This window comes from Phaseolus vulgaris, chromosome 3 (assembly GCF_000499845.2).
Source record: "Phaseolus vulgaris cultivar G19833 chromosome 3, P. vulgaris v2.0, whole genome shotgun sequence".
Taxonomy (NCBI): Eukaryota; Viridiplantae; Streptophyta; class Magnoliopsida; order Fabales; family Fabaceae; genus Phaseolus; species Phaseolus vulgaris.
In genome coordinates, this window is record NC_023757.2 from 38,913,560 (window position 1) to 38,974,507 (window position 60,948).

At 28.7% G+C, this 60,948-nt stretch overlaps 2 long non-coding RNA genes across 2 annotated transcripts; one reads left to right on the plus strand and one right to left on the minus strand.

Annotated features, from left to right (window-relative positions):
• Nucleotides 1–29,284: 29,284 nt before the first annotated feature.
• On the plus strand, nucleotides 29,285–31,966 carry LOC137807564 (uncharacterized). Its single transcript, XR_011080553.1, has 2 exons — nucleotides 29,285–31,544; nucleotides 31,682–31,966. It is a non-coding gene; the product is annotated as an uncharacterized lncRNA (long non-coding RNA).
• A 4,187-nt stretch (nucleotides 31,967–36,153) lies between these two features.
• LOC137807563 (uncharacterized) lies at nucleotides 36,154–38,265 on the minus strand. The gene is made up of 2 exons (XR_011080552.1): nucleotides 36,920–38,265; nucleotides 36,154–36,689 (listed from the first exon to the last, which is right to left on the minus strand). It is a non-coding gene; the product is annotated as an uncharacterized lncRNA (long non-coding RNA).
• Nucleotides 38,266–60,948: the final 22,683 nt, after the last annotated feature.

The window sequence follows — 60,948 nt, forward strand, 5'->3', positions numbered from 1 at the left end:
CATAAATAGTTATTTATTAAAAAATTTAAAATAGTTAACATCGATTTAGTGTTGACTACGTAAATTCTATAACAACTAAATTTAAAAATAATTTTATATTTAACTTGTTTTAAAAGAAAATTAACCTTTTTCATCCCATTAAAGTGGAGTTAACCAAAATAGGCTCATAATTTGAACCATACTAATATGTAAAAATTAATTTAATATTTTATTATAGTGTTTGTATTTCTTCTGCATTTCCTATAAGTGCTGTCATACTTTTGGCATTGGAGAAGAGCAAAAGTTCTTATGTTAAAAGTAATTGATGATAAGGTTGATCAAATAGTCTCTCACTATATCCTTGGTGAAAACTGGTACTGAGATAAAAAAAACTCAATCCTAGATATAGAAAAGGGGACTCATACATGTCCACAATATCCTAAAATTAATTTTAAGTGAAGATGCCATTTGTAATTCTCAATTCAAATAAAAATCCAAATCCAAAGTCCTGTAATTTGAATGATGAATCTGAACATACATTTGAACTGAAGAAGAATTGAGTCCTTGTGTGTGGCAATTGAAACAGGTAAATTATGGGTGGATGAATTAAGATTGGATGTTGGGAGTGAATCATACATTTCAAAAAGAGAATGTCTGTGACCAATCATACTCTGCAATTGAAGAGATTGGCATGTGCTAGTAGATGCTCCACTTCTTGTCGCCTTTGATTCTTGCTATTGTTTTTGTGGTGCTCATAACCCCAGAACCTTGTAGTTTTCACCTTCTTCCTTTTAGGTTTTCTGCTTTTCTGACCCCTTCTAACAAAGAAATATATAAACTATCAGTCCTTTCATCTTATATTATTTGAAATGGCTAGATTATTCAAAGAATAACAATAAGCTTTTTGAACAAAAAAAACTATTTAAGTTATAAAGACAAAATAAAAGAGTAAATTATAATTCATAATGAAAAACCATGAGAATAAATTTTAATAATGCCATCTTTTATAATTTTTAGACAAATTAAATCGATTGTTTATAATTTTAATAATTCTGTTAAATATAAAAAACATTGTACATATATTTTCTTTGTTCTACTAAATCAGAAATTAATTTTATTCTGAGCAATAAAATTATTGCCTCGTGATGACTTTTGATAAAATTAAAACACAGATTTAACTCTACATAGATTGTTTTTATGATATATAGGGTAGCCACTATAGCATTAATAAAAAATGATGTATGCCAGAATTGAGTAAAGGTTAGTTAATTTAGTGAATAATGTTAAAAACACACTCCATTAATAATATTTCTATAAATTGCCTTTAAAGTTTGTGAGATTCAAGATTATTCTTTTCACGTAATTAACTTAGTCTAATTCATGGCTTAATAATTATAGTTTGAAGTTTTTTTTTTCTCATAGAGTAAAAGCAGCAATAAATACTTCATTTATTGAAACAATTTTACTCAGGTATCATTACTCTCTCAATAATTAATAACATAAATTATCAAAAGTCAATTTAGAATTCATGTAAGTACGAAAATTCCAGTTACTTTGGAATAGTACCGTATAACATTTATTATTTATTATTAATTACTGCCTACATAAATTTAAAAAATCTTAATAAAAGACTATCATATATATATATATAGAGAAAAACATGATAAATTTGTCTACTTTTACAATAACCATCTTAAAATTCATATTGATAGGCAGTGTAATTTTTTTAAAATCACCTTATATAATCATTAAAATATTTTTTAAACACACGTCACCTCTTTACAATAACTGCAATCTATTCCTTCCCTTATATTTACTATTTCAACACAGTAGTATTATAAGGAACCAATTTTATTAGATTATTCTTACTCTAGTTCTTAATTTCTATAAATATATTATGAAATATTCTATGATAAAACTAATTAAGAGATTTAGAAGAAAACTTTTAATATTTGATTAAATACTAAAATATTAATAAGAATATTTGTAATACTAAAAGCTCAATTAATCTAGAATATAGGTAGTGCTATCAATTAAAGTTGTTATTTAAAATAAAGAAATGCTCCATTCATATGAATATTGAATTAAATTTTAGACAAAAACTATTATACAAATAAACCAACCTAATTTTCCTCCAACCATTTTTTTATTCGATAGTATTTGTCTAATTAAATAGGAGTTCGTCCTTTCGTACTACACATATGGATAATATGATTGTATTGAAATGACAATTATCTACATAAAATTGGCTCCTTTAATTGTGTCTGTGAGATAAGTATGGACCTAGGCACGTAGCTAGCACCAGATTTCTGAACCTAGCTATTGCATCAAAATGCAGGAACTATGTGTTTGGTCATGGACATGCATGGTTCTCTAAAAGTTAATTAGAGAAAATTCAGTGTATTAAGTTAGAAACGATTTTAGCTTGATGAAAAGAAAAAAGAGAGGAAAATAGATGAATTCTACTTGCATTTGTGAGGAGATTAGATTGGGAGTTGAGGATATTATCGCATATCTGAGTTTGCGACATGTGTATATATGTGGCATCTCTGCAGATCTAAGATGAACCAATTAGATGTGTTGTGGCGAATGGACCCCTTGGCATGCTATAGAAAGGGAGATGGTACAAGTTAGTGACGAAAGAGAATTAGATGAATAGTATAACAATAGGGACATTGCATACATATGGTACCCCTGCTGAATGATTTCTCTGGCCCCTGAGCCCTGAACTATAACATCAACTTCAAATACTAAGCATCTTTATTTATAATCCAAAATGCCAACCATGTTCAAACATTAAGTTTCCATGCAGATTATAGTATTGCTGTGGCTCTTGGGCCTCTCTAATTGTCTTCAGCTGATAACATTTACAGAAGTACCAAATATGATGAGTGGTTGAATAGACCTTACATAGCTCAAGGCTGTCTCTGCTTTATACATGTGCAAGCAACTGGAGTCATCATTTTTCATATTATAATGACATCACCACAATCATTATATAATTTACAAACTACGTATATGTAAAAAAACAATGATATAAACCATCATCATACACTGAAAATATTATAAGATCCATCATGTACCCATTATTTTATGTGCCTTTTATATGACTCAACATGACGTTTTCCCTTGCCTGTATATATATTTCCCTCTATGTTGAACTTAATTTAGGTAAAAAAAGATGTTCATTATGCAGAAAAAAGCGAATGGGTGAGTGACAGTGTGACCCGTGGGAGACTTCCACTGCAAATAAGGTCATTCAATTCAATTGAAATTCAACCCTAGCTAGCTTGTCCCCAGTCTTATTCTCAGTGGCAACCCTAAAGCCTAAGAACTCTCCCTACTTTTAGTCTGTGACAAGCTTCAAGTGCAGAATTTGGTTCCATGCAGATGGACAACAGGACAAGCTCCAGCTGACTGCTGAGTCCAACCATGTCCCCACTAAGATCAAACTATACTTCTATTGCATATTTACTGTCTCAAACTTCATTTTTTTTCTCAATCCATAACCGGCCTTTCTTTCTTTTTTCCCTCTCTGATCTCATGTCATTGGCATCCATAATTGAGACCATGGCAGGCCCCCACGGGGTTCAAAATCCTTCTCCAAATTCATGATGGTGCCAAATGATCCAATTTCGAATGTGTTTCTGTTTTGCATATATTTTCTTTTTTTTCCTTCATGAAAAGTTTGAGGGTAGGGAGATTGCACATCTCCAGGTTTGGATATAAACTACAAGTCTCAACAAAAATTTACTATAGTATTTATAAATCACCAACTAATTATCTTAGGTAAAAGTCTAACCCAGTAAAACTTTTTTTATGTGACTCTTCTTCATTCTTACTGTTGATAAAATTTGAGTCCGTAGAAATGAGAAAATGAATCAATACAGGAAACATGACTCATGTAATCTCCTTCCACATTTATGGTTTGGATGACAGGAGGGTATAAAAGTTATGATTTGTTTTTAACATGCATTTCACTTGAAACTCTTTCTCTTTGAAACAAAATATTCAAACCTAAGCTACTTCGCTACAACTTCTCTTTTACCTAAAATATTATTTAACTTTACAAAATCATCACAATTAAGCTTGTAAATTCTCGTCCAAACACACTACACTATAGTCGCTGCAATGAAATTGCTAGTCTTTTACAATCTATTAAGGTAGGGTAAGACCCTACCTGGAAATTATGTGGCTTTCTATAAATAAAGTACATGTTTTGAAGCGTGCACCTACTGCAGTAACTATAGAATACGCATAATTTGAGTTTAATTTAAACGGTAACTAAAAAATAATTGTAGGAGCAACCATCAAGTTTAACTGTGGAATCATGGTTAGTTACGCCTCTGATTTTGATCACTGGTTCAATTCATGAGTAGCACACAAGGCCCAACGTAATTCAGGTGGGCTTGCTTCACAATAACTCATAACAAATCACTGATATCATATCAGCAATGTCAGTTTTGATTAAATTAAACACTCTCCGAATACATATATTTCTCTTTAATTACTTAGTTTTGATTATAATTATCATTTCTACTTATGCTTTGATAAACTGGTCTTGAAACCTAAACGGCATCTAGAAATTTTTTTTAGAACACATTCATTGAACCCCGGTGATCCCGGAGCTGAGTGCTGTTGGTGGCATGACAGAAATTCTTGTGGCTTCTGCCCCATTCAACGATGTCAAATAGTATCCTCCACCACGTGAGACATATATTTTCTTTATGCCAATTAAAAGAAGACGCTCAAAACTTAATTAGTCCAAGTGTTTGCATGTGCTTTTCTCTCTCTCTCTCTCTCTCTCTCTCTCTCTCTATATATATATATATATATATATATATAAAATTTATTTTTGGAGTGTAAATCATTAGGGGTGTGCCTGTGTGGTAGGGTATTGGATTAAGAAACTGACACCTAATACGGAACACTGGCTAATTAATAAAATGAATATAACCACAGAAGAGTGTGGAAAACTGGAAAGATTCATACTTGTGGGAATCAAGAAGTGAAAGATGTGACTTTGAAAAATTGTCAAGTAGTGGTTTGGATTATTCTAATGGACGTGTCTTGTAACAATCCTTTTCTTTTACCTCTGTGAGTGTGTTCGTGCTCTTTCCTCTTCCCATTCTATTTTTGAAATTTTTGCTTGGGATGGTAAATTTTGTAATCATCCTAAGTTCGCACGCCTAAAGCCACAATTGTAAATACCAGAGTCTCCTGAGTCGTGTCCAATATCTTCATAATTAATTCTGATACAAGACAAATGAAGTTTGTAGATCTATATTAGTTCAAACGAGAAAAGTGATAGGTGTTATATATATATATATATATATATATATATATATATATATATATATATATATATAATTACAAGACTGAATAATACTCAATTGCAGTTCACAATTGTGTGTCTCGTCAGAGTTTTATTGAATTCACTTTTCATGTTATTTGATTTCTTTAATTCAGACATTTTTTAGGTCTTTATAACTTTATATCTATTTGTTATAGAAGTTTTATCAGTTTGTTGCTAAAAGTGGCTCTCTAGTGTTTTTGTTTTCAAAAGCAAGGTAAAAAAAAACGAGATCATATTAGGTACAATTTGAATTGACTTTTAATTCAGTTCATGGGATGTTTTCAAGTATATTTTAATGTTATCCTCGTCTACTTTACCAGAGTATTGTTTTGAAACACTTACTCATCTTTTTGATTAATCTCCATCTATATTGAATTGTTGTTAAGATACACTATTTGTTTGTTGGTTTGCATTTACGAGTTAAATTTCCAAAATTGGTCGAACGAGGGAAATTTAATTGACTTGAGAACACACTTACTACTCCTAGTGGCAAAATCAATCATAAATATCTTCGCACAATTTTTGATAATAGTAAACCTGCCTTTTGTGTAAGGATGGATGAATGAACCATGTGCGTATATTCCTTGTTGGATCAAATTATTCAAGGCGAAACAATTATATGTTCCTACTCACTCAACATGCCATACCAATTCAAAGATACATGCCATACCAATTCATAAAGAAGGTAGGGTTGTTTTACATCCCAAGAAGAAAATTCACTTGGTATAAACCGAACGGTACTATAAAGAGTAGAATTGACAGATTTCTGGTTTCAAGAGAATGGTTGGAGACTTGACCAGACAGTAAATAGTATGTCTTGACTAGAATGATCTCTGATCACTATCCGTTGATCTTAAAAAACAAAAGCTTTGATTGGGCATGAAGCCTTTTAGAACTTTAGATTTTTGTCAGCAAGATGCTAGCTTTAAAGAGTTTGTTAAATCTAAGTGAAATTCTTAAGATCTTCAGGGATGTGGGGTGTTTGTAATGAAGAAAAATTAAAAAGGTTAAAAGTTGATCTTAAAGTTTGGAATAAAGAGGTGTTCGGTGACGTGAACCTGTATGAGGCTGAGGTAAATAAAAAACTCCAAGAGTTGGACGAGAAAGACGACAATAGTGAGTTGAGTGAACCTGGGAGGATTGAGAGAAAGTCGTTACTTGCGAACCTGAGTAGTAATAAGTTTAAACAAGAGGCAATTGCATTCCAAAAGGCTAGAAGTAAGTGGTTTAAACAGGGTGATATGAATACAAAATATTTTCATTCAGTGATCAAATGGAGAAGGAGTAACAATGGAATAAATGGGTTAATGGAAAGCGATGTCTGTTACGAGGAACCAGAGATTATTAAAGGAAAAGGTAAAAGTTTTCTTTGAAAACAGGTTTAGAAGAGACGATGGTTTAAAGGTGAGGTTAGAAAACATGTTGTTTAATACTCTAGATGAGGGGATAATGTTATGCTAATGGGTGGTTTCAAGGAAGTTGAGATAAAGGAAGCAGTTTGGGAGTGTGAAGGGTCTAAAAGCCCGGGCCTTAATGGCTACAACTTTGGATTCATTAAAGTATTTTGGGAGACGCTAAAGAATGATATAGTAAAAGCAGTTCATAATTTTTCGAGAAGTAAGAGATTGGTAAGATATTTAAATGCTTCTTTCATTTCTTTGGTACCGAAGGTCTCTAATCCTACATCTTAAGTGAATTTAGACCTATCTTCCTGGTAGGCTGCCTGTATAAAATTGTAGCTAAGATCTTGTCAAAGAGGTGAAAGAGAGTTCAACATAAAGTAATTGACCAAAGAGAGTCTGTGTTCTTAGAGGGGAGGGGTCTTTTGAATAGTGTCTTTATTGCTAACAAGACTTTAGAAGAGGTTAAGAGGAAGAAAGATAAATGCTTGTTCTTAAAAATGGATTACGAAAGCTTATGATTTACTCAACTGGGATTTTCTTTTCTATATGCTAGGAAAGCTAGGCTTTTGCAACAAATGGCCAGAATGCATTAAGGCATGCCTTGAATCGTCGTCGGTATCGATTTTTGGTGAATGGGAGTCCTGCAACTGAGTTCAGTATGGGCAAGGGACTTAGACAATGTGAGCCTCAATCACCTTTCTTGTTCCTCATTGTGGCTGAGGGGTTAGCTCAGGTGGTCAAGTAGGCAGTGACAAAAGGAATTTTGCAAAGTGTGGAAGTTGGTGAGAAGAATATAAAGGTCAATATGCTACACTTTGCAAATGATACTCTGTTCTTTTGTAAAGATAGTACCCAAAATATAATGGCTTTGAAAGCAATGTTATGCTGCTTCGAACTAGCATTAGGGCTTAAAGTGAATTTCTCTAAAAGTAGGTTAGGTGGAGTGGGTATAAAATGTTAGAATATATGGCCTTAAACGAGAGGGGGGTGAATTATTTATGAAAGATTTTCGCAAACTTTGAAGATATAATGAAGTTCAAAACAGAATCACAGATATAGAAATCCAGAAAGCAATAAATAAAAAACTATTTAAGTTGATTATCAGAAAATCAACCGGTTGTTTTTGCAATTCAATTGGTTGCTTATATCAGCAGAATTAAAAACAACTTAAAAGCAGAATTTAAATGAGTTTAGAGTAAGAGAAAAACACACAAGCAATTTATGCTGATTCACTCTTATCCCAAGAGCTACATCCAGTCCCCAGAAACCACTGAGTATCTACTATGCAATCAAAATCCAGATTACAAACACACCACCAAAGGAGTGACCACAAGTCACACACTTCCTTTGGCACACAAACACCACAGAAATCATAACACCCTCTGATTCTGCACTTACACACAAGTATTCAGAAATACAAGAGATACAGATAGGATTACACCTGATGAAGATCAAATCAAAAGATTATACCAATCCTATTCCACTTCTTTGAGAAAACCCAAAATCTTGAAAACTCAAATCTGTGTTCACACTTTCACAAATGTCTCGAAACTGTTATCAAACTTTAAGAGAGTATAACAATCTCTTTAAATACTACAAAAGTTGTTAAAAACATTTAAAACTGATTTGCAAACATAACATAAATTTTGTTATGGATTTTCAACAAACAATCAGTTGAATTCATGAAACAAACGATTGAATTGGTTTGACAGCAAAGTCAACCAAGTCAAACAGCTTCAAACCCTTTTCAAAAACTTCTAAGTATCAAACAACCAATTGAAACGACAAAACAAAAGGTTGTTTTTCCACTTCTTCGTAAACATTCTTTTTCAAAAAGGTTTTGATTCCAAACTGTTTTAGATTCAAACAAAGAGTGGATTACACATCATTCTACCCAAAACCCACCCACACAAGCAGCAACTCCAGCCTTCCATCAAACACCATGGATTTGGAGACATCAAAGCTTCATCATCCTTGATCAACATAAACTTGTCACAAATGTGTAATCATGCGTTTATGCTCAACTGTGACGTAGTGCAGTCTTCTTTCAAGTATCTGTGAATGGAGATAAAAGGTAATAACAAAAGGATCAACTTTTGGGAAGGTATTATTGAGAAGATCAAGAAAATGTTAGACAAATGGAAAGGGAAGTTTTTATCGTTAGAAGGGAGGATTTTCTTACTTAGATTTGTTCTAACTTCTCTCTCCCTTTTCTATATGTCATTTTTCAAGATGCCAACGTCGACTGTTAACACAATTAAGAGAGTTCAGAGGAAGTTTAATAATGCCTTACTAGGAAAATGGATTTGGTGTTTTTTCAGGCTGAGTCAGGGGGATCTTTGGAAGGAAGTTTTAGATTCAAGTACGAAAGATAGAGAGATCTAAAAAATAATGTAAGGAATCATAAAGAATCTTTATGGTGAGGGAACTGAAGAATATATGGTTTATGGATGATTGGGAGAATAACTTTAAAAACAAATTTAAATGGATTGTAGGAGATGGTCAAAATATAAAGATCTGGAATGATAAATGGATTGGTTATAAACATCATAAATATTATTAAATATTTTTTAGATTATATCCGTATGTAGTGTAAATTATAAAAAAAAAATATTGTTACATACGAATAAAATCCGTATGTAACTTATTTCAAATTTAACAAAAAAATAACTAAAAATGTTACATATCATATGTAATTTATTAAAAATTTAATTAAAAGAAATTGTAACTTATTTAAAATTTAATTTAAAAAATAACAAATAATAATATTAATAATATTTATAATATTAACAATATTGAATAATATTAACAATACTTAATAATATTAACAATATTTAATAATAATGAATATTATTAATATTAATAATATTAATGATGTTTATAATATTAATAATTTTTTATAATATTTAATAATATTAAGAATTTTATAATATTAATAATATTAACAATATTTAATAATATTAATAATATTAAGAGTAATTAAGAATATTAATAATATAATTGATATTAATAATATTTATATTATCAATAATCTATACCTATATATAAAGGAGATTTTCCATTATAACCGCCACTTTTTAGTGTACACATTTTTTTTCGATTCTACCCTTATTTAATATATCTCATTTTATTAATACAATGAAGTATTTTGTCATTTCATATGAATTAATTAAAAAAATAAAATTATTTTTAAATTTTTAAATTAATATTAATGTACAATTTTTATATAACTCTCTCACTCTTCGCTTAATTCCTTATTTTAAGGCAACAAGAAGAAAAAGAGAGTATTAATAATATAAATGATATTATTAATTATATTTATATTATTAATAATGATAATAAGTATAATAAAAATCATAATATGACAAACAAACTTATATGGTATAGTGGTTAAAACTTCTTTAGTAACTCAGTACGTTCTTTATCAATTTTGTTTTTATTTTTAATATATACTTTTTGGTATATATAAGAGACTAATACGTAGCCTAGTTTTTTTTATGAGGGTGAAACATTCCTTAAATGATAAAATTTAATTTAAATCATTCTTAGCCGATCAAAAAATATATATTCTTCTCAATTAATCAATTTGAAAATTCTCTTAAAATAGTAAACATAAGTTCAATAATAAATTCTAGAATTTCCCTAAAATCAAATGAATTCATCTCATTTAAATCAACACTAGATATAAAAGAAAAACATAACACACATTTTAACTAAATATACCCTAAAGGAAAAACATAACAACTAAAAAAAAATAAAAATTCACTTATAAAAGAAATCTTCAATTTAAGATGAGACTAATGGTTTCTTACTGCAAAAAAGTTCTAACATGTATACTAGATATTATTTTTCTGTTATAGGAAATTTGAAACTACAAATGATTTTATAAAATTCAAACTATGTTGTTACATGATCCTAATAATCCTCAATACTTACATAAACTATGGTGTACATTGAATGTTATAACCACACTTAAAGCTTTTTCTGTTGTTGCTTATTACAATAATATATCAATTTTAAAAACTTTATTTATTTAACTAATAATCAAGTTTTTTTAATAGATTTAATGAAGAACTAATTATTTAAGATAAATTGAATGAATATTATATGACAATGAAATAGATTTATCATCATAGACATTGCATACATTCATAATAATATAAGAATAAAAGTAATTTATAATTCATAATAATTTACATTCTAAAGTTAGTAGCTACCAAGGTTTTAGTTACTCATTACTTTAAATGCTAAAGTTGGTAGTTAAAACATTGGTATCTAACTAGATATCAATTTAGAAACTAGTTTATAAATTTTATTAACAATAGAAAATACTTTAGATAAAAAAATAAATTAGACTCTAAAATAGTATATAATTTTGTCAATATAGTAACTATTTTTTTTAAAAAAAATTAGTTTAATAATTTTCTTGTAGTGAAAAAATAAATAATCCTATATAATAGGAAAAGAGAGTTACTGGTTTAAAAAGAAAAAAAAAAGGATTTAAAATATCATGAAAATATAACAATTTAAGTTTTTTTGAATTACAATAAAATTTTTATAAATAGACTTTAATTAAAACATTTTAGTGTCCAAAGAGGATAAGTAAAGATTGTCAAGTAAATATGCAAAAGGAGAGGAGAAGAAAAATAGTGACAAAGATACTCCTACATTACAACAAAACATGACAATTATGAAGATGCAAAACAAAGGCAAAACAAATCTTAAATGACTTCAAAAAATATTGAAAAGAAAGAATGAGAAGTATAGAGAGGGTGTAGAAGACACTTAAAGAGCAACAATGATCTTTTTTAATTGTGGGGCTCCTCATGATTGTATGGGTTGTAGCTTCTTTTGCAGTTTTTTTTATGTAATTTTATATTTAAGATTTTAAGGACAATTTTGTGTGTGTTGTTGTGTATATTTGTAGAGTAGGGGATTGGCTAGGGAATGTTGATGGTAGGTTTTTTGAGATTATGTGGATAAATAACATGTGCCATGTTCTATTTTATTATTTTATAATAGAGTTGAGCATTTTTAAAATGTCTCATATTTATTTATTTAATTTGTAAATTTTATTAATAATAGAAACTACTTTAGATACTGTACCGGTATAGTCGAATCATGACGTATCTTGGTCTCCCTGACCGAGATGACCGAGACACACGCTGACGTGTCTCAGTCTACTTGGCTGAGCTGGCTGACACACCACGCTCGACCAGACGGACTGACACGTATAACCATTAATGCTCAAACTAAGGTTAGTGAAGTTAAACTAACATTAAGAATTAGGTAATGCTATCCTAACCAACAAGGTAAACCCATTAAAATAATATAAATAACACACTTTTCAAGAAGAAAGGTACGTCATTTATTACTGTGCACCTACCCGAGTGTCGATCACCCGCTTTACTGACTTGAGCGTCAGAGTGTCTTTTGCAGGTACCTCCCTCATTTGGCATTCACCCGAAATCGAGAGCCGAAGGAGAAACATGAAGGCGAGAAAGATCCCAATGAAGCCCTAGCAAGTTGTCCGACTGAAGGAGGAAGACGAAGACTTCAATAGTTCTCTAGGTCCCATTTCCCTAAAAAGAACATATACTAATAATTTTTTTAGTCTTTTAAATAGTATTTAATTTAGTTAATAAATTAACTAATTATTTTTTATCTTTAAAATTCATTTTTATTTAATTATTTTCTTGTATTGTAATTTTAGTGATGACTATTTTAATAACTTGCAAGATAATTCCTTCTTAGTTGATGTAATATCATATTAGTAACTTCAAACTTCAGGCTTAACTTCCTTATTTATTGCCTAGACATACACACACTTACCATCCTTATACTTGTCTTAACATGTTACTTACCATCCTTATACTTGTCTTAACATGTTCTGTCAATTTTTTATTCATATAGATTAAGTGGTAAAATAAATAATACCCCATCCACTTTATATTCTTAAAGAATTGATTAAATGTGTGTGTCATTTTGATTATGAATCCATGTGACATTATGATGCTTTTTTTTTTTTGTTATTTACTCCTCTCTTTTTTTTAATGCAAATGAAACATTTAACTCTAAGCATATATTTGTTTCCAACGATCCATTATAACTAAGGAAAGTGTACGGATCAGTATCGGATGAGTCAACACTTGGTCTTGGAGATCGACCGAACTTATCAAAAATAGCAGTGAAAGCAGTTGCAAGAACTCCTTGAGAATCAGGGCCACATTCCATTAAAATCGGTTACGGCTTGTTTGTTTCTAGGCGGAGAATGGCGAAGAAAATTAAAGTGTAGGGAAAGTTGGAAAAACGAAAAAATAGATGTATAAAAACACGAAAAACGAGACAATTTTTTCGTTTAAAACTTTCTCTTCCTTTGTGAAGAGATTGGCAGGGAAAGTGGATTTATATTGATTTTGTTTTAAAAAATTAATAAACTACATACTGATTATATATATATGTAAATTATATTTTAATATATATTAAATTTATAATTTATTTATTAATTATTAAAATTAATTTGTATATTATAATAAAATAAATAATAAATAAAAGATTAATTTTAATTATTAATACGTTTTTTTATTATTTTTTTAATTTATTTTAATTCTAATATATATTTCTAAATTCTTTTATATTAAATTATTTTATAATTTTTTAAAAATTTATTATTTATCAAATTTGTAAACTTCTATTTTATACATTTAAAAAATCTTTCACAATATCACATCAATTACAAACTTCAATAAACATTCCTCACAAATCTACTCTAACATACTCCAATAAACATTCCTCACAAATCTACTCTAACATACTCCAATCCAAACAACTTCACTTTCCTCTCAAATCATTTCAAATCCCCTCTCCAATCCAAACACACCCTTAATGTTCCGGAAAATCAGGGAACCTCCCTAGACATCAGTTAATATTGATATTTGATTGATTCGACCCATCACAACATAGGGTCCATGACCAAACACTATAAATAAACCATCTACAAATGAGTAATATACGCTTTTGATCAGTTCATAATATATTCTCTGAATATTGAGCACTTACTTGATCGTCGAAGTATCTTTAGCATGTCAACCCCGTCCGAGCGTCAACAAATTGAGGAACAAGTCTTAGTCTTAAGGAGTAAAGTATTGAAGAGTAAAAGAGCGACCAAACGGCCAACACCAACAACAATTGTTACTATCAAATTCATATACTATCTAGGCTCACTTTTTCTATAAAAGTAGAGAAAGTAAGACGCGAAATAGAGTCATTTGCTTCTACTTATATGCGCTAAAATGCACAAATGAAAACTAGAAAAATGTGTGAATATTTTCTCCCTCGCCCATAAGTAAAGGAGGAGAAACATTTGACAATAACTAATTTGCCCTTTCACCATAATATTATATATATATATATACATATTAATATAAAAACATGTATAATTAAAACAATAATAAAAACATATATTGGACAATATGTTTAACTAAGGGAAAATGAAATTATTAATAAAAATAAATTTTATGTAACTTTAATACTTATTTTATTATGAATATATTAAAAATTAATACATAGTGTTAAGATCAATATATTGAAATCTTTTATAATAATTTCTATTCAAATTTTATTTAATTTTATCAAATTGTATTTTCAACATCTTTGTACGTATCCTCAATGTTAAATCAGGATATTTTTGTAAACTTGCATTTTAAATCTTTTATAAAAATTAAAATTTTTCTTACAACCATCACATCACTCACAAACCTTAATAAGTTTTTCTCACAAATCCACTATACATACCTTAATCCAATAAACCTCACTTTCTTCACATTTTCCTTTCAAATCTTCACACATCGACTCCCTCAAATCCTCGTAAATTCACTCACCAATCTAAACATATCATAAAAGAAAGAATATGACATCATTACTTTAAACCCTTACATAACTCTATGCTTACTAGCAAGGTGTTTACAATAACAAAGGCATTTCAAGCTTTCTTAGCCTAACCTAGATATCTTGTTAGACTCATTTCATACCTCATAGTACAGACATAATATTTTATTAATTTTTAATTTATGTATGCTTGTTGTAAACGAATGAAATTATTGTTTATTTTGCAGCAACGTCATCTTGCAAATAGAATCCTCCAAGAAAGAAGCATTTTTTAATAATCATATTACTTCATTATTAGAGGTTGTTGTGGCCATAGGTACAAACCTGATAGAGGTTTTATGGGATGCTGCTATATTTTTCAAGAACAATGACATTCCATTATACATATACATGTGAGATGTGTTAGAGCTTGCAATAGAGAACCAATAACTAAATATATCAGTTCTTCAGTTATAGATGATGTAAGTGTGAGAATTATTATTATTTAATTTTACTTATTTATTATTAATTATGCTTTAAATGATTACCTTTAGGTACATGTTTGGACTACGTGTTAATGGGGTGATCGCTTCATTTTCACAATAAAATTAAAATAGTTCAGATCGTCTAACGCCATGTTAGACCGTTTAACATAAAAAAAAAATATGATAGTATAGATATTGTAAGATGACCCTTACTAGACTCCCAACGAAAACGTAATAGTAAATACAATTGATTAGCATTTAAAACTTTATCTCGAAGCAAATTTTAGAAATAAAAGTAAAGATAAAAGGAGGTTTTTGAGATTTTACGCAGAAAAGTAAAATAGGCGCTTAAAAAAAATAAAGAAAACAGATTGACTCTCAAGTTCATTTAACAGACAACTTACCACCAATTTTCCTAAGATTAACATCCTTTGAATTCTCTCATAGAGTCAAACTTAATCAAAGAACTACCAATCAAATTGAATAGAATTGTATCAACAAAACAAATGTTTATTAACATATATTTAGCATTAGGGATGGAAATGCGAGGTGGGCCATGTAGACCGATTCGTGACCCTCTACTAAAAAGTGCAGGGTAGACTAGCTATTCTAGTTTGTTGTCCCGCTTAGGCCCGTCCCGCATAACCCGCAGCCCGTGCGGGCCAACAGTGAGACGGGACGGGTTAGTCCATTGGCCTGCGTAAATAAAAAAATAATTATTTATTTTTTCTACAAAAAAGAATCATATCTTGTTGGAGATCCCACATCGACTAGAGATTAAAGCCTTTCATTGTATATAAGTGGGTGCAAACCTCAACTCTATGAGCCGGTTTTATGGGGTTGAGTTAGGCTTAAAGTTCACTTTGTAATATGGTATCATAGCCATTTCGAGCCTATCCTAGCGAGTGTTTGTGTTGGGCCTATCGTGCCACCCGCTATCGGGCCGCTATCGGACCACCCAAAATATATAGTCCCACGCACGAGTTGGCAGTCTCGACGTAAGGGAGTGTGTTGGAGATCCCACATCGACTAGAGATTAGAGCCTTTAATAATATATAAATGGGTGCAAACCTCACTCCATTGAGCCGGTTTTATGGGGTTGAGTTAGGCTTAAAGTCCACTTTGTAATATATCTCATTCACACATTATTATTGTAGTGTGACCTTTATTTTATTTTAAAAAAAAATTGATATACCAAAAAAGGTATATTTAATTTTAATCATTTAAAGAAATTAATATTAAAAATGAGAGTGAATTTAGTTTTAAGTAAAAAATTTACACTTAAAATTTGTTAATGAAAAAATAATATAAAGAATATATTTCATTAAAATATTTTGTAACAAACTTTGATAAGATACTCTCATACATTTAAATACATATAGAAGGAAAATATTTGCAAAACAAATCTTTAATTATTTTTAATCAAACTTTCTAACAACCATCATACTTGGATGCCTTTATATATTTTTATTTTAATTGAATGAATTAAAAAAATGAAATTTTAATTTTTCACCAACAGAAATATTTTTTTTATAATTAATGAAATTTTAATTTTAATTTAAAAAAAATAAAATTTCTTATGTAGGCTACCTCTTATGCGGGACGGATCAACTCGTATTGTCACCCCTATTTGGCTTCACACTGGTCTCCAAGCGTCTACTTTTGAAATGTTTGTATTCTACCACTTGAATTAAGTAAAGAAGATATTAATTGGAATTAAGCAAACTAGCCAATAACTCTAATTAAAGAAAATAACTTCATTCTCAATAAGCATTCATAAACAATTCCTTTGGAGAAACTATAATTCAAAAAGATCATACTGTTTATAACATAGTCTACTATAGAGAATTTAAGAACAAAATTTTATTAAATAGAAATCTCAAAATTCATTGTAAAATCACAAGAGAATCAACTAAAAAGAATTTAGTTTTCCATATGAAGGCAAAACAAAAGAATTATAACGAAATAAAAAAGAAAACTAGGAAAATTATGATGCTCTGTTTTTCTAATGCATTTTGCTATAAAGACTTCTCCTTGAGGCTTGCATCTTTTTATAGGTTTCTTTATTCCAAGAATCTTGAAAAATTATTTTGTCTCAAATGTATTGTTCTCAGTTTCTAGATTTTTAGAATTAACAGATTTTGTTTTTAGATTTATCACAAATTTTAAGATTTATTTCAGTTTCCTTATATTTTTGCAAATGATTTGGTTCCATTTTGTTTTTTAGATTTTTTAGTTTTATACTCTTATTATGTTATGCAATAAATGTCAATGATGGTTCGAGTTGGTATTGAAAGAGGTTATTTGAGTAATTATTCAACTAATTCATAATTAAACAACCTATATTTATTTATTGTAGTATTTCATGGATCTCTAATCATTTGATTATGAATCCATAGACTATGTTAGATCCATGTCTACAACATATTTTATCAAACTTTATAAGACAAAAGACAATATGATGTTACAAAACTTTTGTAAACTTGTCTTTGTAGTTTTACCTTTCAATTTTTGATTTCATATTTTAAATTTCTCATGCTTGACATTTGTAATAAGTTTTTTTTATGGTTTCTTAGTATATTATTCAATTTGGATAGTAATATATATTATATACAACAAGTTGATTAATTACGGGCAACAAAAAGCATAAAATAAAAAAATATACAAAACGATAATGGTTCTTCTTCTTCCCTCAACTTTTATTATAGTAGAGGTGACAAAGTGGGGCGGGTCATGTGGGTCAGTCACGGTCCGCTAGTCAAAAACGCGGAGTGGATTCAGTTTTTCAACCTGCACGGGCCAATATCGGGGTGGGGCGGGCTTGCTCGCTAGCCGTAAAAAAAAAAAGTTTGTGTTGACTTGGGTTGGGCTTGACAGTGATAACTTGGACTGGAAAAAAATAATAATGTTTTTGAATTAACTATGTTAATTGTAGTGGTGTTTATGTTTAATGTTTTTGAAATGGAAAAATATTGATATGTGATTTTTATCTTAATTGAATTATTGATGTTTGACTATGTTTGAAATGGAAGAAAAAAATATTGATGTTTGATAGTAGCAAAATATTGATGTTTGACTATATTCCCGAGAATTTTCTCTCTTAGTGTGACAAAAGGTGCAAAGGTGGCTGAACTAGGGAATTGGATTGATGGTGTTTGGGTGTGGCACTTTGAATGGCGTAGACCCTTTTTTGAATGGGAGAAACCTCTGGTGGAGCAGTTCCTTCAGTTACTACAAGGGGTGAAGTTGGAATCGGGGAAGGCAGATTGTTGGATTTGGAAGGCAGGGAGTTTCATACTTTTACGGTTAACTCAGCCTATTTTCAGGTTAGGAAGGATAGAGTTGGGGAGGTTTCTCCAATTTACAGTAAGTTGTGGAGGTGCAAAGTTTTGCCTTCCGCTTTGGTCACTTCTTGGAGGGTGATGGAGAATAAGATTGCTACTAGGGTAAATTTGGAAAGGCGAGGGGTGGTGGTAGAGAATCTGGTGTGTGGTTTGTGTGGGAAGGTGGAAGAGTCGTCCAGTCATCTGTTTTCCGTCTGCGAGTTTACCTGGCGGGTGTGGTGTCTTTGCTTTGAGTGGCGTGGAGTGTCGTTTGTTATTCACAAGGACCCTTTGGTAAACTTCCAACAATTCAGGTTGTGTTCGGCTTCTGATGTGGTTAATGACATTTGGGAGCGATTTGGGTTGGTGTTGTGAGTGGAATTTGGAGACATAGGAACTCGGTGACCTTCGACAAGGGCGTGGTAGATGCGCTCGAGGTATTTGCACTGGTACAGGTAAATGTTTGGTCTTGGATTTTTGCAAAGTCCTGTTGTAATTCCTTTACGTACCCCAACTGGGTTTTGAACCCAGTGAATTGTATGAGGCTGGTTGTTTAATGTTTTCTTGAGTTGGTTTGGTTGTTCCTTATTTAAGTTGGTAGGTGTTCCATAATTGGAGGTTGCTAAGACGCTAGCTCTTTATGTATAAGGGTTGGACCACCCCTGAAGTAATTCCCATTTATTTATTTTTTATTGGTAATAAAAAAAAATATGTAACCATTGATAAGTTATTCTCGGATCAAGGTAAAAATCGAATCTATTAGACCAAATATTCTTATATAAACAAGCCAACATATAGTAAAACAAATCGTGCTAAATTTGTTTTAGTTAAGTTTTTTTGACATGGGAGAACAATAACTAATTGCAAGAAGTTTTATAAAGATTTTTCTAATATGTGTCCTTGGCCACATCTTAACTATCATTAAAAATTGTTTTCCAACAAAGTTTTGAGAATGACTTATATTTAAATAGCACCATTTTTTTATAGTTTTTATCATTTTTAATCCTGTCCTTTCATTATTTTTAATTTATCATAATTTTGATTTAGTTTTCTGTTAAAAAACTATAAAAATGATCAAACTAAATTTTACAAAAAAAAATATTTTATTTTATTTTTATCACTATAAGAAAATAAACATTTTAGTGTTGATCAAAACTCAAAGCTAATAAGTAAAAGTGGACCAATAAATGGTAGTCTCAAATTTTGTGTCGTACATACAGTGAATTCTACAATCTAATTTTTGGCATTGAGTTTAGGAGGTCCATTTTAAGTCATTTTAAGTAATTGGCTAAGTTGCCATTAATTTATCAATACCTTTTAAACTTAGTTGTAATTAAAACAATTAGTTTTAGCTAAGTTATACTAATACGTTTTTATTTTAAAATTATTTAACTTAATTTTTGACTAAGCTTATAATAAATGAAATTTATTTTTAATATTAATTTAACTTGTATCGGTAATGACTACATTAATAAAAATCTCGTAAAACACTTCATTGCTATATTCAACAAAAATAAAATATAAAAAAAATACGACAAAACAAAATAAGCTAGTGAATAACAGTTGAGAAATCAAACTTCCCTCCTTCATACTGGTAAGTACTTTTTCATGGCACAAATAATTGTGAATAATAATTGAGAGAGGTGATATTAGATTAATAAATAAGTTAGTTGTGTGTGATTAAAAGAGATAATAATGAATGAAAGCATTTAGTATGAAAAGATTTATATAAAAAAGTGAGAGAGAAAACATATGTGTTCTATTTGGTCAGTATTTAATGAAATCAACCTATGAAAACTTGTATTATGTCACAAGCCAAATAGTGATGTGTTTAAATGTATATGAAATGTATGAGTGATGCCTAGTGTACTATAACTTTTGTTTGGAAGGTTTTGCTTGATAGAGTGTCTAATTGAAATAACTTATTTAAAAGATGGGTAGACGTTGACTTAGTTGATTTTTCCTTGTGTCATTTAGGGGAAGAAACTACACAACACTTGTTTGTGGAATGTAATATAGTAAATTGCATATGGAATAACTACTACAAATGATTAGACATTGTGTCTCTTCAATATAATGAATTGATGAGTTATTTTGAAAAATTTTATTTGTTCAACACTACCATGAAACAAAATTTGTTATGAAAAGAACGGTATTATATAGTGTTTGGGACTATAAAAATAAAGTTATATTCAAACAATGTAAAATTAATGAAGAAGTTTTTTATTTGGCACAACTCAAAATTTGATTATAGTTGAAATATAAGATGCATACTAACTTCTATTATTCGGATTGGTCATTATCTTCTATTATTCGGATTGGTCATTATCTTCTATTACTCGGATTGGTCATTGAACCCTATGTTGTGTATGAATAGTTACATGTATACTCTTGATTGTGTTTGCGATTTTACTCATATTATGCTATAAGGCTGGAAAAGTGTTGTGTGACTCTGTTTTGTAGAAGGTTTTACAAGGTTCATCCCACCAGTGCTACAGTGTTGAGGTTGGTTCAAGATGGTAAGAAGCTATGAAAATGGGGGACATATCCGCAAGGACAGATTTTGGTATGGTAACGCAGAGAGTTCTTCAAAAGATATTAATTGGAACGAAGGGCCACTGTGACAATAGTGGTGAAAGATCAACGTGTTGGTAATGAGGGGTTGTTACTGTTGGGTTGTATTTGTATGTCTCTAATAAAGCATAAAATGATATATATACAATGTGTATTAACATCTTAATGATAGCTTAAACAGAAGGTCTGAATAGTTTCCTTTTGTATAAAAAGTTGAAGTACCTCTCAAATACTTTATTTATATTTAATTTATTTTATATTTATAAAAAAATTGATTAAATCAAATTCACTTTAATAACAACACTTTTGTCACTTTTCATCTTGATGTTTGAATTAAGAATATTATATAATTTATATTAAATTTCAAGAAAACATAAATTCATAAAATATCAATAAAATTAGCGTTAACAACTTAAATAAATATTAAAATTATATTATATTACCCTTAACCTAATTATACCAACTTAAATAAATAATAAAATAAATAAATTATCATCGTTCTAACCAACATTAACTTAATTATATATATTCCTTTAAAAAATTAAATTGATATTATTTAATAAAAATTAGCATTAATCATATATATGTAATATGTTTTAAATAATTATAGTTGTTACAGTATGAGTTAAAAAGTTATAATTAATAGTTGATTTTAAAGTTTTGAATTAAATACGTGGTCAATTTTTTTCAGTTTTGATATTATAAATAAATATTAAAAAACATGAGTAATTCAATCATAATTACAACACACACTAAAAAACAAAGCTGACAAAAAAAAAAGTATAGTCATGATTCATGAATCGTTTTTAAAATATTAATTAAGTTAAGAAAAAATAATTAGATTTGTATGATATCTGTTACATTACAATTTCTATAAGTTAACGTATAATTAGATTTTTTTTAATAAAAAAGGAAATTTAATTATTGTAGACTAATACAAAAACGTGATATTTTACAATTTTAATTCTTATATTATTTTTAACGCCATCGTAAACTTTGTTTTGGTTATTATTGTAATATATATATATATATATATATATATATATATTAGCAATAGTTTGATATAATTTTTAAAAATATTTAAAAAATGAATATACATATATTAATGATTGGCTTTCGTAAAATTTAATTTTTCTATATTTTTGCATTTTTCAAACAGACAATCATAAAAGGAAAGAGTTAAAAATAGTATAGGAAATAGAATCAATATTTTGTAAATATAACTCACTCTCTTATTTAATACATATATGAAATTATATGAAGAAAAAAATTAATATTGGTTAACATTAAATGTGCCCAAGCACACAGTAGAAAAATCGAAATTCTCTTCAAGTAAAATAATTATTATTTATATATTTATACATCCCCATTTACATTATTCTGAATATTTATATATATATATATATATATATATATATATATTTACATTATTCTAAATATTTATATATACATTGTAACATCCTCATTAATATTTACATTGTACAAAATATTCTCTCTTTATGTAAAAATTTCAAATATATATGAAAAGACAAAGGATTCTTAAAAATTTACTCTACTAACTCCTCAACTTTTCAAGTATGAGATCAAGATTCATCTCCTACCGTATATGCTCTCATAAAGAAAGATAATTGCATATTTAAAAAAAAATCACAGACCAAAAGAAACAAGGTAATATAATAGTTTTTAAATTTTCAATGCACTTTTATAATTAATAATCATTTATTACAAAAAATAATTAGATAAAATTTAGAGAAAAAAAATAATTAGTCACTATATTAACTAAATAAGATACTAATTTAGAATAAAAAATATTAGTAACTAAAACCTTGGTAGCTAATGGTTAGATATCAATTTAAAAACTATTTTATAAATTTTTTATTAATAATATAAACTACTTAGATACCAATAATTTTTTTAGTTTATAAAATAGTCTTTAATTTAGCTAATAACTAATTAATTTTGTCTCTAAAATTAATTTTTTATTTAATAAATTTTTTTTAGTGATTCAATGATATTCTCCCATGTTTTAATTTACATCACAACACATTAATCATTACACTTCATTCAATTCAATCACAGACAATCATAACCTTTCATGTACTACACATCCAAGTGTCTACAATCACTAATCCAGAAAAGGTCAAAGACAGCGATTCTTTTAGCAATTAGATAGCAGTTTCGAAACCGCTGTCTATTAGCACGTAGTCTATACTATTGAGGTATAGACGGTAGTTTTAGAACTGTCACCTATAAGTCACATATAGACAAAAAAAAAAATAACACCAACCTCATGGTGATGACAATGGTGGTAGTGGAGGGCAGCACCAATAATGGTGGAGGGAAGGCGGAGCACAGTGGTAAAACAATAAATAAAAACCTTAAACAATGAACCAATGAAAGAATGAGCAATGAACCAATGGAAGAATGGAGGAGAAATAAGATGAGAACGAAAGCAGAAGAATAAGCAATAAGGGTAGGAAGAACTTACAAAGGCAGGGGGTGCAGTGGTGGAGGGAAAGCGATGCACAGTGATGGAGCAATGCACAAGAACCTTAAACAATGAACCAATAGAAGAATGAACAATGAACCAATAGGAAGAATGGAGGAAGAATAAGCAATGAGGGTAGGAAGAACTTACAAAGGCAATAAGTGAAGAGAACGTTCAAAAGAGTTGAAGAGATAGTGCGAAGAAGAAAGAAAACACAGAGAACGAAAGCGTAAGTGACTCAGCTTCGAATTAGGGTAATAACGAGGGTATAGACATAAGTTGTAAGAGAAACCATTGCCTATTTAAATCTCAGAGGGAATAGACAACACTTGTTGGGTTATAACCACTATCTATTCCCTTTGTGATTTTAATTAACAGTGATTCCTCTTACAATTGTAGTTTATCTATCATTTTTAATTTAAAAAATGTCACCGCGTTTTGAGTAGACAACGTTTGGTAGTGAAACGTTGTATATTAGCTGTCATAAATAAGCGTTCTTGCACTAGTGAATTACTACACGTTCAACTTAACTCATGCCAAAAATTGACTCACATCCACACATAGACTTTTGATTCTACTCTAGAAGACCAATATATTGAAATTAGATTCAGAGACCAATGTTCTTATCACGACATAGTCTCTCCTTCAAGAAATTCATCCTTATATGATACTAGTAAAGCTCACAACCTAAAACTCTTTATCTATATGATTACAATATACCATTAAAGTCAGGATATTTCATTTCACAAATTGTCACAAAACAATACGGTCTTCCATCAATTTCAATACCGTATTTTCTTTCTTGAAAATATTGTGTCTTGATCATACTTTCACTTGATTCATCACTCATTTCACACATCCGTACAACATTCCATCACACATAAATTTGGATTTTTTTTAAATCCAAAAATATCAAAGAAAATCACAAAAACAGATAAATTAATTGTTTCAATTAAATATATAAATAAATTTACATAAAATTTAATTAAAACAATAGACAATTATCAAAACAGTCTTTCAAAATCAAATTTTAAAACAATCAGAAGGAAAGAAATATAAAAGACAAAACAATGTTTTAAAGAAGTTATCTCTTAATTAAGTATTTTAATTTTTTGGAAGAGTTCTCTCTTCTTAAATGCAGTTACCACAACAATGTTTTAATTTTAGTGGTGTGGGGGATAAAGGTAAATCGAAAACCAAGATAGTTTGCATATATCTAATTTTATAGAGAGACTAATATTAAACACCCCATAAATATTTCAGACTTTAATTTTATTAATTTTTTTTTTTGTAAAAAATAATAGAAGACAAAACTACGTTGTCTTCCAATTATTTTATTTAAAAGCTTTAGGAAATGTTATTAAAACAGAACGATTAATATCAACAGAGGTATATGGATCAATTACTACTAAATTCTTTAAACTAATAAGTTATTCCAGGTTGAAGTTCAAGTATTAGATATTTAATTAAATTAAATATTTAAGAAAACTTTTTTTTACGTACCGTGATTTTATAAAACAAACAACCCAAACATGATTGTGTCGCTAAATTACATAACACATTAAATTAGTTGTCTCCACTGTTATACCAGCCTTTAAGTAAGTTTGTATTGATTTATTTGTTAAACTTTACTGAGCCAGTATTTGATCATATTTAAAAATAAAAAATAAAATAAAATAAAATATATATATATATATATGAATGAATTCAATTATATGTATTATTACAAAATATTACATTAAAAAAGTATGAAATGCTATGGTAATTAAAAGTCAACGGTACTCATTTAATAGTCAATAACAATATTTTATTTATATTTATGTCTAAAATTGGGATCGTTAAAAGTATATACATCTCTAAATTTAACCACAGAGAAAAACTACATTAAATTTCAAAATCATGATTTATTTTACAGATGACAAGCAGCAGTGACATTGAAGGGTGCATCTCAAATTGAATCCAAATCTCTTTTAGAAATATGTAATTTACACATAATAAAATAATAGTTGGAATTTTGAATAAAAAGTAAAAAAAAATAAAAATATTGAAGGAATTAAGGAATAATGAATAATTTTGGATTAAAGTTATTGGATATGTCTCCCTATGATTGGTGAGCACAGATGAAATTACCAGCTAGCAGCTACCTGCCACCAAACACTGTGTGACATGTGGCCGGCAGCTACTGCAGAAGGGAGCAAAGCCCACCCACAATGCAAAACCTACCATATTTACACTTTTACAAATCTGAAATAAATTTTAGAATTTGAAATAAAAAAAATAAATTTGAATTAAAAGTAATGTGTTTAATTAGTCGTTATTAATAAATAATTTGAATAGTGTTATAAATAGTGTAAATAGATGAAAGTGTGTGAAGAGTTTGAGGGGAATGATTGGTATATTATATAGATGGAGAATAAGTAGAAAGAGACGGTAAAATCTTTCACTTCCATGCAAACGGAAACAAACCAACCCACTTGCTCCGTACGCTACAAAAGAAAAACAAACTGAATATCAAACTGATATAACTGGTGTCTGCTGCTCATGAGGTGGACCTTACACTAACACCTCTCATCTTTTCTTTCTATTCTTTTTCTTTTCTTTAATTAACTTTTTCAATTACATCCTCAAACTTAAATAAATAAATAATACGTTGGACCCACAGTGCCACATTAACATGGAAGCACGCACATGATCATGATGTGATCATAATATCTTATGTTATCCGATTCTCATATTTTATGTTATGATGCCACAATAATGCAACTAAATCAACTACATTTTATTTTATGCTTCTCCAAAAATTACACAAACACCAGAATTAACTATGTATAATCACTAAATGATAACCCTGAACCTCAACTTAGTATAAAATTATTTAACACGGTTATTACAAACTTGTACATTTTCTCAAATGTGGTTTCATAACAACTATTTGTAAATTTTAAATAATATGAATTATCATATTAGCACGAATGTATACCTGCAACCTTAGGTACTTCGATTAAAATAGCAATTTACCCTGTCAACTAGAAGTCCACTACTAGATTCAAAATTCAATGATATCACCATGTCATGTAAATAACAAAACAAATTATGTATGCTTCTTTATATACAATTTACTCTGGGAAGGTGATAGAAATACGTTTAATGTTTTTTTTTCTTCACTTTGACAAAGTTTGACTTCTTGAAAACTATAAATGTATTGAAAACAAACAAGGCTAATAAGAATGGGAATTTTTATGCAAAAGTTTTTTTTTTCTTTTGTTGTCTAATCAAACAAGAGAAAAAAAATCAAAAAAAAGAGAGAAAATAAACTAACGTTTTACTTATCGTTTTGAAAAAAAATAATTCTTGAAATTTGTTGGTCTTTAAGATATATTTACAAGTGTTTATCCTTTTAATTTTAAGAGGTAGTTTTTAGAATAATTTAGCAAAGTGCTTGAAGATTTCTTAATGTTCCAATTAATTTATTCATTTGTCGAGAAAAGTTGATAGATGTACATCTTTTGTTTATTAGTTTTTTAAAGTTTTGTTTTAAAAATAATTTTCAAAACGCTAAATAGATTTTTGGACGAAACATTGTTTCTTCAGTAGTGTGAAATTATTTGAAATTGAAAAAAAAAAACATTTTTTAGGAGAAACAAATTATAGCCCATCATTTACCTTCAATTTATTTTCCCTTCTCTCCCTTGTTTTAGTTATTTCTTTCATTACTAATTTTTTACCATTATACAATATTTCTCTACCTTCAAGCACATCAATAAGAATTCGAAACCTTTTAATCTTTTACAAAATGATGCTTTTATTTTTTTGTGTGCTAAATGATAATTTTAATTTCGGTGTAAGGATTAGAAAATATGTTTACAAAACTGAAAGAGTGGTTATTTTAGGCCAGTTTAGATTTTCAAAATTGAGATATAAAACATATATTTACATTTTCTTCTTACATAGGCTAAAATAAAGTAAGAATTTCTTAAAATGGTTTTTTACTTAGTTTTATCTTTATGTTCACTCTTATATAATAAAATAATAATTAAACCCATACATTTTACTTCTACTTTTACAATAAGGTTTTCCTCAAAAAAATAATATACTTGTTATTTGCTTATCGTCTAAAGAAATTTACGTTTTTCTAGAACTTTTAAGTTATTTATTCCTTTTTGGAATAAAAGAAAATCATTTAAAAAAAATAAAATATATATATATATATATATATTAGTAATTATTGCTTCAAAATTGTTAACCAAAATATTATTTTAATATTGTAATTTTTTTTCACTAAAAATCAATAAAATTATTTCCTTTTATATAGTATAGCTTTAATATAAAATTTAAAATAATTTTCATGATGACCGAAATTATCCAAGAAATTTTCATACACTCGTGTGTATATTTATTATTTCTTGTTTTTAAATTTTCAAATAATATTAATTATTATTTTCTCGCGATTACACCCTTAGAAAAAGAAAATTAAGAGGATAAATGATGAAAAAATTAATCAATAAAATAGATGGATGGTCATATGGAATAAGATGATAATATTTTTTTAAAAGTCAAAACAATAAAAGTGATAGATGATATTAAATGAACAAGGAATATGTTAGTGTAGATTCTTATTAGAAGAACGTGTTTTAGTTTAATTTATTAATAACTATTTTTTGGTGTGTTTTTTTAAACTAATTATTATAAATACCAACAAATTTCATTATATATGGTAATTTATTATTAGACGATAATGTAAAAACTCTTTACACCATACATTATTTACTCATAAACTAATTAGTTAAAACTACGTATAAAATAATTTAGCATCGCTGATTTTCTAAATTTATTATAGAACTTTCCCAGGGTTTGGAAGGTAATCAAAAAGATGTTTTTTTTTTTTTACAAAAATCACTTTTAGAAATTATTGAAGCTTACTCATTGCACTTCTTCCGTTCATGTTACCTATTATTAAACTTTTTCTTCTATATTTTCACTTCGTGTATATAATTTTATCTAGTTTATTATTTCTTGTTTATAGTTTTCTTTCCTTTATAGTTTTGTCCTTGCCAAAAACTAGTTTTATTTTTATGTATATATTTTGATTTATTTATGATCGGTCCTTACATTGTTTAGTTGTTGAGAAATTGGAAAGGATCCATGTGTTATGAATTGAGGAGAGGTTTGAGATAATAAAAATGCGAAAAATAATTAAGTAGGTGAATTAATGGTGGACAGAGTTTAGACATATTAATTTTTTGATGCATCTCAAGTAGGAAAAGTGCAGATAAAAGTGGGCGCATTTTTAAATTTGAGCCAACATTTGGCATTAAAAACTCAACCACTTTGTAGTGTAGTACACCTTGATTTGTGTAAGTAGCTAGTTGTAGATGTGTAGCGCATAGCTGGAATAGCTCCAGGATTTATACTCATACAAGTGTAAAAATAGAAAGCTCCTCTATAAGGAAACAATCTTTAAGCTCTTCATCTTTTCATCCCTCTTCTCTTCTCTGCTTAAACACTTGAACATTAATCACCTCATTATAAAAACATCTGCATTACAGCAAAATGATTGATTATGAGCTACAATTCTGAGTGTGTAAGGCTCTTTCTTTATTTATTTATTTTCAAATGGAAGCAGAAACAAACTAATAGCCATACAAAGATTGGGGACCATAAACAACCCATACTTTAAATCTACACAAAATAAAAAAAGAGATCCTGCTCACATGGTGGCATGTGAGGGGGGGAATGGGAAGGTTTTTCAAATCACAAACTCTTTTTTTTTTTTTTTTTTTTTTTCGTTATTTCTTTTGTTGCTTAAAATCTCATTTGCCTGTCAATTACATTTCTTTTCTTGATTTGTCTTTTTTGGAAAGATTATTGTTCTTTACCCATCTGACGTGTTTGTATGTGACCCACTGCGCACTCACCGGGAAAGTAAGCCATTTTGAGGGTAAATTGCACCTTTGTAAGTGAAGTGAACCCTACTCTCACCCCTCCAACTCTCCCCCCTCTCTCTTTCATACCCTCCTCTCCTCTCTATAAAGCTGGTAGATTCATATTATAAATGGTAGAGTGGTCCACGATAACTTTGTATGGGCATGGTTATTTCTCACTTCTCACTTCTCACTCACTCACTTCTCACCCTCCTTTACTTTCCTTTGCTAAATCCTCCTACCTTCCCTATATCTCCACTACCCCCCACCCTTTTTCTCATTATAACTTTTGCTGCTTCCACCACTACTCAACTCATCGCCTACATGGGGTGTGAGATCTCACCATGCTTTTCCTCTCTCAAGTCCTGGTCATGCTTTTCCACAGCTTTCTTGAACTTCTTCTGCATCTTATATCTCTCCGCCTCCAGGATTTTAAGCCCTAGAAGCTCAAGAAAGCTGTGGGAGAATATGGCAATTCAGGCCTTTCCTTTCGTAATTCTCCCCTCTTCCCAGATTCAAAGGACAAGGTGAACCCATCTCCCTCTTCAATTCTCTCATCCTTATCGTTTCATCCACGGTAACTCTCACAACCACTCTCTTTCTTCTTAATTATGTTCTACCCAGGGTGTATGTCATTTTTATCTGATCTCTTTCTCCGCACCACTTTTCACTCTCATCTGCTTAATACTCTCTTAATCTACACATTTTATAGCTTTCTTATGTGTAATATTCACTTTACCTGCTTTTATACATACTTCTGTAACTTGATCCGCTCAAATTGTTTTCTCGCTGTTCAATTTCTTTTACTGAAAGAATCGGAAAATGCTCACTTTATCCGAATTTACCGCTCCTGTTTTCTGTGACAAAATGGGTAGCTTCTTTTTCTCTTGGGTCATGGATGAACAATGACAATGTGGGGTTTCTTTAATTACCCTCGGATGATAGGGTTGAAAAGCAAAAAATTATATATATTTTAAATCTGATGCTGCTACACGTTTGAGCCATGCAAGGTGAGGGGCAGTAGAAAATTAAAATTTTTAGATAAAATGAAAAGAAGAAAAAATTAATGTTTCCTAGTTGTCTGTGGAATTAGGTGAAGTTTCTGATTAACTAATTTACCTCTAAAAATCTGATTCATTCAATCAAATGGTGAAAAAAAAAGGTAATGGTTGCAGAGAAGATTCCCCACCTTTCCTTTTATCATTAATGATGATAGTTCTTCCTGTTGCCCTTTTAGTTTAGTGAATCCACATCTTCTCCTACATTTCTGTGAAAAAGGTTAACCTTTGTCACTACGTGACATCATTTTTTTAACCACTCCTCTCTCCTGACATCATTTGGCCTATTGATTTCCAATCCCCTCTCTTTCTCTCTCTCTCTCTATCGTTTTCTCTTTCACCCTCCTCTGGCTGGCTGTCTCTTTCTCTCTACAAACCCAAGTTGGTGCTGAAATCTTGGGTAATTTATTAATTTAATTAAACCAAATTTATCCCAGTTACAGTTTTACAAGCTCACATGACATGGTCACAAAACTTTGTCTAGATCGCTGTCTATGTTGCAGACTGCATTTTTGCAAAGAGCTAAAGCGACCCAATTTAGCATACGAATCTGAAAATCAATTGAATTTTCACCCAAATAAGCTTATGGGCATGGCAGAATCTAGGTGTGTAATTGTTAGCCTAGAGAGAGGAATTAATTATAGTATTGCTATTGTGTAAGATAAAACGGAGAACCTGTACCAAATATAAGGCACATGTTTTCATACACTTGGAACGTTTAGCTTAAGGGAATGCCACAAGTTGTGCACAGAAGTAGGACCACCAAAAATCAGATTAATTCAGAGAAACACGGACGCATGGCCTTTCTGTGCATCTTTGTATAAAATGGATATCATACGTATATTCATCATCAAGAGTTACCTATTTCTCTCTATATTTGCTCCGTTTTCTTTTTATTTTTTCACTGCGTTCAGGGAAATAGTGAAAATTTTGAACACGGGAACACGAAACCCATTGAGTATACCATGATACAGATTTGTGAATTGTGACACGACATCGTGTGTGAGTTAGCAGAGACACAGCTACAACTGATCATGGATGCACAGTGAAGCCTTCAATGACATGAACTGAATCCCCAGTTAAATTTCCTAGTACGGAATTATTCGTGTTTTTAGAGGCTACTATTTTATATATATATATATATATATATATATATATATATATATATATTAGAAGGAAGAAAGATAGATGTGGTATTTTACTTTATTTATTTTTCTTATGTATGAAGGTAAACAGGAACGTGTCAGTTGCCATGCAGTGTAACTTGTTACTCGTTGTTTCGGTGCTGCTACAAGTTCTTAATATGTTAACCTAAATTCCACTTAAGAAAATTTAAATTATTAGCAATGGCATTGGGCCTCTAGCTTTGATGGCAAGGTTTCCCCACCATTTCCCACCTCAACAAAGGTATATATGGGAATGTTCGGATTCATGCACCTAACAAAATATTATTGTAATTAAAAGCCCAAAAAAATGGTTTTCCCTTTTGCTGTTCAACAAAAATATCTGTTTACCCAATGATTTGTCGTTTATGAGAAATTAGAAAGACATTCTGCTAGGCACAAACATTTTTTAAACACCACAGATTCTCTTTTTTTCAACAATAAAGAACTTCACATGCTTATTCATCGTATTCTCTCACTTAAAGCTTGCATATATAGGTTATCTTATTCCACTCACACAAACAAAGAACAAAATATGTTAGATTTTGAATTTTAATTTTTTTATCATCACATGACCAATGTGCTTACACACAAATTATCTCTATCTTTATTCAATTGTCTCAGCCAGAACCTTTTCTTACTATACGAAACAATTAGGATTTGCCACCTGTTTAATTTTTACTTTATTAATACCACATTACTCAACAAATTTAAGAATAATGTTATAAAACTAATCTCATTATTTTTTGTACATTTGAAATTTCACCCTACTTATTCAAAGCTCTTCTAATTTTGTTTACATTCTATATTTGTGCTGTGTTTACATTGTTATCAATGGGTGTAAGAATTTTATGATTTGTATTTGGTGTGACTGTAGTACTTTATTCATTGTGTAGATAGTGTGTTGTTAGATTTGGAGCTAGAAAGTGTTGCGATGGAGAATGGGAGACGGATTTTGAAAATTTTGTATAAAGATTGGAATATTCTAAATTTATTTAATTTATTTATTGTTAAGAAAAAAATTAAAATAAATTTATTGAAAAACATTATTTTTTTAAAGGAAAATAGGAAGTGGGAGTACAAATTTTTATAAAATTAATTGGCACTCACAAAACTTCCCCTCCCCTCCATCTCAAAATGGCATTTAATGAGGAAAGAAGAGATCTCTTGCTTATTTTTTTTTCATTCTAACTTTTTAAAAATTAATGCCAAATATTAAAAAAGATAAACATCTATGGCAACAATAATAAAGTAGAATTTTATTTTCGGGTCAAAATGAATTTTTTAAATTAGTGTTGGAATTTTCTTCAAATTCTCTTCCACTTATTCAAATAAAGAACGAGAAATTGTTTCACTTGTTACCTTTTTATTATTCATTCAAAATTCATATTAAATATCGACTCTATTTTTCATTCATTTTTATAATTTTTTTCTCAAAGATCTTTTCTCTCTTTTTTCACTTTCATTCTAAGCAAACATATATAATGAAAGGTTTCTTTAGAAATTTAGAGAGATTTAACTTAATTGTCGCATTCAATTCAGAGTTAACGTATTGTTAAAGAAATAGAAAGAAAGAGAACCGTTTCACTCACGAAGAAAATTATTAAATATTCAGTTCATACGGTTACAATTATTTATCAACTCCTATGCCATAATTTTGAATTTTTATCTTTGAATGGAAATTCTTTTACAAATTATTCCCTAGATTAACGTTTTTTTCAAGTTATTGTTAATATCATTCAGCAATTAATTTTATCCTACCTAATTAGCTTATAAAACTGAGCATTTATTTTATTTATTTATTTCAATTCAATATGATTAATTTGATTTCAATTTTAATTTAATTTAAGAACTAGTCCAAAATTTCTTTCTCAAAACACTTTTTTATTTTTATTTTTTACATATATTCAATTTTTTAAACGTCTTATATTTTACAATCTACCTATTCATATCTTTTAAAATTAAATGTTAACAAAAAAATATTAATAATAACCGTGTCATTGCACCCGAGAAATGCTTATTTTATTTACATGAGTAAACTTATATATTAAAAAGATAATTTAATTTAATTTCTATTTATAACAGAATTATATATATTACATATATTTATTACAATTTTAAATATATCAGAACAAGAAAATTATTAAATAGAAATTAATATTAAAGACTAAAAATAATCAGTCACATTAAATTATATATTATTTTGTAAATTAAAAAATTATTAGTATCTAAAATAATTTTTATTATTAATAAAAAAAATTAATTTTTAAATTACTATATAATGAATTACCAAGATTTTAGCTCCACAGTGTTATTATTTAAATTGGGAATTAAATGAAGGAATATGTGTTTGTAAAAATTCTTCTCTTTTCTCTTCCTTTTGATCTTACCTAGAGAATCGAATCAAAAGAAAATGTCTGGTAGCAAACGGCAGCATTCAAAGTTACATCATATTTTTTAATCAATAAAATAATTTGAAATTGGAATATTCATGAGGAGACGGATTTAGCATACCAAAAGGCAACACATCCTTAGGATCCGTACATGTTTTGGAATAGAATTTAAGGGGAAAATGGTAGGTTATAGATAAACTCGATCAGTTATTCATAAAATAAATTCATACAATATTTCAATACATTTTTTTTTTATATAAATTCTCTATCAAATCAATCATCTTATTCCATACTCGTTTCTTTTTCTCTCACCACTTTCCAAATAGTTTTTGCACCAATACAATATTCTGAACCAAAAAAACAATTGTACGTAATTCTGTACCCCAATGAACATCAAGGTGCTATAATGGAAGAGGAAGGTAAGATGTTTACATGGTTGAATTTGAAGTGCAAGAGTAGGTAGTTGCAATTAAGCAGGGTAAAGTGTGATGAGAATGAATGAATATCCATTGTAGTAATTGGAGGAAGAGTTGTAGAGGAAATGAAATGGACATATCCAGTGATAAGTAACCCTATCTAGAACCAAGAAAGAGCATGGTGCATTGAATATTTGTTGTGTGTGTGTGTTTATCCATTGTGAGCCTCATGTTCATTAGAGGATAAAACGGGTTGCAATCAAGTATGTAGGATTGTCATATTAAGCATAATGTCGGCAGGATCCGTTAGAATTGGCTCTGTATTCACATTACACGCCCCGTGAAAGAAGATTGAAAAAAGTAGTATTATTTACAGTGACATGAATAAACAAGTGATGAAATGGCAACAATAACAATACATGCCCACCATCCATGGTAGGGTATGCCATTGACGTAAGTAACTGTAACTTGGTGATGAGCCACCCATACAAAAAATAGAGGACGCCCAATGAAAATAATAACACTTTCCCCCTTTCTGATGTGAAAGTGCCAAAATAACAATAAAAGGAAACTATGTTGACCCGTGATGGGAAATTATAAATCGTACACATGGACTGAACAATCATCATCATTATATACACAACTATAAGTTTCAACTTGGGTTTTATGTCTCACCCTCTATCTGCATTTAACCTCACATGCCAATTAATTTCTTACATTCTTTTCTTTCTATTCGTATCCCAGAGATAATAATGGAAAAGACTGCAAAATTAATGAGCATGGAAGGAAGATTAATTAACTGTGACTGCATACACAGATTAAAAAGCAGAAAAAGTGTATATTGAATACACTTAATAAATACTGTAAACATGTAGACATTCTTGCATCTGTTTTCAAATCCCTGAAAAGGAAATCTTGGCAAGAAAAAGGAATTCATCATAACATTATATTGGGGAGGTTATAATCCAAATAAGGACTTGTTCTATATAGCTGGATGAAGGCAACGTGATAAGCTAAAAGCTCATCAAGGGTTATAATATTTTAAATAATTTAAAAATGTGATAGTTGTTAGCCACAAGACAAAAGTGGCACTGCTAAGACAGCAAGATCAAGAGAATTGTCTATTAGTTTATTGCCTCTCCATTGTTTAACTCTTTTCACCAATCTTCCACTCTTGCACATCGCGGAACACAATGAAATCTAACTTTTTCAGTTTAATATTTCTCTAAAGTAAAAACTAGCTAGTGAAACATAAATAAATCAGACAAAGAAATCCCACAATCCACATCATTTGACTACCATACATCAGATCCATGACAATGGATTAAATTAATGGTAATAATAGCAAGGATAACCATGAGTGAAAAGGCATATTTTAAGAACAGTATAGATCCAAACAAGCAAAAGCAGGACATCATGTTCAATCAGTTTAAAGTTATTTATCATCCGCTTAAAAAAACAAAACAAACAAACAAAGCCTTAGAATGAGGAACAAGTTAGAATATATATGTTAGATTAGTGGGTTACAGTAGGATTAGGATATAGATTTTACAAATAAAGTGGCATGCTCATACGACTTTTACACTGTCTTTTGGAAAAGGGAAAAAAAATGGACTTGTTTATTGGACGGAGTCATAGTGCTCGTGAATGCACCAACTAAAAGTCCAAGTAAAGTTGATGGCGCTGAAGCTCACCATTTTGTCGGATTTAATAGTGAGACACAAAATGAAGGGGAAAAAAATCACATGTGGAAAATTGATATTAATATCGGGATCGGCCACTTCTTTTTCTAGGCCATGCAAGATCGATTGCTTTATCTATAACTTGAAATTACTTTTACCGTTTCTAATTTCAAAATCTTTCGGGAGAAACAAAAGGGGTCTCATTCGAACTGATTCTCAGTACTGGGAAGCAAGATAAAGAAAGAAACAGTACTCGCAGGTGGTCTAAAATTCCCATTTCCCGCAGCATGGCTGTCCCTAACTTAATTGGGAAAAAGGAAAACCCTAGTCTCCTTCACAAGCTGCTTCTGCATTGGTTTTAGGTAGCCATGTTCGTTCTATAGCAAGAATCACCATAATACAGTGGTGGAGGTTAATTCTTGAGAATTCTATAGTTAATCTTTTCCATAAAAGCTTCATCTAACCTCTTGCTAGGGTCACCAACCAATGGCTTTAAAGCATTCATAAGTTGTTGGAAGTTCCATACGAGAGATAAAGGCAGTATGGTCACCTCTCTGTGGTCCATTGTCTAACAATCTGTAACTGAAAATGTTCCTTCTAGTTAGTCCCGTGCACCCAAAACAAAAAATGTTTGTTGTGACTTGGGAGATATTTTTTTAAAAAGAATATCTTGATCTAGCAAGCTAGGATGAATCTAGATATATACTCCCTTTTTATTTTTGTTAGTCAAGATAAGAACAGTATAATTGTTCCTAGCTTGCCATAATATATAATACAAGTAACAATAATCATGATTAATTAATACATACTACCTTGTGCTTATGCTGAATCTGCAGCCTGGAATATATATTAAATTACTCCACCATCTGTGACTTTGCCGACTAAAACAGTACAATCACAGATCAAAGGTTTAATGAATTGAGTGAGACATGTTCTATAGAGAAACCTCAATGATGGCCATTCATCCACTGAAACTTTTGCCTGCATTGGAGGCTACACGATAGACCGTTTCAAAACAAAAGAAAAAGGCTAATAAGGTGAGTGAGTGAGTGAGTGAGTTCAAGACAAAAGAACACAAGCAGCTAACAAGCTGAAATTATAATTATTATATTCACCAGAGACAGCACTGTAGCTAGCTACAACACGAAAACTATATTTTCAAATCAAACGGCTATGCCTGTGCGATGCATCCTCACAAATCACTAATGTTTGATGTACAAATTAACCACCACCATCACCCATTAGATTTTGCTATTCCTCACGTTCAAGCCTGGGATTGCTCCACGAAGTTAATTAAGAGGAAATTAGATAGGGGCATGAATTTAAGGCACACAAATATAACGGACTTGGAACAAATTAATCAGTATAAGATCTGGGGACAAAGCCTGCATAGTGATTCCGCATCTATGAAAATCGATAGCTGAAATTCCCTTGATTTTGGATCGATCGAATCAGTACCTGATCGGTTTAATTCCGGGAGAAGAAGCCGAATTGTTGCGGAAGCATCTGAGAATTCTGATCACATAACAGAGTTATACAACGGAAAAGTCAATGCTTTAAATCTGAAAAGGATTTCAATCAAGTCAAATCACAAGAAAAAGGAAAAATGAATACATCACAATAATTTCATCCCTATGTATATACATATATTATATATAATATATAACTTGACAGAAAGCTTCAGAGAAGAATCTGGAGTTTGAGATAAGGTAGTTGGTTGTTGACCCTATCTGTATCTTCCCACAGCTTTATTGAACCGCAAAACAAGGTGTGGGAGCAAGAGTGCCATGGCATGCATGCAAAGGAACTCTATGGATGCAGTTCAAGAAAGCTGTGGAAGAATACAAAGAGGGCCATGATACTGAAGAGTGAAGATGCCCCCAGAAGCCCGTGTGTAAAGGGTTTTTGAAGAAAAAAAAATGGAAGAAGGCTCATAACATAATCAGAACCCTAATGAAGAGGGAGAGAGAGAGGGGTCCAGAATAGCATAGGAGAGGCTAAGCTAAGAGAGAGAAAAGATGTAGGTGTAGGGGAAGAGATGGTGTGGTATTTATAGGAGAATTTAGGAGTTTTTATGAAGTTTTTTATTTTAATTTAATTTAGTTTTTCCATCAATCCCTAGAAGAATATCTGGCCCAAGAGACTACACATTACTGAACCCCGCCTTTCTCGAACCCTAATTAAAAAGCTGACTAATTTGATCCAATTGGAGATTAGACCCCTAAAATATAATAATTACAATCAACAAACCCCTGTAAAGCTTTCCTTTTAGTGGCCTAAAATGCCATTTAATATTTATGCGGCTATGATGCACCTTTCCGGATCTAACGGTGGTTGTTACATTTATGGGGGGCACACCTTGGGCCCACCTCTAGATCTGTCCAGTTTATCCCAACTCCACGCGCTCCTCCTCCTCGCTAACATAAGTCGCCCAAATAAATACTTTAATTAACTAAATCAATTCGTGATTAACGGACAAAACAACGTATAAAATCAAACCACCCTTCCCAAAGCTGTCATCTTAATATCTTAATAATCAATAATCCAAACCATTTTCCAACATTTAATAATCTAATCACACTTTCCTGTAATTAAATTACTATTAAACACTATTTCAAGATTTGTGAACCATGCAACTATAATGAGTTCTTTCAACTACAAAGGAGTTCTTTCACCCAACCCAACGCTCATAAATAACAAAGTAATAGCCAAATAATAAAACTATCTACTGTTATGGTTATGTTTCATACGTTATTGCTTCTAGTTTTTTTTATTACTTTGGAAAGTTTGTGCCATTCTACTAATTAATGGCATTTGACAAAACACGTTTCTTTTAGTAATTTCTAGAATTTTTCAATATATTAACTTTTACTTTTTTTATGTTTAAACTTGAATATGTTTTTAATCCTTGTAAATTAAATGCATTTTAGTTTTCATTTCTGTAAAAATGGTAATATTTATTTATAATACTATTTAAGAGGGGTTTTAAAAGGACAATTATACTTCAAATGTTCAACTGTTCGTTTAAATGATACTCTTCTATTTTCAAATTTTAAGTCATTCTTTAAGTGTCACTTGAGTTGCAACTTGACACTAAGAAGAGACATGCAAAAACAATAAGTTTTGCAGAAAACTTGAAACCAACCAAAATCCAATTTTAATTAATTCAACCATTTTAATAAAATTTAAAACTCAGTTTTGGACCCAGTTAAAATATAGATCTTAAAATTAACTATAAACACTCAATTTAACTTAATTAACCTATTACCATATATATATATATATATATATATATATATATATATATATATATATATATAATTGTCATTATATATAATTGTCCATCAAAATCTATTTCGGTACAAATATCATTAATTTGATAACAATAACAATGATACACAATCACCATTATACTAACAATATCAATGCACTAATCAATAAATCAGTTTCATTTTAAAATATACTTTTTTATCTAATAGTTACTTGCACTGCAAGTATTAGTTAGAAAAAATCAACACATAAGTTAATATAAACAAAAAATATCAAACTTTAATTATTGGTTAACGTTAAAAGAATAATATTTTTCAACTAACTAAATTATTAATAAATTTAAACTCTAACGGTGCGTTTGCTTCATAATAAATTTAAACTCTAACGGTACGTGTGCTGAGAAAGAGCAAGATTTCACAACAATCAATAAATAAAAAGGTAAAAAATGAGTAACATAAATTTGCATTTTACGAGAAATGTTATTTTTTAACATATTATACATTTTATTATATATTTGTTTATAATTTTTTATCATTAGACAGAAATAATTAGTTACTATATTAATTAAATTAGGAAAAATTAAAAATTATTAGTATTTAAATTAATTTTATTATAAATACTATCTATTTAATTAATATAATAATTAATTATTTTTACTTCTAAAATTGATTTTTATTTAATGATTTTTTAGTAATATATTAAATATATATTATATTTTTATATTAATAATTCATTAATATTTATATCTATATTATAATAAAATAAATATAATTAATCATATAATATAATATAGATAATAATTCTTATTATTAAAATAATAAAAATACCAAAAATATATAAAATAGTAATAAAAAATATATTAATAATAAATTTATAAAATAACAATAATAATAATTAATAAATTTTAAAAAATAATAAAAATTATATAATTTTAATCACATGTTATTTCATTCATAAATTTTCATACAATTTTATTTTACTTTCCATGAATTTACCTTAATCCGAATAATTTTACTTTTCTCACGTAAAATCTGTTGCTTAATCCAAACATAATAGAAAAAAAATTGAAATATTTTTAAGGTAATAAAACGATTTTATATATGTCATTTTTTATTGTTAAATAGGTAAAAATGAAGTTTGAATTTAAGAGAGAAATAAGAGGTTTAAAAAAAGTTAGAAAATAAATAAATAAGAAGACCAAGAATAAAGAAAAGAAACGGTGCGTGGACCAAAGGGGCCTATGAGTCTTAGAGGAACAAAAAACATATATAAATTTTAAAGAAGAAATAAGGAGATGAAAAATTAAAAAAAAAAAACAAAAAAGAAAAGGAAAAGTGTGCAAAGGCCTATGAGTCTTACACGAACTAAAAATATGTATAAATTTTTTTAAAAAAAAAGATAAAAGATAGAGAAAAAGAAAATAAAAAAAAAGGAAAAGTGCGGGCCAAAGGCCCATAATAAAGGATCTAAAATCGTATATAAATAAACCTTGTATTTCTTCATAAATTTTGTGCTTATCATATATTAACTTTTACTTTTACTCTTTTCTATTCATAACTTTTTAGTTTTTTACTAAACATTAAAAAAATTTACTGAATATGACAGTTATAGAAAATAAATTTACTGTTATTATTATTATTGTTATTATTTTTATAATTAATATTATATTATATATTCTTTTAATTATTATATTATTTACATTATTCATTTTACTATTTTATGATTAAATTTAAATAACTAACTATTGATATATTTTTTTTAATTTTCGTTATCTAAAAATACTTTTTGTACTACATGGTGTATCTAAACTTTACTTTTCCTTTATTTAACTGACTTTAGAAGTGTTGTGAATATGCACTTGGAGTTACAATAATCTATTAGATATAATAGCTTCTCTTATAAAACCAACGGAATATTAAGTTTCATTTTACAGTACCAAACAAAATCACAAGAACAAGTATATTTTGCTTTCAATCAACAAGAAACACTTTAATATTTATTATCAGCAACGTGAATTTGGTCCTTGATTTAGACAGATTAAACAAAAATAATTAAAACAAATCTATTTATTTTAAATTATATATAAAAAATTATTCTAATAATAAATTTACAAAGATACTAATTAATTTACAAAGAATACTTCAATTATAAGTTTTTAACCTTTTCATATCATAAAAAGTATTTATTTTATTAAACTTTATAGAAAAAACTACAATATAAAATTATCAAAAAAATTGAAAAGCAATACTGATAGTTTTTTCTTCCATTAATAAAACTTGAAGTTTAAGGAAAACAAAACTAGTATAAAACATGGTATTAATGTAAATTTTAACAAAAAAATTACTTTCTATAACATTTTGTTAAAAAATTATTTTTCCCGTATTGAATATACCATGAATAACACCACACTTATTATATTTTATGCTTAAAACAAATTATTTATTATTTTTCCAACAGTTAAATATATAGTATTATTATAAATAAATAAATAAAATTTAATATTTTAAATTAATAAATAATATTAAATAAATTATTAAATAAAAATCAAATTTAAAAACAAAAAGTAATTAAATTTATATTAATTAAATTATATATTATTTTACAGATTAAAAAAATTATTAATATTTAAATTAGTTTTTATTATTGATAAATATTTTTTAAATTAATATTTAATTAATTTTAATTACAAATTTTAAGATGTAACTCATTAAATATTAATTTAAAAACTATTTATCAACTATATAAATTAAATATTAATATTTTAAATTTTTTATATAAATTATTTTTTAGTCTTGATTAGTCCGAAATGTTTATTCAAGAAAAAACTTTAAAAAAAATTCCTGTATAAGTTGTCTCTAAATCACTAGTGGTGCGTGAAAATTTTAAATGACCCATTTTCATCCTAATTGGTTTGTGGTCATCTTTGCCCCCTAGACGTTTGCCCCATTCTCTCCTCTAATCATTTTCTTTTCCTTCATCACCTTCATGCTCATCTCTTTTTTTTACAATTTTTTTAAATATAACACTATTTTTATTTTTATTTCTCCATTTAGCATCTTTTTATTTTTATTTTCATACCTTTTATCTTTATTTTTTTTATCTAACACTTTTTTTTTCTATATAACACCATTTTTTTCATTGTATTTTTGAAAAAAAAAACTCTTAAAAAATTTGATTTCTGATGATGGTGTTTTTATTTATTTTTATTTCTTTGTCTAAAGTGAATGGAAAAGAAAAAAATATATAAAATAGAATAAAAATAAATTTAAGAATCTATAAAATAAAATAAAATATTTTTTAAAAACTTTTTTAAGTAAAAAATGTTTTGAAAATTTTAATTAAACATGGGAGACTAAATTTTAAATATTTATAAAATTTTAGTGAATTTAAATATTTATCAAATTAAAATAGAAGAAAATTTAAAAATTAAATATATAAAAATTTATGAAAAAATATCAATACAAAGATAAGGAAATAAAATATTTTATAGATATTTTGATAAAAGTAAATATTATGGATAAAATAAATATAAAAATATAACATTATTTTGTTTTTTTTTTCTATTTTTATAGTAAATTTGAATTGTAAAGAATAAATTATAATACATTTATAAATATATTTTTATAATAAAATTCAGATGAAAATATTATAATAAATTATAATATTGATTTTCAATAAAAAAGATATCAAAATAAGTAATAGTAGAAACTAAATTTCAAGGAAGTTTTTCTTTGAAAATAAAAAATCAAATCATGAAAAAAAATGTTAAATAGAAAAATAAAAGGATACTAAATAGAAAAATAAATAAAAAATGATATTAAATGAAAAAAAATGAAAGTAGTATTATAAAAAAAAACCTGTTACTTCCATAAGAAGAGATTCTTCTTCTCTCAGCTTCCGCAGCCGTGGCCGCTGCAGCATCACAAACTCCGTCGCGAAAGGCAGAACGGAGCATCAAAAGCAACCGGTCAACAAGGCCTACCCTTTCAACGAAATCGACCCCTCGAAGTGCTTTTGGGAGTACAAGAACACTTTCCCAACTAATAATAATATACAAGTAGTATATAAATAGTTGTACATCTCACTTTTTTTTTAAATTAGTTTTAATTAAAATTTACTTTTTAATATAATATTAAAACGACTTAAAATTCATTATACTATAAATTTATTGAACTAATCAAGAGTATCCATAATATAATGTAACATAAGTCCACGTGTTAATATTAATATTTTAAGATTAGGATACACATTACTTAAATTAAGAAACGTCAACACGATATATTCTCTTCTTGAAATTGAATAAAAAGAACTTGTAGAATGTATGAAACCAGATATACTAGAATGATACTTAGGATAATAATAATTGAAAACAAACTTAATGAATAAGAAAATGATTAAGGGAGACGAAGAGAAGAAATTAGTGACCGAAAATATGTGAAGTAAAGAGAGGAGTTGGAACTTGTATTTATAGACAACTCAAAGATCTACTAAAAGAATTCTATTTTCCCAAGTTAATAACCCTTGGCTGAAAATGAGTGAGATAGTGAAAAGGGATAGCACAATTAATCCTGCATTTAATCTATCAACTCAGTTAAGGTGAAAAAAGTTTGGTTTTTAGTTAATTGGTGTGTGCATGGCCAACCCATTTATTTTTTCTATCAATTATTGCTAATTGGACTAACAACTTGGTGAAATTATTTCGTAAGTGTCTCTTCTAATTTTGTGATGTCAGTATTTTTATTTTTCACTATTAACGTAAATATATTTTATTCACGATAATTTATTTCTATATTCAAAATACTATTTGAAATTAATAAATTTAATTTTTTTGTAAATTTACTCGTTTACATACTTAAGAGCAGTAAAATAAAATTTTGTATACATTCTTCTACAACTAAAATTATTACTCTTGTATAATTTACAGTAAATAGGAGTGTTAAAAAAAATTATTAAAATAACCGCATGTTTCTGTTAACAAAAAAGACAAAATAAACACAATTTTTCCAAATCATTTTGAAAAAACACTAATGCTTTGATTTTGAAAAAACACTAATGCTCTGTTTGCATTTGGGTGAACACGGTTCACGCGGATGAATTATCAGGGAAATATATTGTTTGTATTTGCTGATTAGTACGGAAACGAGGGTGTGGAAAGGCAATGAAATAGGAAAATAGATTCTTCTACATTATACTCGGATTGCTGAAGAAACACATGTGTCTAGTCTTATTACATTCTCACTCATCTCAAAAAGTAAAACTGAATATTAATATTTTCTATTAAGAGATACTTTCCAAGTAATTTATGTTAAGAATTTTAATTTTTTTTTATTTTTAAACTAATCCAATCCAGTTTGATAAAATACCATTAATATTATTAATAAAAAAATAAAAAATAAATATAGTCATTTATATAAAATAACAAAATTTATATAATAATAATATTAATGTTATTAATTGTAAAAATAAATATATAAATAAATTAATAAATTTTTTATTATAAAAGTAAATTTACTAACTTATATTTTACACATTTTTAAAAAATTTAAAAAAAATTCACAACCTTCACATCACGCACAAACTTCAATAAACTTTCCACACAAATCCATTCTAATATACCCTAATCCAAACAACTTCACTTTCTTTACATTTTCATCTCAAATCACTCCAAATCCACTCCTTCAAATCCTCTCCCCAATCCAAACACAACCTAAGTTTCAAACCTTTGAGTAGCAACTTTTTCAACTGGTTGATTTAAAAAACAATTGAATAAAAAAATTTAGCTTTTAAGAAAACATTTCTTTCAAAAGAGATGAAGATCAAATGAGCTTGAATCATTTCAAAAAGTGAATTAACAAGTTAAAAAACAACTAGACAACACACACACAAACATCAGTAGGGTCTTCAAGCTTTCCACGCAGATTTGAAGACATCAAAGAATTTCGTTCAACAATCTCCCCCTATTTGATGAAGACAAATCCTTGGTTTGTTTGTGTTGTATTTTTTGAACTTGATAGGTTCCGCGAAACATAATTTGTACATATACAAAGCAAGTATAGCAACAGGTTTTAAAACAGTTTCATAAGGCACACAAAACCAGTTTTCTGCATAACCCATAAGCAGAGAAAACCAGTCCAAAATAGTGTGTAGCAGAATCAGTGTGCAGCAAAATCAGTGTGGCAGCAGCAGTTTTAAACAGAATTAAACACACCATAGTGTAGCCAAAATTACAACCAAGAAACCAATAATTTCTCTCCCTATTTGTCTTTACAAATAGACTAAGAGAATTGATGGATACATAAACATAAAGCAGAATAAAAAGCAACAAAAAAAGAATGAAAATAAATAGTTCAACATCATAAAAAGTAACAAAAATTGATACTTTAAACACTCAATCATCCTTGCCATACTGGAACTCAAAGAGTTGGGTTTGCACAACTGCTCATCAAGGTGCAGGAATCTGGCAGCACTAAACTCATAGTGGTTCCTTTAATGACTCGCCATGTTGTCCAAGCAGTTGATCATCAACCTTTCAAGTGCATGCATATCATACTCATCCGCATTTCCAGCACTTGGACCAGCTCCATAGGTTTCACCAGCAGCTTGTTCATTTGGATTCTCAGTGCCTTGATTATCATGCTCAGTTTGATGTTCATCATCTACTTCATCGTCTCCATCAATTGCGACAGCTTGGTCTTCCTCATTTGCTCCAGCTTGGTCTTCACAAGAAGGACGACCAACTTGTTCTTCATCTATGGGTGGTTCCTTTTATCACTGACCATGTTGTCCAAGCGGTTGATCATCAACCTTTCAAATGATGACATAGGAATCCCATGATCTATGGGTGGTTCATAGCCCACAAGTGCATGCATAACATACTCATCTGCATTTCCAACACTTGGACCAGCTTCATAGGTTTCACCAGTAGCTTGTTCATTTGGATTCTCAGTGCCTTGATTATCATGCTCAGCTTGATGTTCATTATCTGCTTCATCATCTCCATCATTTAGGGCAACTTGGTCTTCCATATATGCTTCAGCTTGGTCTTCACAAGAAGGACCCACTTGTTCTTCATCTTTACTTACCCATTGTTGTCAACCTTAATGAATCTCATTTTTCTAAGAGATCCATTCTTAATTTCATGAGATGGATTCACCATCTCAGACAATCTTCCTCAATGTCAACTTCAAAGTATTGCATAAATTTTGATATTAGAACAAGATAAGGGATGATAGCAGTCCATACAACATGAGTGATCTCTATATCTATCCCTTTGACATGTGAATACAAGTTCTCACCATCAATAAGTAGATTTGTGTAAAATACCTTTACAAGATCTGAATAAGTGTTCCCAAACATCCCAAGAAGCTTTCTTAGCTTCTGATCTTTCAAGACATTCCTCACATCCTTAAGATTACGCTCCTTTAGCGAGTTGAAGGATATCAATTTTGGGTTATTGATGGATTTTCGACTTGACTCATACAAAAATTTCTCAATTTTCTCATTATCACCTAAAAACCAATTTCCAAGGTGTCCAAACCTTTTGGTAGCACAAGATTTCTTCCTTTTTGGTGAGGGGGATGAAGACTCCATGATGCATAAATGAATTTGTGAAAAAGTAGTGGAAACAACTAGTTTCGAGTGAGGTTGTAGAAAAACAATGGGTTGTTTCTGTGAAATATTCAGTTGAAATCACACACATATATAAGCAGAAAAGGCTAACCAAGGTAAATTGGTTTTTAGTAAGTTGTTTTTCAAAAGAAAAAGAACCTGTTGTAATGGGAATATGTAGTGTGTCAGACCCAAACAAAGATAACTTTGACATACCCTTTATTTTGATTGACCATTCATAAAAAGTTCTTAAATTTTCAAGAAAACCATAGAATATATTCTTTTATGACCAGAATATATTCCATTATGATATGATTCAGAGGCATATTAAATGCATATTTGACCCACAATTGGTTTTGAAAAGCAGAAACAATTGTAACCATATGTAAGCAGTCATGACAACTTTATTCAGAGGTGTTAGGGGCAAAACAATAGGTTGTTTCGTACATTCAACCAATTGTTTTACTGTGACAACAAGAGAATAATTTTTCAAAACAAATAATCTTTTAAAGTGTTGGGAAATGCATATTGTAATTCATTCATACCTTTGCAAAACCTCAACAAATTTAACCAAGAGAAAAACATTTAGATGTTCATTTTTTGGCACATGCCTAAGATGAGAATATAAAACTTACTTTACATGGGTCATGAGTCTTTAACTTGTCAAGAATATAAGTAAGATGCATACTTCTGAACCATAATGACAAGCATCACTTTGATAGATTTTCTCAAGAACACTTCTTCTTTGGCCTCAATATTTTCTTGACTCCCAAGAATACTTTTGTTGTTGTTGAACTTAAAAGCTTTGATGTCTCCAAATCCATGAAGATTGTTTGAAGGTTGGGTTGTTGTTTGTGGGCATGGGTTCTAGGTAGATTAGAATTTGTCAATCCACTCTTAGCTTAATTCAAAACTAAATCAATCAAGTTCTTTTAAAAGAAAAGTGTTTTTCAAAGTAGTGAAAAATAATCTGTTGATTTATCGTTTCAATCGGTTGTTTTACACTTAGTGGTATTGAAAAGGATTTGAAAAGGATGAAATTGGTTGACCTCACAGTCAAGGCCAATTCAATCGGTTGAATTGAGTTTTCAATTGATTGTTTTTTAAAAATCTTAACAGAATTTATTAAGTCTGGTAAATATGTTTTCCATGATTCTAAATTGTTTTGGCCCTTGATTAAAAGTCTTAAACGATTACTTTTGAGACTATATAACTGGTGTTTACATCTCTGAATATAGAGAGATCATATTACCAAAAAGATTAATCAGTTTTTTCAAGATTGCAAGATTGCTTAAAGCTTTACTTTATTTTAAAATGCATCTAATAATTAATTCAATGTGAAAGTGAGAAGTGATAAAGTTAATTTATCCTCCCAATATGTTTTTGCAATCTTTAGCCAAGAACAAACATGGCTTTGAATCTCACGTCTAATAGATAATGTAATTATTTAGGATATTTAAAGTAGTGATAAACACTAGTTGTTGCCAAGCTTGGTAATCGTGGCTTGTGACCCAAGTTGAGCTAGTAAGATGATGAAATAAACAATATTGGAGTAAAAAGAAGACAATGCCTTGTTTAGTGTTTCTTCTCCTTAGATATAATAGACATAGTGTGGCTGAATTGTGATTCCTTGCTACGACTTTCGTCAGCGACCATTGAGCCTGTGTCGGAGAGCAATGTGTCTACGGTGGAGGAGAAAAGTCAGAATGATCGTTAAAGATGGTGAGAAATGGGATTGATGTTTATTTCAAACGGCAAGTCATTTTATGGAAATTTTGAAACTCATTGTATTTTACTGAGGTTCTTAAACCCATGATATTTTACGATAGTTTTTAAACTCATGGTATTTAATAGAGGTTTTGAAACCCATGATATTTTACAAAGGTTTTGAATGTCATTATATTTTACGGAGGTTCTTAAATTTATGGTATTTATGAGGGTTTCTGAAAGGCTTTTCCTCAGGTTTAAAAAAAACCCTGGGGAACAATGATGGTTTAGCGAGGGAAACTGCAACTCTGGGTAAATAACTTAATAGAGATTTTATTCCTGGATAATGTAAAAATAAACCCCGTTAAAACCATTTTTTCTTGTAGTGGATTGTAAATGATTCCACCACTATTGTGAAATATATTGCACAAGATTTGCATTCAATTCTTTTTATGAAATATTTGCAGATTTAATTATGTAATTCTTTATTTAAGATTTTTTTTCCGTTCTGATAAAAAATTTAGGTTAAAAATACAAAATTAATATAAATAATAATTAAGGTCCAAATAAACTTAATTACAAAAATTTAATTAAAATAGTGGATTTTTTCATAATTACATTCCAAAAATAATCTATATTAAATTATTATTATTATTATTAAAATATTTGTTGATTAAAACAAAATATTTTTGTTGGGATTTTCTTAAGCTCTTTAAGAGTCTTCTAAACTATCCCTCTCTCTAGACTTCTCATTCTTTCTTTACAATATTTTTTTGAAGTCATTTAAGATTGGTTTCCCCTACATCTTCATTTTGCTTTCATAAACCATTCATAATTGCCATTGCTTTGTTGTCACGTAGAGTATCTCCGTCACTATCAACGTTTTAATAAAGGCCTATTTGTAAATCTTTTATTATAATTTAATATAAACTTAAATTGTTTATTTTCATAATAGTTTAAATCAGTTTTTTTTTTCTTTTTAAACCATCTCTTTTCCTATTATATAGGATTTTTTTTTAACGTTCAAATAAAAGAAAGCAACTACACATATACTACTTGGTTTACGAATTTAAATATGGTCTCTTGTGCATGTAACATCCTAAATTTTACCCATATATAATGAAATAAAAGTAAAACCATCAATATCTAATTACGAATAATATATATACTATTTTCTCATATGTGTATCTCAAAAGAAATATCCCTCTTCATAGGGATTTAATATATACATCAAAAGTTTTAACAAAATAAACAAAGCATTCAAATAAAACTATCTTATTCTCCTGCTCACTAAGCAGCTCTATTACCTGCAATCTCATCTGCTCCCGTGTAAAACACGATCATCACAGATAAAGAAACAAACACAAACAAATAAGGATAAGCTATCTATATAAAAAGTTTTGATATAATTCAAATTTTAAATTAATAAGCATAATTCATCAATTCTCATACGATTTCTCAAACCATCAAGTGGCTATTACATTCATAAAATTCATATTTCATATGTCGGACTTCTAATGACTCATAACACATAGACTCTTGACTCTACTTCCGGAAGAGTCATTGACTTAGACTCAGAGATCTGCACCTGTCATACTACCTCACTGTGAAATCCACACAGTTATGCGCATAAAGAATCTCAATATCATATCTCTCCTAGTATGACAGGTTAACTCATATAACAGGTCAAGTTAGTTATCTTTCAAACAACTTACCAATTCATATGAACCTCCTTCGACTCTCACCACCTGAATAACTCCATCTATATGATTTCATTATCTCAGGAGAGTCAGGATATCTCCTTCTAGACGAATCCCTAGTCAATGCACATCCTAAACAATCTTAACACTGTATTTTTTTTCCTGAAAATACTATGTTTTGATTAAAAATATATTCTAAACATTAAAATCTCCCACATCAAACAATCAAATCATTCCACAATTTAGAATTTCCAAAACACCCAACAATTCATTCACTAATCATATAAATGTCTTGAATCAAAAGGATTCCAAAGTGTATCTAAATAACATCAAGTTTTACTATCCAAAAGGAGAATGAAATAAAATTATCTTCCAACTACAACTATATCCAACACAACTATATCCAACACAACTATATCCAACAGTATTTAATAAAAAGGATGAGGAAGCACAACATGAAAATTAAAGTTTGATAACTTATCTCAAAAACACCAGAATTCAGATTACAATAAACATAGCTCTCAAAATAATCAACTCATAATTTACTTTAAAAATTGTCTTGTCACAGACCATTTTAGTTCATACACTGAATCATCAAGAAATATTCAAAATATATATGCCTGAAATTGTCAAGAAACAAATCATCACATACTTTTTTCAAATACATTCAGTAACTCATTGAATTCCAAACTTATATACATTCTACATCATCTACTATATCTAAATTTTACATTTCAATCTCAAACAGTTTCAACAAAATCCTGCAAGCAAAAACAATTGAAATTGGTGACCACGTCACCTCCAAATCTAGAATCTTCTAACCTATGGTTTCATTGAAAATAATAAGACTAGCTTCCCTTGCTCACTAAGAGCTCCAAATCTACCAAAAACCTAAAGGTAATTAACCTGCACCACAGAGTCCTAATCAAAATCTAACTATATAACTATAATAACAGGGATGAACCCGTACAAAATCTAAGATTAACCCGTACAAAATCTAATAAGATCAAAATTAACTCAAAAGAAAAAGGGGCCAATTCACTAGTAGGAGTCCAACGGCATACTCCGATCGCCAAACTGATAAGCGAGGAAGTCAGAATCTTACATAAAAGGGAGAAAAGGAAAAGGAGGAACAAAACTGAACTTAATCTATAACATTCTGATCGGGCAGTCTTGTAGTCTTGTAGTCTTGTAGTCTTGTAGTCTTCGTTGATCAGAAAGAAAAAAGGAAACTTTTAGAGAGATGATGGTTATTCTAAAATGAGACCTGAATAACTGAATTGTCTATGTATATGTCATTTTCATTTTAATAATAAAATATTCAGGTATCATTTAAAATATACCACTTTTACTCTAAGGTTATTTTCTAGATCCTTACAGTGCATACCTACTATGCAATTTTAAAGTGAGATAAAATAATGAGTGCATGATGATGTTGTGTCATATTATTATTATTCATAAAGATTATTTACTGAGAAAAGATATAGTGATATGTAAAAAATTGTTAGTGTTTTTTTTTTCATATTTTTTCAAAAGTTTGGTGTTCATAAGGTTTAAAATATATTTTGACTCGATTGATTTGTTCTTTTATCATGAAAAGTGTTTTTTTATAAGAATAACACTTCTTACATATTCTTTTTTTCATCCTTTTCCTATTTAATATTATTTATTCTACTATTATTGATTATGATAACTATTTGTTTTAATATCTATCATTCTAAATTTACTATCACTCTTTAGCATATTAATTATTATTTTCTCTGATAAAGTATAATTTTCAAGACTTTGGTACAAATTCAAATTCTCTTTTGAGAATGAACTTATTACGAAGTGAACTTTAAACTTAATTCAATTTCATAAAACTAGTTCATGAGATTGAGATTTACATCACTTAAATAAAATAAAATGTCTTAATCTTTAATTGATATAACATCTCCAAATCTCCAAAAAAGTTATTAACTCTAAATAACTAGTACGTTAATGGCTTTAGTACAAATGTCTTTCATCTTAAGAAACTTATCCTTAAATACTATCCAGACGTGGTGATTATTAACGACCACTTGAGCCACTCACATGGTAACACGTAATGTAGATCATACAGAAGTTTGATAGGGGAGGAGACATTAGCACAAGAGAGATATAAAATTTGAAGAGGCGCGTGGAGAAGACGAGGAGTGGATGCGAGTGTGGGTGTGGGAGGGGAGAGACAGTTATAAAGAAATGGAAAAGGAGAGGAAATAAGGCCCGAAACGAGGAACAGAAATTTCGGGGATCATATGGTGGCACATGGGATATAACCCCACTCCAGTGCGTCTGTGTTGCTGCACCCACCTCCACCAGCCATCACTCCTTCACAACCTAAAACAACCACCCACCCCAACCCAAGGGAGAACTAAAATAAAAACACAAGTATGTGTTTCTTGTTGGGACCCAAATCAACCTTTTATTTCATCCCTTTCCCTTGTTTTTCTTCTCTCTCTCTCTCTCTCTCTTTCTCTATATCTAACTTTAAACTAAACATAGCTTTAGTTATTTTGACAAATATTAAAAGTTTTAAACAATTTTGTGTGCACAAGATCACGATATCTCTACTTGAAAGAGAGATGACAAGATCTCCAATTAAGCACGAATTTTAACGTTTCTCCAATTCAACAAAGGAAAAGAAAAATCAACATCTTTAATCAAGTGCTTCATCTTTTCTTCACCCAGACCTTTGTTGCATATCAAAAAGAATCAACACGATGACACCATCATCAATGTATCCCAAGTTGACTTATCAACAATCACAAATTTCATCATACTTTCTATTATGAGTGAAGTTTATGATCTCATATTTTGTAATTTATTTTTTCTAATTTTTTTAAATTTTATCATGAAAGTATCATGTTATTATTTTTGTAACAAACAATTACATTAAAAAATAAATAGAGTAGAATAATTTAGTAGAAGTAAATTTAGCAATTGTTTGACAATGGCATAACATCTCTTAATTTGTTAGAATACTTTTTTTTTTCATTCACATGTCAAGAGTCAATATTAATGATACTTTAACTACATATTTATTTCATAACTCTCCAAAGTGTTTTTTTAAGAATAAAATCATAGCATAACTTTGAATTTTTAAGCGAACATCTCACATATATTTAAAGTAGTATTGATATTGATTCAAAATGATGTGAAATTATTATGAACAAGTTTATAACATAAAATTTAATCAAATTTGTTGTCATGGTGAAATGTCAAAGTTAACTTTCATTTTTTAAATTTAAAATGTTTAATGTACTTGAAGATACACTATCTCTCCACTTATTTACAATTTTCCAGACACTTTTACAAAGATATGGGAAATCAACAATTTTGAAATTTACTCTACAAATTGGACATTGAAAATTTCATTACATGTTTCAATTCAAGGGATGTTAAGAATAACTATATATTAGAAACCGAAACAACTATAATTTGGTAGAATCATATATAGGAATAACCATGTGATCATATATAGGACACTAAGGAAGAAAAATGCAGGTGTGATTATAGATAAGCTTACTTAAGCATAAATTAAGTGTTTTAAAAACAAATAATTTAATAAAATTATTTGAAAGTATATATGATTCATTAAAATAAATATTTAATTTATTAAAAAACACATTTTTAAAAATAAAGAAAAATAAACCGGCTATATATACTACAAATAAATTTGATCAATTTATGTAAATGAGACGGAACTTAATATAAAAGATCTTTACACATAACTTTTACATAACACTCTTACCTTTTTAATTAGTCATTATCAATATTAAAAAAAATACGTCCATTTTAGATATAGTTAAGATCCGAATGATCTAATATATATATATATATATATATATATATATATATATATATATCAAGATGCTTCTATAAATAAATAAATTTGTGAGCAATGCAAAATCTTCTACTAATTGATGAACGATTAGACAGTTAAAAAAATATATGATTTAATAATAATATTGATTTAGCTAACAAACATGTAATTGACTTGTTTCTATTTATATAACAAGAACAATTACTTATGTGATATTTTTGTTATATATTCTAATTATGATAATTCTTTGTAACTTTCTTTATTATTTAAAAATAATAATTTATAATTTTTTATTAATAATATAAATAATTTTAGATACTAATAATTTTTAATTTATAAAATAATATATAATTTACACTACATGGAAATCACGAAATAGAAACCAATTTTTAGAGACAAAAATAATGAGTTGCAATAGTAACTAAATTAGAGACCATTTTAAAAACTAAAAAAAAATTGGTTTCTAAATTAGTTTCTATTATTCTTAAATAGTTTCGAAATTGGTATCTAATTAGCAAATAAAGTTTTAACTACAAATTATTTAGTTTCTAAATTTGGTCTCAAAAACCTTGGTTGCTAATTAGATACCAATTTAGAAACGATTTAACAATAATAGAAACTAATTTAGAAACCAAAATTTTTTATTAGTTTCTAAAATGGTCTCTAATTTAGTTACTATTGCAACTAATTATTTTGGTCTATAAAAATTGGTTTCTATTTCATGATTTTCTTGTAGTGTTAGTTAATATAGTAATTAATTATTATTTTTTTAAATTAATTTTTATTTAATGATTTTTTTAGTAGTGAGTATCTTGTGTTTGAAAGTCTCACAAATTAATAAGCTTTAGTTATAATTAACAAGTTCAAAATTCAACATAATTCATTGGGTAAAGAAGAAGTATAACTTCTTAATCCACATAAATCATGTCCTTGAGATTGAAGAAGGTCTTGCACAAAGTCATAGATGTCAGGCAGTCCGTGTTTTTTGAGTGAAGGGGGTTTAATGGACGGAGTGTTAGTGGCTAATGAAGTCCTAGAAGAAGTGAAGAGAAAAAAGAGTAGTTGTGTCTTTTTCAAGATAGATTACGAGAAAGTGTATGACTCGGTTAACTAGGACTTTGTTTATTATATGTTACATAGGCTTAGTTTTTGTGAGAAATGGATTGGCTGGATAAGGGCGTGTCTTGAATCCTCGTAGATTTTCGTGATAGTTAATGGAAGTCCAACTCAAGAGATTAAACTTAGGAAGGGGTTGAGACAAGGTGATCTTTTAGCGTCGTTTCTCTTTTTAATAGTGGTTGAGGGACTAGCTGGCGTGGTAAGGAACATGGTGGAGAAAGAGATGATAGAGAGTCTAATCATTGGTGATAAGCTTATAAATGTGAATATTCTACAGTATGTGGATGACACCCTGTTCTTCTGTAAAGCGAATCCCCTAAGTGTGTTTGTGATTAAGGCTTTGCTTAATTGTTTTGAACTGGCATCAGGTTTAAAGGTAAATGTTACAAAGAGTCACATTGGAGGGGTGGGATGCAGTCAGCATCTGCTACAGTGTTGTGCTACAGTCCTTAATTGTGAGGTAATGAAAATTCATTTTAAGTAATTGGGGTTGCCTGTAAGGGGATGTCATAAAAGAAGAAGTTTTTGGGAAGGGGTGCTGGAGAGAGTGAGAAAGAGGCTAGGAAGATGGAAAGGCAAGTTCATCTGAATGGCGGGACGCTTGTGTATGATTAAGTTTGTGTTATCCTCTCTTCCTCTATTCTTTTTGTCGCTTTTCAGAATGCCAATCATGGTGGCAAAGGAGCTAGAGAGGCTACAGAGGGACTTTCTTTGGGGATGGGGCTCGAAAGAAAGGAAGATAGTGTGGGCCTCGTGGGACAAAGTTTGCAAATCAAAATGAGTGGGGGGTTTGGAATGTTAGAGTTGAGAAAGTTTAATATGGCGATTTTAGGGAAGTGGATATGGTGCTTGGGTAGTGGTGAAAATGGTATGTGGAAAGAAGTGGTGGCTTCCAAGTACGGTGGTTGGAGAAATCTAAGGGCTCAAAGGAGTAGTAGGTTAAATTCTTTATGGTGGAAGATTTGAAGGTGGTCTGGAGTTTGAAGGGTGGAAAGAAAATTTTGAGGACAATGTTCTCTGAGAGGTTGGGAATGGGAGGGAGATTAGTCTGTGAGAGGATATTTGGGTAGAGAACGAAGCACTTAAAGATAAATTTTTGAGACTTTTCTCAATTTGTTCTCGCAGGGAAGCCAAGCTAAGGCAATGAAGGGAGTGGGTAACAATCGCGAGTGGACTTGGAAGATAGGATGGAGGAGGAATTTATTTGACTGGGAAAAGGATCAGGAGCAAGAGTTGATAATGTTGATGGAGAGGAAGACTATTAATGGAGAAAATGAGGATAAGTGGGCTTGGAAAGGGAGTGATAGTGCATGGTTTACAGTCCAATCTGCTTACAAAGTTTTATAAGGTGAAGTTTAGGGGGAAGATAGTGATATGTAGGAGGGTTTTGGAGGATTAAGGCACAACCATCAGTTCTTGTTACAGCTTGGAGGGTGTTGGAGGATAAAATTGCGTTTAAAGTTAATTTGGTAAAAGGGGGGATAACGGTGGATAGTAGTATTTGCAGCATGTGCGGGGAAGACGCGGAAACAACATTTCACTTGTTTTGTACATGTAGGGTAGCTTGGTTAGTTTGGTTCAAGTGTTATGAGTGGGTGGGACTAGCTTCAACGGTTCATCAGGATCCAAAACTGCACTTTTCAATGTTTAGGATGATGGAGGAAAGCAAAGATGTCAATCGGATATGGTACTGTGTGTGGATAGCAGTCATAGGTGAATTGTGGAAACACATAAACAAAAGGGTTTTCAAGAAGGGGCGTATAGACTATATTGAGATCTTCACGATGGTAATCCAATTTCGGGTCATTTCTTGGTGAACATATTCTTATTCTTTCTGCCATAATCTCTTCGATCCCTTCATTTGCAGGTTTGGTCATGTGTTACCTCAAAGGTACGCTTAGCATGTTTTTCTTACACTGATTGGTTTCTCAAACCATTGGTATGCATGAGATCCATTAAAAAGAAAGGTTAGAGGGTTAAGGTTGGGATGAGTAGGTTTTCTTAACGTTAGAGGTGACTATTTTTGTATCTTTGGGTGTGGGGTAGGCGTCGTGGTGTCGTGTTGTCTGCTCTAAAAGCTTTCAAAGCGAGTTGTAGGTTGAAGGACGTCTCTCTTTTTTTGTATAAGGATTGAGATATTCCTAAAATATTTCAATTATTTATTTTTTTTATTATCGATAAAAAAAATATTGTTTATTTGAATCTTAGTGTTTGACTGATCATTTAGATACATGATATTTTTTTTTCATCATTCTATTGTTGGAAAGCATTCATTAAATTTTCCTTAAAAATTACTATCTTTTTTAATAGATTTTTTTCTACTATATATTTTTTTATCAAGAAAGCTGGAACTTGAATTATTATTTAAAGATTCCGAAGTCAACTCCAATCTAACCTATAACATCTTGGTTAATATTAACACATATAATTGAGTAAATACAAGCCACTATAAATGCTAGTAAATAATATAATTTGTTTTTATTAAATACTAAGGATTTATTTTTAAATAACTGTTAGAAATTTAATATATAGAGTTCGAAAAAAAGATAATATGTTGAAAGGGATTGACAATTACATGTAAATATGAATTTATTAAATAGAAATGTATTTAACATATTACATTTTTTTATTAATAACTTTTTTTTTCATGTATAGATAGCAAGTGTGAAGATAAACTGCAAAGATAATGTGGACCTAGTGACCTATACATTAAAAAAATGTAAGGGATATAAAGGCCCACTTAATCCCCAAAATATTATTCCCTCCTATCCTCGACATGATTCAAAAAAATATTAGTTAAATCTATAAAATATTTACAATTATTATGCAATTTAAATTTATTTATTTAGTTATTCTTATTAAATATTATAAATATTTATGTTTTTATTAATAAATAAAAAATAATTTTAAAAGTTTAAATTAAATTTAGTATATTGATAATATTTTTTAAAAACTGGTTATTTTTATTGGTATAGAAAATTCTTATATAAAGAAAAAGACAAAGAGAAAATATACTATTATGATTCGTAATATGTTATGTTTAACCACCGTCACATTTTACACTTATGATGTGTTTGAATAAGTAATTTCAAATTCAATCACTGTTTTTTTAACGTGAACAAGAAGATAGTGACCATTTGACCTCGTATTCAAAATAATAATAATAATTATTATTATTATTATTATTATTATCCAAAAAAATCATTTATTCGTCCCTGGCCTATTAAATAACTGAATTTTTGTCATCAACTCCAACAAGTACGGGCAAATAATTTAAGTGAAATAGAATGGATATAAAAATATATAAATATGAATGAAATTAATATTTTTTAAAATAAAAACTATATATATATATACTCGATTACGTATATAAACAAAAGGAAAGTATAGTCAGGAAAAGATTAAGAACTACAATAACTGAGGGTAAAAAAATGTAATCCATCGATATTTTTGTGCAAAATTGCAAAGAAATAAAACACCATAGGGTAAGTCATAAGATTTCATGGATCAAACTAGAATAATAAATACAATCTTATTGTAAATTAATTTTTTAAATATAACAAATGAATGACATACATTTAATTGTTTTTTAAAAGAAGATATTTTTTTATCCCGTTACTCTATACTATACTATATCCTTCCATTTATATCTTCAAAAATTACATAATATTAAATATATTTTGTATGTTATAAAGAGTTTTTATTAGTCTCATTCATTTTGTTTTTCGAGAGACTAACAAATTGTTAAGTAATAACTAATTATTGCATAAGATGAATTTAAAAATGAGTTTGAGTTTTCATATTAAGTAAAGAATAAAAAAATTTAAGAAAATCTACCAACTTTTCGTCTTTAAGATTTTTAGTATTATAATTTTATATAGAGATTGTTTATGGTTTATTGATGTCAAATTTTATCTGATCTTGAAAAAATTCAAAGAGTAATATTAGAATTGACTATTCAAGTCAAGTCTTGGTGATTAACTCAAACATATGTTTTTTTATTTCTATTTATCATGTACATGTATATTTATTTATCTTTATATCTCCTGTGTCTGATTTTTAATTTTTTCGTGGAATGCTAGTTTACTAATTTAACCCCAAAAAAAAATATGATAACAAACTGATATTTGATTCTCTTTATTCCTATAGATAAAAATTCTGAAATTTAAATTTCTATTATTTTTATTTTATTTGGATTAAATTTAAAATTTAGTAAACCTAAGATAAATATATCATACTTTTTTATAATTTTAATTTACTTATATTTTTAAATTATTTATTTTATATTTATATTTTGGTTTCTAAAAAAATTATAATTACAAGACCTAAAATTTTAGTAGATATAAATTATATATATATATATATATAAATTTTTAAAAAATAATTAAATTAGAAATATTTTAAAGAAAAAAATAATGAATTATTATATTAATTAAATTATATATTATTTTATAAAAAAATAGTACTTAAAATCATTTCTACTATTAATAAAATTTATATAATAATTTTTAAAATAAAATTTAACATTAATTACATCTACCAATATTTAGATTATAAATTATTCATTATAAAGATATTATAGCACAAATCTTCAATATTCTGTTAAAAAACTCTTCAATTCTTAAAAGTCATTGAATTCCTTGTTAATAAAATATATGTATAATAACTAAAAAGCCTCTTTTTTTTCAAACAAACATGAGGTGAGATGACAATAAATAAAGAATACATATATAAAAATGAGTTAACTAAATAATATTACTATCCAATGCCTTCTCCGTAACATACTAATTTATCTATATACCTCTAAAATTGATGAGAAGAAAGTATGAAAAGATACCAACCAAACCATAAAAATAATAATAACATACACAAGTATGTAAATTAGTGGTAAAAGGTGATTTTAAAATGGATAGATTCAACCGAAATATTATAAAACTAAATTGGAATGAACTAAATTAAATTATTTTATATTGGATAATAAATTTATTGAATTTATTATTATTAAATGATATTAAAGAAATTTAAAAAATATAATTTAGAAATAATTGAATTTTTTTTAAAATAAATTAGTAGAAGTGGTTTTTATGTAATAAACTTGAATTTCATATTTGATTTAGTAGAATTTAAATATGTTTGAAGACAGCATTAGCATTAGAGTATATTCCGTTACAGAGAATTGTGGATGGCAGTGAGGTTGTTGTGAAGAAATGTGATTGATTAGATTAGAGATTTGAAAATGAGAGTGGTTAAGGTGGTGGGTTCTCCTTGTTTGCTTAAGTACATGTAATTAGCTGGCAATCACTCCTTTTATCACTCCTTTTGCCCAATCTTACTTTCTCCTACTTTTCCTTTTCCTCCTTTCATCTCATTTCATTTCACAAATCTCATTATTATGCCATCCATTTTGCTTACACTTTATCTTATACACTTTCTTATTATCATTATTCTCCCACTTTCTTTCCTCTTCTTACTACTTCATCCAAATCTATTCTTACTTCACTCATTCTAACCAATCTTCCTAATCCTAAATTAATCAACAATTTTTATTTCAAATTTAACTTTTTGGGTCACACTTTCACTCTTCCTTTCCTTA